The sequence below is a fragment of the Vigna unguiculata genome, chromosome 1 (genome assembly GCF_037176805.1).
Source record: "Vigna unguiculata cultivar grain cowpea cultivar isolate G323 ecotype 2 chromosome 1, ASM3717680v1, whole genome shotgun sequence".
NCBI lineage: Eukaryota > Viridiplantae > Streptophyta > Magnoliopsida > Fabales > Fabaceae > Vigna > Vigna unguiculata.
In genome coordinates, this window is record NC_140792.1 from 7,303,283 (window position 1) to 7,375,371 (window position 72,089).

Genomic DNA, 72,089 nt, shown 5'->3' on the forward strand with positions numbered 1-72,089 from the left:
TATAAAAGGTTGGTGCAAGAAACACTTAGGAGTCAATTTCTCATAATGACTCCATTAATGTGGTTCATGGTGAGTTAGGGCAAATTGCTGAAAGCAAAACCCTTTTTACCCAAATGTTAGTTTTTGAAGTCAAAGCATGTATTTATGCCACATGTGATGTGAGTGCATGTTGTGTGCCATAGAGCTGTCCATCAATACATAAATAATTAATGATTAGTTGTTGTTCCATTCAACAAGTTTTTCAAACATATCCAAGTTAGGAACGCCAATTATGCTAAAAGGATAAGACTTTGATTTTGAGATGGCTTTATCTGTACTTTTTATTCTCTCCAAAATTTTTATAAACCTGGAATTTTTTTTTTTTTACAAATTTGTTAAAGAGAATTTACAAGAAAAGATTTTTTCATTTTTTTTATGAATTTTAATCGGCAGTTCGTGAGTAATTAATTTTTACAAAATTATAAAATTTACAAATATTTTCTACAAAATTTGTTGTAAAAAGTGTTTTATATAAAATATTTTAAATTGACAGCAATTTCTTGTAAATTTTTTTTTCATAACAAAATTTATAAATATTTTCTAAAAAAAATCTAAAACAAAAATTACAAGAAATGTGAATTTTTTTAGTAATCAACTTAATTTTTCGTGAATTTGAATTATATACGCAGGGGATAGATTTGTATCAATTTTTGATGACATCGTATATTAATCTTGGCATTATATATATATATAGTTAAGTCATACAATTAAGAAGTATGTTTTTACAATTAAAATATATTTTATAATATACTTAATATAATAAAATATATATTGCTCGATATTATATTATTAAGTTAAGAAGTTGTATTATTAATACACGATTGTCTTAAAAATATACTTTTTAAAAATATATGAAAATGAACCAAGTAATGGCCTAAAACATAATTTATATTTATTCATAAATTATCAAACCTTTTCTTTTTTAAATTTCAATCAATATTTTTCAATTAAAACCACATCAAAGAAATATGTTCATAAAAATTCTCATTGAAATATGTTCATAAATGACATAAAATTTAGAACCATTAAACTTACATTAGATTCTAGACCTTTTTAAGTTCTGAAATTTTGAAGTGTAAATAAAAGAAATATTAAAATATGGATTTTATTGAAGAAAGATTGTAATAATAAGATCATAAAAATAATATAATATAATGAAATTAACAAAGAAATTCATTTTTTCTATCGACAAGTGTAAATATAAGTGTATAAAAATATGTATTTAAATAGGAGTATTTGGATACTCCAACTCACAGTACCTAATATGGATTAAAGATGATCTTATAATATGAAGTTTTAAATTTACAATCTAGATTAGAAATGTTTATATTTAACGTGCCTAATGGAGATAGTGCCTAACACGTATTTGAGTTGGAGTCAACCACAAATAATGCCTTTGACAAACCAAAAGTAAACAACGGGCAATGTTTTTTTCTTTTAATTATTATTATGTTTTGATTACCATGGAAGAATTTAATCTCATATATATCTCATATTAAAAAATATATTTTATCAATTAATTGAAAATAATCTCAAATTCAATCACTACTATAAATTTTCATATTACATGAGATTTTTCTTGCAAATTTGTTAAAAAGATTTGTAAGAAAAAAAAAATTTCTACTATTTTTTCTAAAAATTTTGATTGACAGGTAATTTCTTCGTGAATAATCACTTCTTACAAAATTATAAAATTTGTAAGTATTTTCTATAAAATTTATTGCGAAAAGTATTTTATACAAAATATTTTACAAGAAAATTGGTAGTAATTTTTTTCAATTTTCTTTTCTCATCCAAATTTGTAAGTATTTCTTACGAAATTTAAAAAAAAATAAAATTAACAGGAAATATTAGGTATTTTAGTAGTAAGTATTTTAAATAATCAGAAAAAAATAAACAATATATTATCATGCATTTTTTTTTTCGTCTTGGCGTGAGTTCTTTTGAATTAGTGAATCAGAAGCTAATCATGTGACCCATGATAATATTGTGTTATTTGATTTATTTGACCATATTTACTGTTGTTCTAACTAAAGCTTTGCTGGTGTTTATCATAATTAATAGTTAGAACCTTTTAAATGAATGATATTAGATATCGAGATTAACGTTAGTTTAAATTGATTTGAATGGTTTCCAAAGCACACACACCTTGTTTTTATTTATTTTGAATTTTTAATACTGTTATTGTCATGCAAATAACCTTAAATTGTTCTTGAAATAGACATCAATACAACACTTGTGAACTTTAAATAAGAAGTGCTCTACAATCAAGGTAGATTGGAAACAAGATTCAGACAACATATTAAAAACAAAAAACATGCACTCAATGATGAATAAAGAAATCCACGTAGGTAGATTCCTGTTTATTACATAATATATATGTTAAGTTCCCATACATATACGTAGCAGAAAAAAATGTTGAGCATGCTTGCAAGACCCTCCAATTCCACGTTTCAACCAACCCTGCCAAAAGTTGTTCCAAACAATAAGATCAATTAAAATAATCAAGTAATTTAACTCGAGTGTAAAAAGTTTACCAATGGGTAAAAACTATATGAAAATAACAGTGAGTAAAGGAAATAAACCCTAACAGCAGACTTTTCATTATGATTTGAAAGTTAAGGCTTAAATATGTTTTTGGTTTTTCATGTTTTGGTAAAATTTTAAATTAGTTTTTCTTCAAAAATTTTGATCAATTTAATCTTTTATCTTTAAAAATACATGAATTTAATTTTTCTAATCAAATTTTGTTAAGTTTAGCTGACGTTTCAAACGTATTTCATGATAGTATTTGAATTGTTTATACGCTTTGACACATTTTCGTTTCAATGTTAACTCAAATATTATCATAAAATGCGTTTAAAATGTTAAATAAACTTAACAAAATTTGATAAAAAGAACTAATTTACGCATTTATAAAGATGAATGACTAAATTGGTATAAAGTTTCAAAGAGGACTTATTTCAAAATTTACTGAAAGTGGAGGGAGAAAAAACATATTTAAACTTTAAAGCTATTAAAAAAGTCACCTAAAATTTCACTCATTATTTGATACACTCGTATAATTTGTTTTAAAAATTCAATAAAGTAATAATAAAATTCATTAAAATTAATAATTCTGTACTAAAAAAACGTTTTCAGAAGTATTTTTAGGATTAAAAGTAAGAGAAAAAAAAAATGAAACGAGATTATTCACAAACTAAAAATAAAAACTTGAAGAAATCATATGAAACCTTGTACTAATTGCATCATGGATCAACTCAGTTTATGCAGATAAAATTGTCTGATAATGTTTTCTTCTGAAAAGATTATGCTAATTAAATAGTGTTCTGTTTTTTAGTTTCTTCTGTATATGTTTTATGTGAAGGCTACTGGTTTGAAAAGAAAAATAAGAGAGCTTATGGGTTTAACTCTTCCCCTAACTACGGTACGTGGATAAAAGAAAAATTGTGAAGGCTATAAAAGAATGTTACTTGGAACAATCTGCATTGGGGGAGATAGACACAGGAAGGGTTATTCCACAGTTCCCTGGAAGAGCCTGAGCCAATTGTGAGTTTATGGTGATACTCTTGGCAGTGGATTTGATGCAGTTACATGCAGCTTTCTTATCCTCTGAGGTTGATGCAGCAGAAGCAAGAGCTTTGGCTCCTGAGCAACATGCACCTGGTGGCTTTCCACTTCCACTCACCAAGTAACTCACACAAGGCCTCAAATCCTTTATCACATCACTGCATGAAAGTGCAGCCTCTGAAGTTGAAACAACAAGGATCACAAACACAAGCCCACAAAATGCCCCTGAGACCTTCATATTGCTCAAAACAGATGTTGCTATGAATCTGCATTGTTTCCTTTTCACCATTTATAGAGCTTCAAGGGAAGCTGATGAGTGCAAGAAACAAGAAACTTGTCATTTTGAGATTCTAGGTTAGGTGGAAGTGTGGTGAAAGAGGGTTTCTTCAGTTTCAGCAAGTAAAATAGCCTTGAATGTTCATTGGAGCAAAAGGGTTACTTTTCTTTTATGATTTCCATTCATGCAAGACTTTGATCACTTAATTTTGATGGAAGTAAACCTTGTGTAACAACTTTGTTGCTAACAGTGACAGTTTCTCTATTCATGAACAAAATCATGTGCAAGTTATTATCACAGGATCATTATGTGGCTCTGAAATGAGGCCCCTCAATTGGATATCTCAACCATACGTTATATAATATTCATAATTTACATTAATTTATCTCAGAGGCTCTTGCTATCACCACTCACTTTAGATGCATTTGCTTGGCTGTTCACCATTTACATAATTATTCACAATTTTTTGTCTGAAAGTCCTTACTGCACTTGTGAATTAAATGTAATTGTAGTGGAAATGACAAATGAATATGTTCTTAAGGATATTGTCTAAATCTATCATAATTTTAACAAGAAATCCTAAATTAATTGGGTACAATAACATTCTATTTTTTTAAATAGGATATGGGTACAAAGATGAGTTTTATATATATATTTTCCCTATACTCATTCCATCGTCCTTGTACATGTCACAATTTTTAATTACTAAAATACGTTTAGTTTATTAGATGATATGATAAACTTATATTAGCTTTTCTTTAGTCCTTAATTTCATAACTTATTTATAAGGCACACACTTCATCATTTACTCTTTCTAATAATTATATGACATTTATCCATTATTTTTTAATACTTAAATTTTTATTGTTACAATTTTTTGATTTAATTACTCTTTTGGTTCTTGTCTCCATCTAAAAATGTCAAGTTGATCTTCTAATTTTTTTTTTCAATTTGGTCCTGATTTTTGAAAAATTGATGCAATTTAGTCCTTTTAGTTAAATTTTTTGGAGCTGATAAAAGATTTTTCATCAAAATTGATATTATGACTATGGATAAGTTAAGAATTAGCTAGGGATAAGTTGTTAGAATTTCTATGGATCAGCTAGGGCTTAGATAGGGATTCATATGTTTTTACAATTTGCTACGAATCAATTAGGGATTAATTAGGAATAAGTTGTTAGAATTTTCTATGGATTAGCTAGGGATTTACTCAGAATATGGTTTCATAATTTGCTACAAATTAGTTAGGGAATAGCTAGAGATAAATTCCTATAATTTGCTATTGGTTAGCTTGTTAGTTTTGAGATGGTTGAAATGCCAAGAAGGGGGGGTTGAATTGGCTAGTTAAAATTTAGGCTATCTTTAAAAGCTAAAAGCCCTCTTTAATTAAATCAATTCGATCACCAAGTTAGGATGCAAAAATTACTGGACAATATACTTTCAATCGGTCAAAAACAGAGTTAGTCAATTGATTTTATTAAACAGGTTCTGTACTGGTATAATCAACCGATTGAAACAGAAAATAGTCAACTGAAATACTGGGAAAAATGCAGAAATGCAGATTCGAGATTTGAACCAAGAACAATCAAGACAACTTCTAATTGATTATGCAAACATGCTCTATGTTGTAGATGCCATCAAAGCACTCAAGAATATGAAAAAGGTGTTTTAAATTCAAGTTCTTTAAAAATTAAATGATTATGCAAGAGAGAAAGGTTAAAGAAAAGATTGGAGCACAAAATTTTTTATACTGGTTCACTCAAACCTGAGCTACATCCAGTTTGTCAAGGCAACCGAAGCCTGACTTTACACTATTTCAAAAGATTTACAAAGTTTACACTCTTACACTTTCAAAATAAGTAAAACACACACCAAAGACTCTTGAATCACACAAGAATCACAACAACACAGCAAGAACCCTCTTGCAGACCTGGAAAACCACCAGGCACACACACAAAGCTTGAGAAAGATCAAACCTCAGTGGTAGCATAGCCCTGCCTACCACAAACACCTTCTCCAAGCTTCAAACACAAGCCAAAAGCTCTAAGAATTGATTCAAGATCAATCTTCAACAGCTGCATCTGAATGATCACGAAAGAGAGATATTTCTAAGGTTTCCATAATAGTTTCACATTAAAAAATGATTAAGTTATCTCTCTTTCGAAAATCACAACACTTATAGTCAAACTGTTATGAAATTCAACAGGTTGATTTCCAAATTAATCGGTTGATTTCACTTGACTTAAGTGAAATCAATCGATTAAAAAATAAATCACTTGATTGAATAAGTCACAGTTTAAGATTACTGCAACTAACATTTTAACTTGTTGAAAATCCATTCAACAGATTAAAAGATACATTTTCACCTGTTGAAAAATATTTCAATAGATTAGAAAAACACAATTAAGACCAAATACATCAAATTAATGCTACAAGGTCTACAATGTGAATTACAAACATCAAACACACTTTCCTAATAATTGACTCATGTGGGGGGCACGCGTTTAAGGCTTGTCAAACATGAATACCATCAAATCTCCATAACTTCATCAACGAAGACATGATTCCAAAGCAATGGCTCTAAGTAGTTCAACAAAGCTTCATCAAATCTTCATGAGACACACCACCCAGGCTTCACATGTCAACATAGCTAAGATTAGCTATGGATAAAATCCGTAGCTAATTAGCAAGGGTATTAACTTGCTTTCTTTAAATTCATTAGCGAGGTTTTAGAGAGGACTTTGCTATAAAAAATGCGTCTAACAACGAGGAAAAAATTATCTCGTTATTTAGCTACGGAACAATATCTTCATTATTTTTTGGCTAATCCCTCATAAAATAATTTTGCAAGGGATCAATTGCGGTTTAACTTGAGATTATTTATCGCAAACAAGTTTTTTTCTTGTAGTGAGTAGATGATAATTTAAAAAAAAAAATATTAATATCGGCTAAACCAACATAAGTAAATTAATATTAAAAATAAATTGTATTAAGTGTTGGTTTAACTTATGGTAAGTTAAATAAATTTGCCTTTGTAGTTTCAAAGTTGCACTGCATAACAAATTCCAAATTCGATGATTATAACTATTAGTGTCGCAATTCGCTTATTAGCGTCAACTTTTTAACCTATGTCAAATATCTATTTTCTTACATTAAAGAACAACTAGAAGACAATTAAACTACTAAAATCTAACTGAAAAAAAAAAAGGTCCACAAAATTAATGGTCAAATGCAGAGATGAAGAAGCTTGAGCCTAGAAAAAAGTCCACATTCTTCGAACATTACCTTTCAAAGTTTCACGTTATCTTTAACTACATGCACTTATATTTATGACAATCCTATCCAATACGTGCTTCTATTTAGCCTCCTAACTTGTTAATGTAGTTTCTCGTGACCTTCTAACTTTTTCGTGATCGTGTGGATCCAAAGAAAATGACATAACCAGAAAAGCTATAAGTTCAAAGACAACAAAAATGGAAAATTAATTTGAAGAAAAGGATAGATCCGTAAAATAATTTACAAAAAGAGAAGAAGAAAGAATCTTAAAATATGGACCACTTTTATAGTTTTTTTCAATACATCCTTGTCACACACATTAATCATCATCGGAAACAATAATTAATAACGTAAGAAACCTTAAACACACACAAATATATCATCTCTTCCCAACGACATGCACTTTATTTAGGGAATACAAATGTTACTAATTGGATCTTCAATTCAAGTTAAAGAAGATAACAATAACCTACACTAGAATCACACTATATAATGTGGTAGAAAATTTAATTTGGATAAAGACGAGATCGTGTGTATATTAAAAAAAAATGGAAGCTCAAACCTGAAATGTTATATATGAGGATCCATTAAGACCAATAACTTGTGACATATAATGTGTACATGAGAAGACGAATGAATCGTTTTATACAAATTTTCACGTTTAGTAGTTTAAAAAAGTTGAGGGTGTATATAGTTTATATCTAATTTGGTTAAACTTGTTAAGTAATGGATAAAATTTGGATTATATTTTAATGTGTAATTCAGACTGGACTAATATGATTATTGACAGGTTGATTGGGATTTGTAATTTATATTTTAAAATTTTCTAAATTATGTAAATAATAATTAATAATTAAGTAAACGTAAAAAATATAATTAATAATTTATTAAAGACTCATCGTCAAATAATTTATAATAATAGTTTTTTATTTATTTAACCTTCTAACTGTTTTTACAGATTCTTCGTTATCATGATAGACCGTATTGTGATATTTTCCTTAGATATATAGTACAATGTTTGAATTTTTTTTAGGTGTATATATAGAAATCAATTCTTAAACTCAGCTCAAGAAGAATTTCAAATTTTCGAAAAGGTTTCTTGATAATTTTTTATACTTGAGAAAGATTAATTTATAACTTTGAGCCAAAATACTATGATTCAGTTTAATGATGGGTCCGTGCACAACTCGACGCTCTTGTTTTCTACCGCGCGCAAGGAATCATTACCATCCGAAAAGATTTTATATTCATTGAATGAGAAAGAAAATAAGAGTTTAAAAGTTTTGGAATCATTGAAATAAAACCACCACATGTGACATTGTTCAGTGTGGTGCGATTTGAAAAACCTTGATCAAGACATGTGAGCCCCATGTCTAGAAATAGAATAGGATATCAATTTGAATTTTGGAATCATCAGCTTCATTTTATATTAATATATACCCTGATAAACTTTTATTCACAATGAAAAGAAGATAAAAGAAGATAAAAGAAATTATATCCAATTTTTTTATAAGATTATTTTCTTTGACGTTTTGGAGTGATAAAAGATATTTTCTTTCTTATTGTTTTCATTTTTCTTATCCTTGAAGCTGCGGTTTTAACTTGTTTCATTCTCTTGTTCCTTTTGAGTTCTATCACTATGTGGTTTTGGTGCACCACTTTTTGGTTGTAAAGGAGAGGTGTTAATTTGGCCCAGCCCATGAGACTTGGCCCGACTCACGTGAGTTAGGGTAAAAAAAGTTCATAGGGCTAAAACGTCTTCCATAAAAAAAGTTCACAGGGTCAAAAATTTCAAAAAAGTCATGTGGGTTAAAGCCAATCTATGGACTTTCTTCTTAAACATGAAAAATATCTTATGTTTTAAAATATATTATTAAAATTTTCGTCCTCGCCACGACCAGGACGGTAGGACGTGCACAATGACCCGAAAGAACCTCGCGGGTCGGACAACACGAACAGGCCGGACAGACCCAACAATCCAAACGAATTAGGCGAGAGGACCTGATGACCTTGACAAGCCTAATGACTCGGATGGCATGCCTGACAACCAAACTGACCTAGCAGAACCAACAACTCGGACGAGCTTGACGACCCAGACGAGCCCGACGACCCGAGCGATCCAAGCAAGCCGAACTAGCCCGACACGCCTAACGAGTCTGATGACCCCAACGGGCATTGCGAACTCGACGGGTAAGGCCTGATGATTGTTTGGGCCACTAGGCCTATTTGGGTCATAGAGCTCATTTGAGTTGTCATGCCCATCTGACCTAGACGGGTTGTTAGGCCTACCAGGCTCTTTCGAATCGTTTAGGCTGCTAGGCCCCTTTGGTCATTGGGCTCGTTCGGGTCGTTCAGTTTGTCTAGGTTATCGAGCCTGTTCGAGTTGTTAGGCTCGTCCAAGTCGTCAGGCCTATCCAGATCATCCCGATTGTTTGGCCCGCCCGGGCCATTTGGGTCGTCAAGCCCGTATGGGTTGTTGGGTCCGTTAGGCCCATTCGGGTCATCGAGCCCACCTAGTCCGTTTGGGTCATCGGTGTTGGATAATCTTTAATTTTGTTAGATAATCTTTAATTTTGTTACATAATATTTAGATTATATTTTAGATTATAGAGTTGTTTTTATTTAACAAAGTGATTGGGTATTTTATATTTGGTTAATTAGATTTAAGTTAGTTGGTATTTTAGTTAGTTAGAGTATATAAGATTTAGTTTGATAATATGGGGTATTAGATAAGATTAGATTAGATAAAGATTTAGTTCGGTTTGTTATTATTTGGTTTGTAATTGGCTATATAATAGCGCATTCTCCATCAATGAAAAATACCACATTGAGTTACATTGCACATTCTTTTAGAATGTGTGAGTTTTTTTCCAACAAAGTGGTATCAGAGCTTTATGCTCTGAGTACCGAGTGAAGAGAGAGAGAGAGAGAGAGTGTGTGAGTTAAAAAAAAGTGTGTGCTTGAGTGCTTTGGGAGAAAAAAAAAGAGGAGAGATGGCAAAAGTTGTGAATGGTATGACAGTACCGCAATTGACAAAGAAAACCAATTATGATAATTGGTGTCTGCAAATGAAGACCCTTTTGGGATCCCAAGACATTTGGGATATAATGGAGAGCGGATACGAAGAACCCGCGGTGGACGCGAATCAGATGGCGACCCAGATTACTGCGCTGAAGAAGACGTGAGTGAAAGATAAGTCGGCTTTGTATTTCTTGTACAATGCGGTGGACGAGTCAGGCTTCGAGAAGATTGCAAACGTTGCATCTTCAAAGGAAGCATGGGATATTCTGGAGGTTGCATACAGAGGGAACGACCGGGTCAGACAAGTCCGGCTTCAAGCTCTTAGAGGAGAGTTTGAAGGGTTGAAGATGGAAGATAAAGAGCAGGTAACCGAGTACATAACTCGGGTAGAGAAGGTGGCTAACCAACTCGGCAAGAATGGAGAACCAATGCCAGCAAGCCGGGTTGTGGAGAAAATCTTGAGATCATTGACAGATGATTTTGAGAGCATTGTATGCGCCATTGAGGAGTCGAAGGACCTGTCAGTTCTCTCTGTGGAAGAACTTGTCGGGTCATTGGAGGCCCATGAACAAAGGAAAAGGAAGAAGCACGAACCACATGATCAAGCACTAAAGGCGCAACTTGATTTGGATGAGACTTGGAATACTCAGAGCCGAGGTCCTGGAGGCAGAGGACGAGGTGGCAGAGGACGAGGTGGCCAAGGTCGAGGTAGACAAGGTCGAGGTGGATGTGACCGAGATGATGTTGAAGAGAGCACAGATCCGACTAGGCAGTAGAATTGGCATGGTCGTGGTCAAGAAAGGGGCTAAGGAGATTGATCTAAGTCAGAAGTGGAATGCTTTAGATGTGGCAAGTATGGCCATTACGCAAGAGAATGTAGATCAACATGTTGCTACAACTGTGGCAAGATCGATCATATAGCAAAATATTGTCAATCGAAAAAAAAGGAGAAAAATCTTCTCACAAAGGAAGATGACGAGGAAGAGATAGGGATTTTAATTATGATGCAAAACTCAGATGCCGAACTCAAGAGCGGTAAATTGGATGCTGAGTGGCGTTCAGGTCGTGTGAAGGAAAGGAGATCAGGTGACGAGCTTAGTCCAGGTTGTTTAAACTCAGTCTGGTATCTGGACACAAGAGCAAGCAATCACATGTGTGGAGATGATAGTTTCTTCAGCGAACTCACCCAGATGGAGGTCGGAGTAGTGTCATGTGGAGATGATTCAAGGATGGTAATAAAAGGGCGTGGAACAATCCGACACATGCAGAAGGATGGACGGGTTGGAGAAATCAGGGATGTCTACTATGTTCCTGAGCTGAAGAGTAATATTTTGAGCATAGGTCAGATAGTGGAGAAAGGAAACTCGATTATGATAAAGAACCAGGTACTGTATTTGAAGGACAAGCACGATCGGCTAGCAGCCCGGGTAGAAAAGGAGAAAAACCGGATGTACAAATTGGAGTTGAGTATCCTGCAGAAAAGGTGTTTGAAACATGTGGACAGTGAAGGCAACATGGGATCTGTTCAAAATGACATGGTGGAGAAAGAGACAGGTAAGAAAATTAAAGCAGTGCGATTAGAAATAGAAGAGAACCAATCTTGCCGAAGAAGTTAAAGAAGAAGCAGTGTTGTTGATGATGGGATGTAGCTCGAGGGATGAGCACAAACAAGTGGAGAAGTCGGCAAGAAGGTTGAATGTCATAAATCAGTCCAGTAGCATGGAGAGGTGGTCAAGACGTGCAGATAGCTCGGATAGCTCGTGGAGTGTGGACAACTCGGATCTTGAAGAAGACGAACAAGAAGTGTTAAGTTTGCAAAAGCAGTGGCGTGTCGAGAAGGATCTGAGAGTTGTACTGGAGGTGCAAGATGAGAAGTGGCGACTTGGAATGGATGATAAGTTTGGTGTGAAGAAGGCGTGGAAATTTTTCGATCTCTTAAAGAGAGCCCGGCCTATTCAGAGGATCCCGGTTAATGGCAAGTCGGCCACAAAGATCACAAAGAACCCAACAAAGGGTAAGTCAGCCAAGGTTAAGATGAAGTCGGTCAAAAAGAAGATCAAGTCGGATAAAGAGAAGATCAAGTCGGTCAAAGAGAAAAGCAAGTCGGCTATGGAGATAGAAGATTGTTCAGGATGAGAGAAGAAAATAATTTAAGATTATGGGGGAGTTTTGTTGGATAATCTTTAATTTTGTTAGATAATCTTTAATTTTGTTAGATAATATTTAGATAATATTTTAGATTATAGAGTTGTTTTTATTTAGCAAAGTGATTGGGTATTTTATATTTGGTTAATTAGATTTGAGTTAGTTGGTATTTTAGTTAGTTAGAGTATATAAGATTTAGTTTGATAATATGGGGTATTAGATAAGATTAGATTAGATAAAGATTTAGTTTGGTTTGTTATTATTTGGTTTGTAATTGGCTATATAATAGCGCATTCTCCATCAATGAAAAATACCACATTGAGTTACATTGTGTGAGGACCCACTAAATCTCCCCTCTCTATACACTCTCTTTTTCCCCAACTCATATCACAGAACCACACTTCACTCTTCACTGTCTCCCTTCTCTTTGAACCAACTGCACAACCTTCTCTCTAAAACAGAGCTCAATTTTCCCCTTTTCTAATCACTCCTCCCCTCCGTTACAGCTGCTGAACCCAGAACTAGAAGAATAACTCCTCCTCTAGTTGAATCATCTTCCCCTCCCGGTAAGTCAAATTCGATTTTCCTCAATTCTCTCCAATTTTGGAATTTCTGGAGTCCAATGCTTACCAAAACCGAATTAGGGTCTTGTACTCACCCAGAGTTTATGATTTTTCAGCCCCTTAGGTTAAGGATTTGAGGTGCCCTTGTGATAGAGTCTTGCTTGTAGAGTTTTTTTTTTTTTAAAAGGTAAGGGAAGCTAACCGAAATTCTTTCCATTTAAGCCGTGAATTGTGTTTTGTATGATGTTGGGTGTTGAATTGATTGCTAGAAATGCATGTGTGAGTGTATGATCATTGCTACCCTGAAATCAGTGTTCTTGTATGTGAAAACAGTGGGATGATCTGTTATTTTCGCCTAGGCGGGTGGTTCTCGCCTAAGTGAGACTATCAGAAAGACTCATCCTTGATACTGAGCGAAGTCTCGCCTAGGCGAGCTGGAGTCGCTTAAGCAAGATACACTCTCGTCTAAGCGATCCAGTTTAGCCTGAGCTAGAGTTCGCCCAATTTTTAATCCTTGCCACTGTTCGAGCCTCGCCTAGGCGAGATAGACTCGCCTAAGCGAGATGGCTTCTCGCCTGGGCTAGATTGTCTAGCCTAAGCGAGATTCACTGCAGTGGAGCACCTTAACTTCTGTTTTTGATGGAAAAATGATATGTTTTGTTGTGATTAAGTGCAAGGAAGTCTTTATATGCTTGATAGATCATTATTAAATGTATTGTGTGATGAAACTAGAAGAGTATGAGTATATAGAGTGGTTGCTAGAATGGAATTTCAAGGGAAATTCATGTGATTTGTTAGTGTGTAAGGACGTGTGGAATCCATATTGGTTGGTATCCTGAAACTCCAATAATCATTCACGCTCAGATAGAGTAGAATGGATTATGTCGTGAGGAGTAGCAGGAGGTCCTAGTCTTTGGACTTGATCCAGTCCTAGACGTGAAGGGGACTTACCCTGGGAACGGTCGGGTGATAACCCCTTGTGTCCAAACTTTGCAGAGTCTGGGAACCGTTGCAGGTGCAAGCCACCAAGAGCTCCAATGTCGCTTACACAATCCGGATATCGAGTCTAGAATTTTAATTATTGAACTGTGTGTTATGAGTGATGTAAATTATGTTTTGCATTATTTTCCTTTTTCAGTTAGCTTACCCTTTTTGTTTATGTTGTTTGTCCTTGTGTGTTCTCCTTTTCCATGAACGCCTATTGTTGGTGTGAGCAGAGCCTAATCCAGATGTTGACGCCCCCCTTCAGAGCAAAAATTGACCCTCACTCACTTTTGTAGTAGTTTTGGGCCAGATTTTGTGAAATTTTAACTTGATGAGTAATTTAGGCCTTTTATGTATTTTCTCTTGCCTTCCAGGGTTCTCTTATGGCAAAAATTAAGGATGATTGTACCATATGTATATATATACTATGTGTATATAACTGTTATCTCTACTATCTGCTATGTTTAATCAGGATATAATGTTTTGTTTGATAGTGTGAAAAACTATTAAATGGGATGTTACACATTGCACATTCTTTATGTTGTCACACTTATCTGACTCGTTCAGGTTGTTGGGTCCACCAGGTCGTCGCACTTATTTCTTTAAAAATGACTCAATTTAGTTTTTACCATTAGTTTGACCAAACGGTGTTAAAATCAACGTCACGTGTCAATTTGTGGTTTTTTTTTTAATTTATTATACATGTCACTTTACACTTGTGTCACATGTCAAAATGATTCAATTTGGTCCCTATATTTGTTTTTAGTTTCAATTTAGTCCTAATTTTTGTAAAAATGTAACAATATTATCCCTCCTTAAATTGAAAATTGAGACTCAATTTACATTTTTGTATAAATCTTATGGTGATATTCTTACTAAGATTAACATTTTTATTAAATATTTCTACAAATATTTTTAAATTAACTTTAAATTCTATACAAAACTTTAAACTTTGGTTTTGTTTTGAACTTGAAATTTAGTTCCTAAACTTATGTGTGACAAGTTATTTGATTTTTAATCTTCACTAAGTTTGTATAATATGGTACACTTTATGCCTTTATATATCATGACAAACTGGTTAATTATTGAAATTAGGTTTGGGTTTAATTTTGTTTAATAATAAAACTATCACCTCATAGTTTCTTTCAAAATATTTAATAAAAATTTCAATTTTATTTAGAATATCATCATAAGATTTATACAAAAAGTAAAATAAGTCTCAATTTAAGGAGAGACGATATTGTTTCATTTTTACAAAAATTATGACTAAATTGAAACTAAAAACAAATATAGGAACCAAATTGAATCATTTTGACATGTGGGGCAACTATGAAGTGACATATGTACAAAATAAAAAAATTAAAAAAATCCAAAAAACCAGAAATTGACACGTGTCGTTAATTTTAACTCTGTTTGGTCAAAATTAACGGCAATGACCAAATTGAATCATTTTAAAAAAATAAGAACCAAAAGACAAAGAAAAATCGGATGACCAATTTGACACTACTTTACAAATAAAAGAACTAAAACGTAATTTAACCACTATTTTAATAACCAATAATTATTTATTTTATAAATTGGTATCTAATTGACCACTATAGTGACTAACAATTTTTAGTCACTAAAATTAGTTTTTAGTGAAGGATTTTCTTGTAGTATTGAATATCATTTTTAGTACCAATGAAAAATAATAATTACTCAATATTTTAATCAAATTTTATTCTCAAATATACTTTTACGATTAATTTAATAAAAATATATTAATACTAAAAAAATTTACAATTAATATAAAAAGAAACCTTTTTGGAGTTTTTTTTTTCCTAAAGCAAAGTCTTAAGCTGCATGTAAGATTGATACAAATTAGTTATAAAATCAAGTACGAGGTTATTATAGCTGTTATTATAGTTTCGTAGGAACCTTTTGAATATTTTTTATTTAAAAGATTATTTTGAATGAAAGACAAATAGAGATTAACAAAAGTTGCAGTGCAATAGATATACGAATTTTGAGAGAACTAAGTTTTTATTTGTTACAACGTTACGAAGTTATGAGATAAATAATAACTCAGATTTCATCTTATGAGTTTAATATGTGACAATTAATTCGTAACTCATCACTCTCGTGTGATTTTTATTGAGTGTGATAGTCAAAATCTTTACTCAAACTAAATATCAAAATAATCTTAAATATAATTCAAGTGATTATAGCAATAAAAATATTTAATATACAAAGTTGAAAACTAGTTATTGCCACCTTTAATTTAAAATCACAACATTTGATAAGTTTTAAATTTATTAGCAACACTTTCGGTTTTAAATAATTATTTTAAATTAAATTTATCTAAAACTTGGAGTAAGTGTTCACGTGACTATTTAAACAAATTCAACAGGTTACTTCCATCCTTGTATTTTAAAAAGAGTTAAATATGTTTTTAGTGTCCAAATTTTGATATAAAATTAAAATTTGTCTTTCTCTCTTACTTTGATGTATTTTTGTTCTTAAACTTTAAAAATAAGTGGACATGGTCATTATAATCCAATTTCGCTAACTTTTTTTTTGCGTGTGTTAAACAGTGTTCTAGACTGGTATTTGAGCCATAACATATCAAATAGTATACATAACTCTAACACCAGCCTGACACGTGGTTTAATAAGTAAAAAAAAATTAACATAAGATACAAAAAGATTATATCTATTCATTTTTAAAGTTTGGGTATGAATTTATATCAAAGTTTAGAACATGGACAAATTCTAATTTCACTACAAGAAAAATTGATATTACCAACACTCAAAATTTGTCAATAATGTTTAAAATTCGTCAAAAAATTAGAATAACTGACAACTTACCGATAGTAAAAATTCATCGGTGAACTTTACCGATAGAATTTTCATTCCGTTGATAATTACTAACAACAAAATTTGTCAATAAATTCTATCGGTAATTACAAAAACAAAAATTGTCAATGAAATCTATAAAAAAACAACTACTAATTATTTGTTTGTTTGGATAATTATCAATTATCGGAAGATTAAGTGTTTGCTTAGAATTAAAATTTTAATTTTTAGTGTCATTCATTCCCATACAAATTAATTGTCTCATTCAGTTTAATTGTCTCATACAAAGTTTCAAAAACAAATTTTAATCTGACAATAATTTCCATCCCCTTTAATCCAGAAAAATGAAAAACACCAATGGTACGACCCAACAATATTCACATGCAGAAACCCAATAAATGCAATAACAAATCCTTCAAAAAGAAAAAAAAATTAAAATTAATGGTATTTTTAAATAAATATTTTCCTATAAAGAAAATATGAAAGAAATGTTTTCTTATAATATAATATTTTTATAAATGTTATATTTTTTTGAAGATTTTTTATTATTATTCATCTTAGTTATTTTCTTAATTTAATTGTGGGGATTTTAATTAATTAATCCAAAAATTCAAAGAATCATAAAATATCAAGACAAAAATAAAAATATCATATTATAATAATAAGGTATCAATAATTAATATCGATAAAAATATTATATTATAAAGGAAAAAAATTGAAATAAATATTTTTTCTATAATTAAAATTATTTTTATAACAGATTTGACTGAATGAATGAATTAACATAAAAATTAGAAGAATAATAAACTATCAATAACGAATCCCGATAAAAATTTATACCATTAAAGAAAAAGAATTTGGAATAAATATTATTATATAATTAAAGTTATTTTTATTAATAAAACTTAAATGAATGAATTAAATAATGAACACAAGAATAATAAAATATTAATAATTAATAATGATAAAAAAAATTATATTATAAAAGGAAGAAAATTTGAAATAATTTTTTTTATAATTAAAATTATTTTATAAATAATATATTTGAATGAATGAATAATTAATTAACAAAAAAATTAAAAGAAAAATTAAATATCAAGTGATAAAAATATTATATTATAATAATAAGATATCAATAGTTAATAATGATAAAAATCTTATATTATAAAGGAAAGAAAATTTGAAATAAATATTTTTTGTAATTAAAATTATTTTTATAGATAATAGATTTGAATGAATGAATGAATTAATATATGTGTGTGTGTTTTTGAAAAAGTAAAAGAGATATAATATTCATTAAATTTAATAATGATAAGTGTAAATATATTTTTACAATCAATTAAATTATCATCCATATGGTTTAAAAAGAAATTGTAAACTAAAATATACAATTTTTTTTCATTTTTACAAATTATATATAAAAAGAAATTATGTGATCCTTTTCTTTATACATCATAATAAAGCATATTGGTAGAATGGTGAAATATTAGGTGAAAAGTAATAGGCTTAAATACCTTTTTGGTCCTCATTTTCGGTAGTGTTTGTTGTGGATGGTCCTCATTTTGACAGAATGTTTAAAATGCTCCTCATTCTTACCAAATGTTTAAAATGGTCCACATTTTCGCAATTCTTATTTGGTTATTTGGTCCTTTTATGTAACGCCGTTTAAACCATTAACGGAGCTGTACAGGTGGCACGGTTTATATTAGGGTGTGTTATGTGTACTGTACATACAAACCGTGCCACTTGTACAATGCTCCGTTAATGATTTAAACGGCGTTACAGAAAAGGACCAAATAAAACACGAATTGCGAAAATGAGAACCATTTCAAACATTCCGTAAAAATGAGGACCATTTTAAACATTCTGTCAGAATGAGGACCATCCGCAACAAACACTATAAAAATGAGGACCAAATAAAGTATTTAAGCCAAAGTAATAATACAAATGAGAAAATATGCTGAACTTAGAAAATAATGTCATTTTATGATCATGTGAAGACTTGTATTATATAGTATAACGTTCACTTCCTATATAACGTTCAAGACTTGTGTATGGTAGTATTAGTTATATAAAGTTATGCTGAAACGTATTAAAAAAATTTTACAATAAAATATTTGTAACATTTCATTTTCTTTTAATCTTGGAAATAATGGAAAGAGGAAATAATATATTTTAATGAGTTGTTGAAAACTTTGATACTTTAATCTTCAAAGTTTTCCATAAAGTTGAATACTATTAGAAATTGAAACTGGTGGAAATAGATTGAAGATTATGTTAAATACTGTTTTTACATTAAATATTGATTAGGTTTTCAGTTTAAGACATCAATAGTTTTTTAATGTATTGATGAAGTGTGTATAAATAGGGTTGGTATTATAGCATGATCTCATACAAAACTATAAAACAAAATAAGGAAAAGAAAAGAAGATTTTTGCAGAATGGATTTGAAGATGATGAATGTAAAGATAGTGTTGGTGGGAATTATGGTGGCTTTGGTTTTGTGTTCAGGAAATGAAATTCAGAAAAATGAAAATGTGCCAAAGGAACTACCGATTTGCCCATTTGGTTCGTTTTCCATTGATAAGTCTTGTGTAAATGACAGAGACTGTCTTATAAAAGAACAACCTAGTGTAGTTTGTAAATGTCTTGGAAACAAACAATGTTGCTGCCAAAAATAGAACAACTCATTTTCTTCTTTTTACTTTTCTTTTATCATTAATAAAATAAACTTTCTATGATTCATTATATCCTAATTCCTATCTCATGCATGTATCTTTATCATCTCTAATATACATATGAAATATTTTTAGGGTGACATGTTTACTTTCTCAATAATGTTAACAATAAAGATCATATTTAATTCACTTTAATTACAATTAATAATAACTTGATAATCTTAAAAATAATGGAGTTATATTAAAAAAAAAAAATCAATGTTATATCCTAGTCATTCCAAAGTCCAAATTATTCAAGTCATATTTTTTGGTTCGACGAGGAGAGATGTTGAGGTAATTCTCTCTTCTCTAGTATATTATGAGAGTTGCTCAAACAAAAAAAGTGTGAAGTGTTGTGTGGGATTTTGTGAGATCTAGTAACTATATGTTATTGTTTCATTGGCAATATGGATTTTCAAGCAATGGGGAAATTGTGTTAATGTTGATGTAAAACTAAGTTGTAAACCCTCGGTAAGCGATTTACATCTTTTTGTTTTGTCTCCCTTTATATATCAATGCGTCTCTTTTTGCTAAACACTTTTTGTATCAGTTCCATAATGATCAATAAAGTGTATTTTACCTTTGTTTCTCTTTTCTCGACCTTGCTTTCTATTCTTCTTACAATGTGTTTTGTTTTCATGTTGTTTTTGAGTTGCTTTTATTTCTTTCTTAAGATACTCATTTGATAGACACTTAAGTGTTGAGTGAGTGTTTGAACCAGGACAAAGGTTGATCCAAATCTCTCTCCTTAAAAGATGACTGCTTAAGCAACGTGTAATTTTTTTACTCTAAATCACGAATGTCTTATGAAGAGCACAAAAGACTATCAACTAGATAGTGTTTGGTAGTGTAGTTAGACCACCAACTCTTTGTATTCTTGTAGATGGTAATTTATCTTAATTGGCTTAACTATTTTTTTTTCTTATTCCATAATTACATATAGATAGACATATAATTTACTATTTGGAGGGAGTATGTTATGATTGAGACATTTTTTTTTTAATAAAACCTTTTATTATAATATAGTTATTTTTTTTGTTTTTATAATGTTCTTGTTACAAACTCAACACAATAAAAGATTATATCAATTCTTTCCTCTTTAATGTTAATATCACTCAAGTAATGTGAGATCGTTAGAAAGTAATTTTCTTTGTAAAGGAAACAAAGTTACTTAAAGGAGAGAAACTCGCTCAAGCGATGCATGAATAGTGAAGACATGCATGTGTGATGTAAAAAATATGTATTTTGATGATGATGGATTGAGCACTTAAATTTACTAAGCATGAAACATACTAAGGAAAGAAAATATCATGTATGCTTAACTAATGATCTAGTTAAATAGATTAAGTCTTTAGAATGTGATAAACATGGATTTTTCAATATATTTCTAATGGGTTAAGTGTTAGTCTTCGTCAATAAAAATTTATTATGAGTATTCCAAAAGGTATTAATTATGATAAATTATACTAATTCAGTGAATCGAATAAGGATTCATTATGTGATTATTCATTTAAACCATACTAATGTATGTATTTATACCCATATATACAAATGTCAAAAAGACTTGTGTTCGTAAGTATCCGCGAATAAAATTCGCAGCAGATAGTTGGTATCAGCGAGTAATAGACACTTGTAGGTAGTGTAGTATTTTAATCTTCATTTATAAATGGATCGGATGTGTGTATCATACTACTCATACCTACGGGTATCCATTACCCAAAAAAAATCAAAATTAATATTTATTTTATATTTTATTAAGTTAAATTTAATTAAAATTAAAATTTCATTTATATTTTATTAGGTTAAATTTAACTAAATTAAATTAAATTTATATTATATTGTATATTTTGTAAAAATTATAAAATATATTTTTTAATATCCAATGAGTAATGAAGTGGGTAACATGTAAATCCTTGTGGGTTGGTGGATAGACACTATCTCAACCCGTTGTTATCCTGCGTATAAAGTACAATCATATTGAATGAAAAATTACAATCATTTATATAAAAGTAATATAATATTCATTAAATTTAATAATGATTAATTGGAAATATTATTTTTCAACGATCAATTAAATTATCATAGATATGGTTTAAAAAACAATTGTAACATATGATGATATACAACCATTAATAGTAATAAAATTTTGGAGTACAAAATCAAGAAGAACTTTTATTTTTATTTTTATTTTTTGAAAATGTTGTTTCTATAGTTAAAATTATAAAATAAATTGCATATGATATATATATTTCGTGAAAAAATATTTGAGTAACTTTATAATCTTTTGATACCCAAATTTGGAATATGAACTTGTTTTTTCTCATATATATATATATATATATATATATATATATATATATATATATATATTCATAGCAACAATTACGTCTCGTCATATATTTATCATATAAATAACAAACACCAGGTTAAGCCGCTAAGAAATCAATCATAATACCACAAATCTATGATAATTCATTTAATGTGGATAATTTATTTCCACTTAGTTCATCTTCGTATAATCAAACGCCTACACACACACATATATGTGTTTTGGTCACACATCAATTCACATATGAATCATATTATTTAGGGAATATTTATTAACATTGTCAAGTAAGTTTTATCAAATATTAACACATTTATCATTTAAGCATATTTGAGTTTCATGAATTTAATATAAAAAGTATCAACTAGAGGGTTAATAGTAGGAATGGCAAAACGAGTCAATCCGGCCCATTTTGGCATGTCCCGCATTTTGGACTGTAAAGTGTGGGCTGGACTGACTTGTCTTGTAGTTTGAAAACATGTCTATTTTCTTGGTGTACCCTGCCCCGCTGCCTAGTCAACGGCTCACAACCTGGCCCACATTCGTAAACAAAACAAAATCATCTAGAATTAACAAAACAGAATTAAACAGAATTCTAATTTCAAATTAAATCAAAATAAAATAAATAGAATTAAGAAAACAGAATTCATTGCCAACATAAACAAAATACAACCAAATCATTCCAAATCAAAACAACAGTCCTTAAATAAAATACAGCCAAATCAAAGCTCATAATCCTTGAGTTCAACCAACAAAATCAAGGCTCTTGATTAATAAAGTACACATGATCAACAAAGTATACAACTAAATATGGAATCATTCTTCATCTTCCATGTTAATAACATTGGATGCAACTTTGGATGAACCTTCATCTAGCACATTTTGAAAATTAATATCTTCTCCATCTTCTACATACATTGAAACAAAACAATAGATTGAAAAAATACAATAACAAAAGGTATGAATCAAAGTTAAATAATTATCCTCAAGAAATCCATGCTTCCAACTAGAACTGCAGATAATTGCTTCCACATTCTCAATCAAAAGTCGATTCCTATATTTATTAAGGATCCAAGATCCAATACTAAATAAAGATTTAGATCCCATAATTGTTATTGGAATGCTTAATATGTCTCTAGCCATTAAAGATAAAAAAAAATCTTAGACTGTTAGTTTTCCACCATTGTAAGACATTCATTTGCTCCAAAAAGTCAAAACCTAAAGTTGGTTCATCTAAATATATGTCAAGTTGTGTCCTTCCAAATTTATTAATTATTTGATGTTTGCACTCTTTCGATTCCTATCATAATATTTGAAATTATTAAAATGCATAACATAATGAACAATTGCAACAAAAATAAAATTAAGTAAATTAAAAAAAAAAATCAAACAACTTACATAAAGAAGGTCCATCCTGAAATGTCACCCCTATCCAATTGTGTTAAGTGGCATTAGACCATATATTCTTTATATCATTGTACATTGTACTTTGTCTGGATTATATAATCATTTTTTTCTTATTCAATGACAAATCTTGACCAACAATTTTGGAAAAATCAAAATAATATACTTAAATTTTATACATGTAATCATTATCGCTCAAAAAAAATAAATACATAATTTAGTATAACTAAACAAATAATTTTATTAGTTTTATTTATCACAAAAAATAGAAAAGAAAAAGTGGATATACATGCGTATATGTTTTTACTGGTGAAGATACACCCTTTACCCATTATACACATTTATTTTTCAATTTTATCATTTAATAACCAATCCTTTTTTTTAAAATTAAAATAATTATCTTATCAATTTTACCTTTTAAGTGATATTTTTTAAATTTAATTATTTTCTAAACTTAATTATTCTTTTATACTAAAATAAATATTTATAATAAAAAATTTACTTAAAAAAAATTAAAAGTGTGAATATGTATTTTTACCGGTGTATATCAATGAAATTTAATCCATTTATAATACACAATATATGATTTTTTTTATATTTTTAATGATGCAAATATATAAATTTATTCATGAAAATTGGAATTAGTGTTTATATTTGTACAAAATGGGTCAATTTGTCCATGTAGAGCCAATCATGCTCAAAGAAATTTGCACAGGCTTGAGCCAACAACCAACTTTTCCTAGACGTGGCAATCACTTCGAAAATCATGGGATTATGTGTCAACAAGCGGCTACCCGACAATACCGAATGAATGATACGCCGAGTGCAATGACTCCAATTGTTGATAATATGAAATAATGTGTCAACGAACTACACTCTCAATTGTACCGAACAACTCAAAACAAGTCAGGTTAAGGTTTTCCATAAATATGTTAGATGTTTTTGTGACTGAAGCACGACGTGCGATCATGACGTGCAATCGTCGTGGCGGAACGACGTCTAAGATATGTAAGTCAGCTGATAATTAAGGGTAAATAAGTTACTGATAAGGTTTTTTAAGCAATTAAACCTCGATTAGATCAATCTTAATCAAAGACCCATATGGAAAATTATAATTAGAGGTCACAGATAAGGTTCTTGAGACTTTTCTCTCGTATTTATTACAACATTAATTGTCTTTACTGATCAGATCATTGATGATTTAAGCATCAAAGTCTCTTTAACATGTATATCGAGCACCCAAACCAATATTTAACTCTAAATTTTTAATATCATTTTAACTATTTTTCAATGATTAAATTAATCGCTTTAATATACAAATTTTATCTCGGTTGAATTCTTAAACTTTAAAGTGAAGTGCTTCAATGACACCAAACCATGGGGAAAATAGTATGTATATAATAAACGAATAAATAAATAAGGTGTTCACTAAGTATGAAAATAGATAAACAAATGAAAAAAAAAATCCTAAACAATGGGAAGGCATCCAAATAAGGCATTCTTGAGCGATCCCCGTCGCCTCATCGGCCGGACCAATTCCCAGCAGCTCTCTCCGCCGTCGTCCTTCGCCGTGAACCTCGGCGGAGGTCGCGACTCAATCCGATCCTGCCTCATCTTAATGTCACTTAACTCCATTTGCAAAGGAAACTTCACCGCCCCAAACACCTTGTTATACCGCCGCCGGCAACTCTCGCTCCTCCGGCAGCGGCTCTCCCTCCCGGACGGCGAACGGAGCCACGCCACGAAGCCATTGGTCCGACCCGAAGACTCGGACCTCAACAGAACCCGGGTCTCGCTTTCGGATCGGCGCGTTATGACTTTGCCGCAGAAAACGATGTCGTCGGGGACGGCACTGGAAACGGAAGCTGTTGCGGGGAACTCGAACTCGGAGCGTTCCATAACGGTAATAGTTATTTGTTAAACACAGATTTTCTAAGAGAAGGAATGTTTTCGTTTGAAGAGTTGAGAATAACTGAAGTGTAACACAGAAACATATATATATATATATATATATATATATATATATATATATATATATATATATATATATATATAGTTGAATAAAAAAGAGAAAAAAACAAGAAAAAAACACACACACACCGGTGTTTCTTTTAACGTTAGAGTTACGAGATTTGTTTCTAGAATGCGTAGATCGAGAGATCGAAAGTAATTGACGGAGTCATGGGAGTGAAAATTTTGTTTGTATATTATATATTTCTTTCACCACCTGACTTTGAGGAATTCTAGAAAACTAATTATTTATTTATTTTTTTGAAAAAATTTGATGTTCCACCTCATTTGAATTTGATAACTTAGTTCCCTCTCCCAAAGATACGTTTAAATAGTCAACATTAAATAGAATATGTTTCAAGTAAATCAGGGTTTAATTTGTATAACTGAGATCTTCAATTTAAAGTTTATATAAAATAGTAATTAATGGAAAGAGACCACTCATTTCATCTCTCTAGGTAATTAATTCCATTCAAGCATATTTGTTTTTATAGCTAATTTATTTTTATTAATGATTGTAAAATCTCTCTCGTCGTTTTAATTATAGCATGCTTGGTTGGGATTATTTTTATATGAATAATAACCAATTGAAAAATGAAAAAATTAGATTATAATAATATGATGGATTTGTACTTAATATGTGTAGCATTTAAGTGCACAAATTTAATGAATCCTTGAGGACCTAGCCATTTTTAAATGATTCATTGATAAATATTGTTTCTTGGGTTTAGGGTTACTAGAAGTTTTGACTAAAAGTTTTTGTTATGTGGATGGTTTGGTTTCCATTTTACTAATATAGTATTGAGAGGGTAGAGATTTGGTGGTTATGATGATTTGGTGTGAAAGGTTATTTTATTGTATTGTTCTTGACAGACAACAATGAGGAGAAAATTAAGTGGGCATTGTGGGGATGTTTGATTGACTTGAACCTCAAGATCTTGTCTTTCATCGTGTGTGTGTGTGTGTGTGTGATAAAATGAGAAGCTGTACTATGATCCATGATATGATCTGTTTCATGATGGATTACGGATTTGTAGAATTGTAGTCTCGCAGGTGACGAAAACGCGTCTTTGGTTCAGCTATTCTAGAATTCTTTTTCTTTTAAATCTTCTGAGACTTATCAAAAATTAAAATTTGTAACCTAAGGTCAACGTGCTGAGTAGAGGTTGATAGGTTAATATATTCGTTAATTCATAGTTTACATAACCATCAACATTGGCATTAGAAAAAAAAAAAGTAGAGAAGAGAAGTATTGTATTTAGATTACTTTATTGCTTATTTCTTTTATTATAAAAAAATACAGTAATTTCTTAAAATTAGAAATAAGAACATTTGATTTGTGCATATTTTTATACAACTAATATTATGTTTTAATATTATCAATTAATATAATTAATGTAATTGTCGATCAATGAATGTAAATGTTACTTGTTAGTTTTCTTTATTTGTAGCGTTTTAATGTTACCCATAATCATTAGATCCTGTTTTGTTGGCATTTGCAACATATGTACACTATTATCATCATATTAATACACCACTTTCTCTTAGATACATTTCTTACTTGGTATCAAAGCCTTTTAAAGGTTTTTTACTCAATACAAATTCAAATAGTAGAAATGATCTCCATTCCATTGTGTTTGTCAAGCCGGACAAAGACAACTATCAACTATGTAAACTGTTCTTACCAGGATCCGAAGTGTGGACTTTTATACAAAAGTAATAAGAATGAAAAAGAAAAAGGTCGTCTTATTCAAAACCCCAATTATGAAATCCCTTATCTCCCATTTCACACCTCAGAACGCACTGTTCTTATAGAGTGAGAGACACTTTCACATCTTCTTAGGCTGGGGGAGGAAAGGTTTCCTTTTTTTAGAATACTCCGGGGAACATATTTCCAGTGGAGATGACGTGGTGGGGCATGTAGCTTAGAGGATTAGGGCACGTGGCTACAAACCACAGTGTCGGGGTTCAAATCCCTCCTCGCCCATAACCGACCAAAAAAGGAAAGGATTTTTCCTTTTGGGGGTAGGAAAATCATGATCGGGCTAGTGGACCTAAAGTTATGGAACTTGTGAGTAGTTTGTAGAAATGGAATGGCCTTAGGTGGCAAGATCTGGATGACCTGATGGATCATGGATCTTGATTCAATGCTCTTGGGAGTTGAAATAGAGAAGATCCACCTACAAAAGACTCTCTAACACTTAAGTCAACAAGAGAGTAATGATCCTTTTAGAGAGACTGAGTTTGAGTAATTGTTTTCAAATTGAGTATTTCATGAAGGATACTATGTATATTTATAGGGCCTCTTTGGACCTTGGACCTATATGATAAAAAGATAATATCATGTGAGATTGTTTTTTACTATGCAAGTGGATTACCCGTGGGTTGTTGCCTTGAATTGGGTGTGATGTATTTGGATAGGAGTATGTTAGATGTTGCTAGTGGTGTAGTGCTCATGGACAAAATTCTTAAGGATGCAAGGAACTTATCTCTAGCATAACAAAAATCAGTAAACAATTCAGCCTACGAACTGGTGGGAAAAGTAAAGTTGTGCATGAAGTTGAGTTGAATGTTGCTAGTGGATCAAACATGTTGTCAGAAAATAATCTGTTAATTGGGAACAAAATCTTGGATTTAACAACAATGATGAGGAAAATGGCATTAAAGCAACAAATGAATGGTGTAATGAAGCATTGCGGGTTCTTGCCAAATAAATATCCTTTATTGTTCCATCACTCCCATGCTCCATAGGACGTATTTGTTGGTGACGGGGGTTGAAGGTTGCTATCTACAATTGATGACATAGTTCTTACAAGTAGTGAACCTAATGAAATTGAATATGTCAAGACACATCTGGACAATGAATTTTGATAATGTCAATTCTTACCTCTTTTTGTGTGTTTATTATCATGAATAAATCAACTCTTTCCTAGCTTTTATCTTGTTATATCCTCATGTTTAGTGTGTTTTGTTTTGTTTTGTTTTGTGTTTTAGTTGTTTTATGCTTGTTTAGCTTCTAGTACCTGTTAGTGGAAAACGAAAAGTGCACCAGTCGCACGTAGGAAGTAATAAATATCGTTCTCTCCACGGGGACTTTTGCAACACATGACAAATCTCACAATTCAAACTCAAATAGACAACAAAGCTCACAAAAACACAGAAACTCTTTTTGGTATTTTATCAAACAGTTGGTGTGCACAGAAATTTAACATAGATTATATACAATTGTAAAGACTAGATTTCATTCACTTTATTCTCATACATTCACAAATATCTCAATTCCAATTTCAAGTCAAAATCAACTAACAAGAATACTCAAATCTTATTTCTAGTGACTTTGAGTCTATGATAACTCATCAAGTTCCAATTTCTTGAATCCTCAACAAGTGAAATCATGCATTAAGTTTAAGAGTCTTAAGATTACTAATGAATCATGTTTTATCCCTAGATACAAGCTCTATTAGGCATTCAATTTTCAGTTTTAGGTTCAAAAGATATTTTCCAACATCTCAAGAACCACAAATCAAGCATGGATGGCCAAACCAAAGCAAGCATTAAGCATGGAAATCAAATACTAACATAGAAATGAAACAACATATGGATTAACATCACTAAATGCAAATATTCAATTTATTATAGATTTTGAATTTTAATATTTAATTATTTAGATTTTGATAAAGTAATTGCAATCCCATCACCTTTTCATCTCACTTTTTCTGAAATGTTCACGTGATATTTCTTTACTTTTAGTTTACTTCTAGATTTTATATATGTTTCTTTTTCAAATGAAATAAAACTTCATATTTTATTCAAGATGAATCTTTATGATCGCGTCACATGAAATACAAATTTGTATTTTTATTCATGATCATGTCACGTGAACTTTTTTCAACTTTATCCAAAATTATATTTTGACTATTCTTAATTTTTTTTTTGTCCAGAATGTTAATTATATTTTTTTATTTTGTTTTTTAGGAAGAAATATTATTTTGAATTTATTCGTATTTGTAGAAGTAAAAAGAGTATAAGTCAAACAAAGAGAAAGAAAGAAATAGATATTATATGGAGTCATTATGAGAGTGTTTCTCCTCATAGACTTTTAGTCAAGTGCAAATGTTGTTCACATACTTGTTGGGGTGGTGTTGCAAGAATGAAACATCATCTTGTTGGGACAAAGGAGAATGTCATTGCTTGTACATCTGTTCCTAATGACGTTAGAGGAATGTTTTTGAAATTGTTAGAAGATAAAGAAAAAATGAAAGAAGCAAATCGGGTAGACTGTTTTGAAGAAACAAATATTCAATGTATTGAGAAGGGGAAACAAGGAGTTACAAAACAGAAAACCATAAATGAAATGTTTAAAGATAGAGAGTTGGTGATTCAAGATATTTGCAACTGCATATTTGGGAATGCTTTGCCATTTAATTTGGTAAGAAGCTCTTTATTTACCTAAATGTTGAAATATGTTGTGGAATATGGAAAGGGTTTAACGCCTCCAACTTATCATGAAGTTAGAGTATCTTATATGAAAAAAGTGGTTGACAATATTCAAGCTAGTTTGGAGAAATATAAGGTTGAATGGGAAAAATGGGGATATGTACTTTGATGTGTGATGGTTGGATAGATGGAAAAGGGAGGTTTCTTACCAACTTTTTAGTTAATAGTCAAAGCGAAAGAGTGTTCTTAAAATCTATTGATACTAGTAATAATGTGATCAAGGATGCTAAACAAATGTTTGAATTATTAGATTCTATGATTGAAGAAACTGGGGAGGACAATGTCGTGCAAGTTGTGACAGATGGTGCTTCTAATTTTATGGCAGCAGGAAAGATGTTATAGGAGAAGAGAACTAAACTATTTTGGTCTCCTTGTGCAGCTTTATCTTGACTTAATTCTTAAAGACATAAGTGAACTTCCAATATTTTACAATACGATTGCAAATGCCAAAAAAAGTCACAACTTTCATTTATAGACACACATGAGTCCTAAATTTATATAGAAAATATTCTAAAGGAAAAGAATTAGCTAGACCAGCAGTCACAAGATTTGCAACTACTTTTCTAACCCTTCAATGTATAGCACAACAGAAAAATGCTCTTCGAGGTATGTTTGTTTCAGAAGAATGGACAACTAGTAGACATGCTAGTAAGACTGAAAGTAAAAAAGTAGTGAGCATTGTCTTTGTTAAATATAATCTTCAACTTGACATGAAACAAAAGGTTAGAGAAGAGAAAGGAGATACTTATGATCCTATATGTCTCTCTGATATTGAATTAGATGATGAGTGGATTACTGAAAAAGAGGATCCTTGTCTACCAAATGATGTTTCATAGATGGATATACATGAATCTTTTACTCTTGAAGAGGGAGCTCCAAGCAAGAAAAGGAAGAGGGATCCAAGAAACTTAAACAAAAAGGGAATATCCACTACAACAGCAAATAATGATGAAATTGAATGGATGGTTGAAGAAGTTGAGGAAGAGGATGAAGATGAAGATGAGTTGCCACTTAATGTTATATTAGATGAAGATGATCTAAGTGACATTGATCTTAGAGATGATGAATGAAAGACTAAAAATTAAGATGTAGCATTTAAATTGGAGATCTTGACTTAATTATAATATATGATATTTTTAATGTTTTTTTTTCATATCACTTATTTTTACTTAAATATATTCTATTTTATTTATTATGTATCTTACAATTCATAATAAGATTCGATTCACGATTCAAAAAAATTTACAAAACGATTCACGATACGAATCTCGATTCGATAACCATGGTTCAACCAACAATGAATCCTAAGGCTGGACCAAACTGAGATTTGTTGTTTGGAAAAATCTTTTGTTCAGAACAGACTCACTACACAAGCTGTGAGGCGAAAATAGAGTCAATAAAATCTTCCATTGTGTATAACCCATAAATAAACTTGTCATCCATGTTAATTGTGGTTCCATTTTTTTTACAGTATGGTAATTTTCAATAGTTCATTGTAAATAACAAATGAAATCTAAAAATGTCAGACTCCCTTGCCACATTAAGGACAATGTGCACTTTAAGTGGGTGGGGGGGGGGGGGGGGGGGGCGAGGTCTTAAAATTCTAAAAGTTTGCCATTTATTTTTCTTTCTAGTTTTCTTAACCAACATCACTAACATTTTCTCTTTATTTTTAGTTGTTCTGATTTTTCTGTAATTGCAGGTAGCTATAGTTGTTGTTTTTGATCATATTAGTTTGAAGTTGTTCTACATTCTGGTTTAAAATTCTATTATGTGTTTTCTTCCTGTTCTAAATTCTGTCCAGTTTTTTTTATCAGTTCTGTTTTAGTTGGATTTAAGGTGTTGCATTGGATTCTTTCTAGAAAGCAGGTAGTTTAGTCTTTAATTATTGTATGTTGTTGATTTACAATTGTGTAGCTAGTTCAAATTTAGTTTACTAGTTAAAATTTTCTTTTCATTTTAATTTCTTCCTGCAGTATTATTTTAGGTGCATGGTTAAATTCTGTCTTTCTTGTTTTTTAGAATAAATAAGTGTTATAACAGAATGCTTTGATGAATTTACACTTTCTGACATAGTTATTTTGTTGTTTTTGAGAGTAGCATGGAATTTTTTTTTTCAGATTTTCATAGTAAGTTTTTAATTCTGTTGTTTTCAGTAACTAGCATGGTTTGTAATACTCTTTTGCTTCTTAGACTTGCTTTGATAGTAAATCTTAGGTGTAGATAGCTTGAGCCTTCATTTTGAGTCATTTAAGTATAAGGATAGAACTAATTTACTGATTTAGTGCATTTTATGGTTCTGTGCATGTTGGTTTCATAGTTCTTGTTGTTTTTCACTTTTAGCTCAGTTTTTTTACCTTCATGTATCATTTAGTTGGTGTCTAGGTAGTTGCATAACATTTCCATCTAGTTTGGTAATTCTGGCTTGTTTTAAGTCTTAGACAGTGTAATTTTGAGTTTTAAGTAGATTTTAGAAATCGAAGACAGAAAATATATTTAACTCTTAAATTTTTGTTAGTTAATGGTTATACAACTTATGAAGATGAAAAAATTGGAATGTTACATTGAAGAAGCTTGGCCTTTAAGAGCACAAAAGCACTTTGATTCTATGTGATAACAACTCAACCATACAATCATTCAAGAATCCAAATGTTTCATCGGAAAAACAAACATAATGATATGAGATTTCATCTTTTTAGAGACTTGGTGAAGAAAAGAATTGTCAAGTTGAGCTGCTGTAAATCACATATTCAAGTTGTAGACATAACGATCAAGCCTCTCAAATTGGATCAATTCTTAAAGGCTATTTTGTTGTTATTCATTCTGTTTTAGTTTGTTTCAAAGCCAACCTACGGTTTTGAATTCAATAATGCATTCCTTCATCATATACAGTACACTGTAATACGTTCAGTGTTCAACATTTCTCACCTTCCTATAAAACATTCGATTCAAACAGTTAAGATCCCAACATAAACATTGATTATAGTCTTAATCTATCAATAAACCAGCTCAAAGCAGATTAATTGAAATCAAGAACTGCATAAATATATGTAAAAATTTTAATATTCCTTAACAACTACAATCACTCATCATACAGCAATAGCTTTTTCAAAGACTCCTACACAGCTATAAGATATATTTTGACTTAAGTATCTGTTTTTGCTAGAAGTAAAAGAAAAGGTTTGATTGAATATCTTCTTTTTACTGTTTTCCTTCCATTTCATGACAGAGGAAGAATGCAATTAGGTTTAATGAACCGTGTTGCACATACCAGGGTTCCTAACACACCAAAGGGGCTGAATTGGTTCAGCCCCTATTCCTCTATTGACCATTCTGCTTCTCCATTCATTCAGTCTATCTGTGGCCTCTGCATATCTTTTCACACCCTTTTCATCCCTATTTCCTGACCACAATGTCTCAGCCAATGCAGAAGTTCTTGGCCAAATTCTTGCATCCAAAACAGTTCCATCAGCTTGTTCAGACCACAGTGCTACTTCCCCACCCAAAACCAATTTTGCCTCTTCCTCATTCAACCCATAGGCTATATCATAATTGTATATGGTTTGCCATGTCTTAAAAGGTCCACACCAAGAGCCACCGTTGTCTTTGTCATCCCCATTCTGCTGATCATAGACACTGTTGTTCCCTACAAAGTCACCATGGCCACAATCCAGGTAATAGAAGTCTGATGATGACACAATGGTGCGGTATCCCAAAGAAACTATCTTTTTAGTGTTGTTGTGTCCATTGCTCCATGTCTGCAAAATCACATGCTCCTTGGGAAGAATTGTGGACGAAACATGGACTGTTTCATCCAGTAAAACATCTTCCCAATAGACAACGGTGCGGTTGAGGGACAGAATGAAAGGGAGAGTGTTGTTGATAAACTTCTCAAGAACTTGGTTGAGAGTTCCACCATCTGATAGATATTTCTGAATTGTTGGATCAGTTTTCCAGCAACCTGGTATAACCTCTTCGGCACCTGAGTGGTAAAATGGTTCTGGGAACAATGTGGTCGTGTCACGTATGACATTCTTTAGGACCTGGTAAGTCTTGGGGTTTAGAGGGTTCAAATGACCTGTTCCTGGTTCTGCAGCAAGGATATCGCCGCTAGGTGGCCACCAGAACATGTTTGCACAAGTTACAATCTCAGGGTAGGCTAAAGCCCAAGATCCTGTGTGCCCTACAAACAGACACAAGAATCAAACACATGTAATTCTTCAGTAATTTATGTTCTTGAAGATGAAATCTTTCAATGCAACGAAGGCTCTGAATTAAAAAACAAAAAGAAAGAGCAACTCCAAAATACATTTCAAAGTAAAAGAAATTGAACTAACCAGGCGCATCAATCTCTGGCAGAACACGAACCCCACGATCGAGACCAAACTCCACAATCGTTTTAACATCCTCTGGTGTGTACACCATGTGAGAAGCATAAGCACCCTTTTCAGCCAAAGAAGGCTCAGAGGGAAGCACAAGTGGAAAAGATTGTGAGTCGGTGAGATGCCAGTGCAAGACGTTGAGCTTGTTCATGCTCATGGCTTCCACCGTCCTCAACAAGTCCTTCACGGGGTAGTAGTTCCTCGACGTGTCCAACGTGATCCCACGGTGGGCATAGAGTGGAGAATCCCACACGCGCACTCCCACCGCAACACACGTGGGGAGACCCCATGCAAGCTGGGAGAAAGTTTCAAGTCCTCGTATGGCGCCCCACGTAGTGTTGGCAGTGAGGATGGCTGAAGAAGGGAGGATGGAGAGGGTGTAGGACTCGTCGACACCATGAACGAGTTCTGCATCAGGGTCTTGGACGACGAGGGTGAGAAACTGTAATGGTGGAAGGATTTTGGAGATATTGACTGCTGGGGGGAGAAGTGGGTGGTGGTGTTCGGATATTACGAGGTTTTGGTAGCGGGTGATGGCGGCGGAGAGGTGTTTGTTGTGGTGGGGAGTGGTGGTGGTGATGGTGAAGTTGGAAGCAATGAGGGTGGCTTGATATGGTGGGGCCCACGTGAGGTTTCTGGGTTTGGGCCAGACGTTAAGGATGGTGGTTGAGTGTGCATTGTTGAGTGTGAAACACGAGCATGATGAGAAGAGGAAGAGAAGTGATAAAAGGAGTGTTGTTTCTGGTTTTTCCATGGTGTGTTGGAATGTTTGGTTTTAAGGTTGTGATGGGTGGAGTTAAGGATTATTATATATACGAGGAATTTGTGTTTTGAAAATGGATGGAAGTGGTTTAAGAGTCAGCAGATTGATTCATTGTTTTTCTGCTGTTTGTTTGATTGTTGATTGGACTATGTGTGTTGACACTTGATTTGTTTCATTGCAGGAATCAATTGTTTAGAGCAATGGACTGCACTCATAAATCATTAGGAAGATGTTAATAAAAAGTTATGTTTAATTACAAAGGAGTTTAATAATAAAAAAAAATCCTTAGAAATAAAATATTTTGAGCAATAGGCAATGAAATTTATATATAAAATTGACATTTGAAACGTATTAATTCTTAGTTATATGGAAAATGTTTTAGATAAACCACTTGAAACACACTATAATTAATTTTGCAAGAAAGGGAAGTTTGTAGGTGGAAAACGTTGGAGTGAAAGGCAAATGACATTGTTTAACGAAAGAGTTGTAGGCCTTCTATGTTTAACTAAACATTACTTTTGTTCCATTCTAACTAACCATTTGGATCATTAGGAAAAAAAATGATTTGTTTTGGTACAGAAAATAGTTGCCGGCAACCTTCAATGTTTTCGGGTTTTAACTGAGATAGGACATTCATTAATATTTGCCGGCTTGTGTTCCATTTTCCTATTTCTAGATGATATTCTTCATTAATTAATTAAGATTATAAAGATACTATGAAACGTTCCCTTATGCCTTTTTTCTAATTATAAAATATCATTTTATTTTCAGCCTAGTTATTTTAGTTTTTAAAGAATTGCCTATATAAGAAATTAGAAAAAAAAAACAGTGTTTACATATATCCGAAAACAGAAAAAAGTTTAAGAAGAATGTCACAATTTGACTATTAAAAATTAAAAACAGAGAATAAAAATGCGAGTCACCTCCTAAATGTTCTTTAATTTATTTTTTCTTTTTAGAGAAAAAAAAATGTAGAGCATACATGTGCCTTGTGAAGAATCCAATTATGCCGTTTTAGTAACTTTATGTTGTAAAAGTCCTTCATCTTTGTCATTTGTTTGTTATTAAGAATCCAATTAATAAGACTACTCTCTCCACTCTTTAAGGGACCTTGACACTGTAAAATAAGTTGCCCTTCCAAATCATTTTCTACTACTTCAGGTTTTGAGACACCACAACTCATTAACTACTAGATAACCCATATCCTTAAAAGTTGAATCCAAAAAATGGCAAAATCCCACAACGACACAACATACTATCACAACAAAAAGCTACGAAAAATCGAAAGGTTATAACACAAATTAGAAACTCAAACTAAAACATCCCAAAATTTGTACTCCAATGTTTTCAGTGTATCAATACTTAAAAATTTATGATATATTATTCTTTTTAAGTATTTAAGTATTGTGACTAGTATAATAAATTTTGAACATATGATATAAAAAAAATATTATAATTATTCAAAAAATCAAAATTTAAGTGTTTGCAATTAAAATAATAAAAAAAATTAGTACAAAATAATATACTTAAATAAAATAAGTTATATAACATTATAGCTACGTTTCAGTTTAAAAAAAAAAACATATGTTTTGCCTTTATTATTATTATTATAATAATAATATTTATAACCTCGTTCAAATGGATTTTTTATTATTATTATTATAATAATAATATTTATAACCTCGTTCAAATAGATCTTTATTATATGCAAAGATACTTTATATAAAGTAAACAAAAGAATTGTTTTTAGGTTGAATCTCCACCACTACCTCACAGTTCATGCACATGCATTGGCAAAATGGCAAATCACAATTAATACCATGATAAGTTAATATTAACTTCAGATTGGATAAACAAAAAAAATCTGGATGGGTCAATCTTTAACAAACAAAACCAAACCAAAGAAGTATTGAAACAGAAACGAGATAGTGCAATTTAAACTAAGTGTAATCATTACAAAATGTAGTATAAATATGGATGAAGTGAATTCAAAGGGGGAAAGAAAGAGAGACAATGAAGAAAAAAAAAAAGAAAGGCAGCGAGTCTTTGCAAGCGTAAGAAAAGAAAGAGAAGAAAAATAAAATACAAAGATCATCTTCAAAAATATATCTTCCATAGCTAAGGTAAGGGAAGGAGACATCTATCATTTTATCTTTTTACTTTAATTACTTTTTTTATCTGTTCATAATTATTTTTATCTCTATATTTACCTTAAGTGAGGTGTCCCTAACCTCATTCTAATTTATATTTAGTTCCCATTCCTATTTATCTATTTATTTTTTTATCGTCACATTAGATGGTATCAGAGCGACGTTTCATGCGAGATCTGTGAAATGTGCTCATTATTTTTTTTACTAACTCATACAATTCCAAATGGCAAACATTAGAAGAAACAATGAATTAACGGAAGCAATGCAAGCTATCCGAGACATGGCCTTTACCAATAAGGAATCAAAGACCTGAAGGAAACCCTGAATCACAAGAATTAGCTGAATTTAGGAGAAACAAACCCCCACAATTTTCTGGAGGATATGATCCAGAAAAAGCTGAATTATGGATTAAAGAAATGGAGAAAATATTTCGAGTTATGAACTGTGCTGACAATCAAAAGGTGAATTATGCTGTATTTATGTTAATAGGAGAAGCCGAATATTGGTGGGATGGTACCAGGAGATTACTTGAAGGAGGAAGAATAATTATTACATGGGAGGTATTTAGAACAAGGTTTTTAGAAAAAATATTTTCCTAATGATGTGAGGAGAGCAAAAGAAATAGAGTTTATGCAGTTGAAGCAAGGAAGTATGACAGTAGGGGAATATGCTTCCAAGTTTGAAGAATTAGGAAAATACTCTACTTTCTTTTATCACCCAGAGGAAAGGATGAAATGTATAAAATTTGAGAATGGACTTAGGGTTGAATTGAGAAAAGCAGTAGGAATACTAGAAATTACTGATTTTCCTACGCTTATTCACAAATATAGATTTTTGGAAGATTTTGAGAACAACCAAAATATCAAACCAAAGTATTTTGGACCCCATACAAATAAAAATAAGCGTATTGAGGGAAAACCTTACAATCGCCCACAATGGAGGACCCAATCCAACCAATCTTCATCAGGAAATTCTAGTAGACCTGTATATGATCATATCAGATACTTCAAATGCAGACAAGGTCATCATGCTAAAAATTGTCATCTTAAGGGACCAGTCTGCTTCAAGTGTGGGAAGCCTGGTCACATATTCTCTGAGTGTGGACAACAGAAGCCACATTTCAATCCAGCTTCAACCAAGACAAGACCTACCACAACAGGAAGAGTGTACACCATGACTGGAGCTGAAGCTGCTACAAACCATGATCTAATTAAAGGTATGTGTTTTATTAAAGGAAAAACTTTAAATGTACTGTATGACTCAGGTGCAACTCACTCGTTCATTTCCAATCATTGTGTTCAACATCTTAATATGTCGACCTCTTTTCTAAAAACTAGTTTGGTTGTTTCAACTCCCACAAATGACTCAGTAATTACCAATAGAGTTTGTTTAGACTGTCCACTGTTCATTGAGAATAGAAAATTCCTTGTAAATTTAATATGTCTACCTTTATCTCAATTAGATGTAATCTTAGGTATAGACTGGTTATCTTCCAATCAAGTCTTTTTGAATTGTGCTAAGAAATCAATGATATTTCCAAACTCTGAGAATCTTCTGAAATCACCTACCAATTCAAAAAATGAGCCTTTAAGGAATGAAATTCAAGGGTACTTGTTATTATCTTCTATAGAAATAAAAGAGGAAGTTGAGTTGAAAAATATAGCAGTTGTTCAAAATTTTCCTGAAGTCTTCCCAATGATATTCCTGGTTTACCACCTAACAGAGAAATTGAATTTTCCATAAATTTGATGCTTGGAGTTGGACCAATCTCTATGGCACCATATAGGATGTCACCCTCTGAATTAGCAGAATTGAAGAAACAATTAGAAGAGTTACTTGAAAAACAGTTCATTCGTCCTAGTGTGTCACCTTGGGGAGCCCCTGTTTTGTTAGTTAAAAAGAAAGATGGAAGTTTTAGATTGTGCGTAGATTATAGTCAATTAAATAAATTCACCATAAAGAATAAATACCCTCTTCCTAGAATAGATGACTTGATGGACCAATTGAGAGGAGTCTCTGTATTTTCTAAGATAGATTTAAGGTCCGGATATCATCAAATTAGAATAAAAGCAGAAGACATACAAAAAACTACTTTCAGAACTAGGTATGGTCATTATGAATATCAAGTGATGCATTTTGGTGTGACCAATGCTCTTGCAATATTCATCGATTACATGAATAGGATCTTCCATCCATTTTTAGATCAATTTGTGGTTATTTTTATAGATGACATTCTTATTTATTCTAAGACTTTTGAGGAACATGAAGAACACCTTCGGATTGTCTTGCAAATCTTGAAAGAAAAGAAATTGTATGCTAAATTGTCTAAGTGTGAATTCTGGTTAGAGGAAGTAAAATTCTTAGGACATGTGATTTCTAATAAGGGAGTGTTAGTAGATCTGACTAAAGTAGAAGCAATTTTACAATGGGAACCACCAAAAACAGTGACTGAGATTCGCAGTTTTCTTGGTTTGGCAGGATATTATAGGAGAATCATTGAGGGATTTTCTAAAATAGCTTTGCCTTAACCCAACTCACCAAAAAGGGACAACCTTTTGTGTGGACAGAAAAATGTGAGGATAGTTTTCAAGAACTCAAGAAAAGATTAACCACTTCTCCTGTTTTAGCATTACCCAATTCTACTAGACACTTTGTTATATTTTGTGATGCTTCCAAAATGGGATTAGGTTGTGTTCTTATGCAAGATAGAAGGGTAGTGGCATATGCTTCTAGACAATTAAGAACACATGAGAAAAATTACCCAACCCATGATCTAGAACTAGCTGCCATTGTTTTTGCACTTAAGATATGGAGACATTATGTTTATGGTGGAAAGTTTGAAGTTTTTAGTGATCATAAGAGTCTCAAATACTTGTTTGATCAAAAAGAATTAAATATGAGACAAAGAAGATGAATGGAATTTCTGAAAGATTATGATTTTGAATTACAGTACCACCCAAGTAAGGCAAATGTAGTGGCAGATGCGTTAAGCAGAAAATCTTTACATATCTCCTCACTAATGATTCATGAAATAAATTTGTTAGAAAAATTTAGAGACATGAATCTGTCAATCACCCTAAGCCATGATATAATGCAATTAAACTCCATTCAGATCACTAACAATTTACAAAAGCAAATCCATGAGGCACAAGAAAGTGATGAGTTAATTAATAAGAAAAAGAAATTGATAGGTCAAAGGGGTGGGGAGAATTTTGGCATAGATAAAACTGGAACTTTGAGATTTAAGGACAGAATGTGTGTACCCAATAATGAGGAAATTAAGGAAATGATTCTAGAAGAAGCACATAAAAGCAAATTAAGCATACACCCGGGCACAACAAAAATGTATCAAGATCTCAAGAAAATGTTTTGGTGGCCTAAAATGAAAAAGGAAGTGGCACAATATGTAACAAAATGTCTAGTTTGTCAAAAAGCTAAAATAGAACACCAAAAGCCAGCAGGAATGCTACAATCCTTAGATATACCTGAATGGAAATGGGATAGTATAACAATAGATTTTGTAGTTGGTCTCCCACGAACCATTCAGAAATTTGATTCCATATGGGTTATCGTGGATAGATTAACAAAGTCTGCTCATTTCTTACCCATTAATATTATGTATTCATTGGAAAAATTGACTGAATTATACATAAAAGAAATTGTTAGGTTACATGGAGTTCCAATAAGTATTATATCTGATAGGGACCCTAGATTCACTTCAAAATTTTGGGGAAGTTTACATCAAGCCTTAGGTACCAAGCTTCACCTTAGCTCAGCTTATCATCCCCAAACTGATGGACAATCTGAACGAACCATTCAATCTTTGGAAGATTTGCTGAGAGCTTGTGTGTTAGAAAATTCTGATAGTTGGGATCGATACCTGCCTTTGATTGAGTTCACCTATAACAACAGTTTCCATTCCAGCATAGGTATGGCACCTTATGAGGCATTATATGGAAGGAAATGTAGAACACCTTTGTGTTGGTTTGAGACAGGTGAGAATTTAGTATTAGGTCTTGACATGATTCAACAGACAATAGAGAAAATCATAATGATCAGGGACAAATTGAGAGCAACTCAAAGTAGACAGAAAAGTTATGCTGACAAGAAAAGACGGCCTCTTGAATTTCAAGAAGGTGATCATGTATTCTTGAAAGTAACATCAACCACTGGAATTGGTAGAGTGATGAAATCAAAGAAACTCACCCCCCGGTTCATTGGTCCTTACCAAATTCTTAGAAAAATAGGTCATGTTGCGTATCAAATTTGCTTACCTCCGTTCCTTTCCAATCTCCATAATGTCTTTCATGTGTCTCAATTAAGAAAATATATTTCTGATCCAACTCATGTGATAAGACCTGATACAGTACAATTAAAGAATAGCCTTACATTTGACGCAATACCTGTACAGATTATGGACAAGAAGGTCAAAGAATTGAGAGGCAAACAGATCCCTCTAGTGAAGGTCATGTGGAATGAAGCTAATGGAGATATTACATGGGAATTAGAAGAGAAAATATCAAACCTTTACCCTTATTTATTTCAAAAATAAATAAATAAATAATTTTGAGGACGAAATTTCTTTTAGTAGGGAAGAATTGTAACATCTCAAAATTTGTACCCCTAGTATTTTCAGTGTATCAATACTTAAAAGTTTATGATACATTATTTTTTTTAGGTATTGCGACTAGTATAATAAATTTTGAACATAAGATATAAAAAAAATTATTATAATTATTCAAGAAATCAAAATTTAAGTGTTTGTAATTAAAATAATAATAAAAAATTACTACAAAATAATATACTTTAATAAAATAAGTTATATAACATTATAGCTACGTTTCAGTTAAAAAAAAAAACATATGTTTTGCCTTTATTATTATTATTATAATAATAATATTTATAACCTCGTTCAAATGGATCTTTATTATATGCAGAGACACTTTATATAAAGTAAACAAAAGAATTGTTTTTAGGTTGAATCTCCACCACCACGTCACAGTTCATGCACATGCATTGGCAAAATGGCAAATCACAATTAATGCCATGATAAGTTAATATTAACTTTAGATTGGATAAACAAAAAAAATCTGGATGGGCCAATCTTTAACAAACGAAACCAAACCAAGGAAGCATTGAAATAGAAACGAGATAGTGCAATTTAAACTAAGTGTAATCATTACAAAATGTAGTATAAATATGGATGAAGTGAATTCAAAGGGGGAAAGAAAGAGAGACAATGAAGAAAAAAAAAAGAGAGGCAGCGAGTCTTTGCAAGCGTAAGAAAAGAAAGAGAAGAAAAATAAAATACAAAGATCATCTTCAAAAATATATCTTCCATAGCTAAGGTAAGGGAAAGAGACATCTATCATTTTATCTTTTTACTTTAATTATTTTTTTTATCTGTTCATAATTATTTTTATCTCTATATTTACCTTAAGTGAGGTGTCCCTAACCTCATTTTAATTTATATTTAGTTCTCATTCCTATTTATCTATTTATTTTTTATCGTCACACAAACGCACCTTAACCAAGTCCCATAACTCGCTGTAACCCTAAACCCCAATTTCACAAATGAAAAGCCCTAAATATTATAACCATTATAATTTCCCTTCTTTCTTTTCGTTAAAAACAAGCCACGTAAAAAATGTTAGTAAAGCAAAAATTTCAACCATTTTAATTTCACTTTTTTTTTCATTAAACATAAGCCACGTCAAAAATTCTTATTAAAAATAATAAACGAAAAAGAAAATAATTATATTCTATCATCCATATAATAGTAAAATGTCACATGTACACTATGTCGTTAGGGCCTTAAATGGTGTTATCCCAAAAGGATCTAATTGAATAAAATTGACGAAAATCGAGACCAAATTGAAAAAAAAAAGATTAAATTGACCTTTTTAACGAAAATAGGTACTAAATGTATATTTTAACCTAATATCAACATCATTTATACTAAAGGGCAACTCATCCTCCATTTCATCCTCATTTTGTTCCTTGCCATTACAGAGTACATATCCCTATACTCATTTGTATTTTATATAACACCAAACCATGCCTTTTAATAACCAAATATTCACAATGTCTCCATTCAAGTTCTCCTACACATAATTTCCCTTCTTTGTACTACAATAACCCCACATTATTTCTCATGAAGCTCTACTATGCAAAATGAAATTAAGCTTAAAACCTAGGGGTGACAAAATATATCGTGACATGTGGGCCAGCTTGTCAGTCTGTTAAAACATGATGGGCTGGGTTAGAATTTTCAATCTGCTAGTCTATTTTGGCCCAACAAACCTAACCCACCAAATTGGTGGGCTAAAGGCGGGCTAGCCTGTCCTGTCCCGCTAGCTTTTTTTTTTTTTATAAATTAAAAATCAAAATCAAAATAATTTAAAAGATTAAATCTTTTATATGATATTTTTCTTTAAAGATGTAAATATACAATAGTATTGTAATTTATGTGCTTAGAACATAAATTAAGTTTCAATTATCGACACTTACAAATTAAGTTCCAATTATTAATTATATTAGAGTAATTTAATATGTAAATGTAATAATTACTTGAATTTATTCAATTAAAAACATTAATTAATCAATTAAAAGCTCAAAAAATATTTATATGATTAAATATACTTTTAATATTTATTTATATGTATATATATTAACAAATTTTAAAAATAAAAATAAAAAAAAAATATTTTAAAAATTTAAAAAAAAAAGTGTTGGATCAGCAAGTCAACTTGTTAGTTTGTTTTGTAAAGAGACATGTAACAATTCCTGACTCGTTTTATGGTGGCGAGTTGATCTGACCTGATTTTCGCGAATTAAGATTTTACACATAATTGTAACATAAAAAAATCAATAAAATTTTTACTGTTATGAAATAAAGCAAATAACAGAGAGAATAATAGATATGGATAATAGAGAAGGAACAATGAGAATAGAGAATGAGAGAATAGGGGGCAACTTATCTTGTATTATTATTGATAGGAAGAGTCTTATTTATAGATACAACATGTAATCCATAAAGGAAACAAATCAACTTAGTTAATACAAATATTTACATAAAGAGTAATGAATCATATGAGTATCAATCATGTGAGTAAATGTATCAAATCAATGAACAATCATTAATTCATAACACTCCCTCTTTAGTGTCCATTGATAAAAGAATGTGCCTAGTTAAAACCTTACTAGGAAAAAACCCTTTGGGATAAAAAAACCTAGTGAAGGAAAAAGAGTACAACATTTTGTATTCTTTAATACAATATTGTTCATCACATATTCTATTTCTCCCCCTCATGTAAACTTACATCATTAAGGTGACAGAGTCCGAACTTGTGAATCATTTGCTCAAAAGTTCTTCTTGGCAAAATCTTCATTAATATACTTGCCATATTTTCACAGGAATGAATTTTTGGATATCTATATCATCCTTTCAATTGAACAATACACTATTGTCTTCATATATTGTTATTGATTCCATCTTTGTTGGGGATAGTCACAAGTTTCTTGCACATGTTGAATTATAGACCTTAGCTAAACATATTCACAACTTTCCTCGTAATTTTGTATGATTAGACGATGTTGCTACAATGGTTTATTTCATATACCTTCATGAAACCATTGTGCTACCACATGTAAACAAACATCTTATTTGTGATCAACCATTGTGACATTGTGAGAATATGTAAAATAACATGCATATATATAACTCATTCGTCTGAATCTGAATCATTTGGATGGAATAAGTTCATATTCGTAGTACCCTTAAAGTAACGAAGTATATTTTTAATCCAAATCATTTTCTTCTTTTAATTGAAGAACTATATCTTGCTTAACAAATTTACAACAAATGCAATATTATATCGAGTATAATTAGCAAGATACATTAGTGTTTCTATGACACTAAGATATGGTGCTTTTGGATCAAGAAAATCTTCATCATTTTCTTGAGGTCTAAGAAGAGTCTTTATCAAGATCTAACGACCTCACAACTATTGGAGTGCATAATGGACATGACTTTTCCATTTAGAACATTTTAAGCACATTAATTATATAAGCCTCTTGGTGTATAAAAACACCTTTATTTAAATATTCAATTTCTAATTTCAAATAAGACTTTATGTAATCTACATAAACAATAATTATGGAAAATTCATTTTTGGATTATTTCATATAAATACAAGAACAAATAGGATCATTTTTATATCCTTATTTTAATAAGTATTCAATAAGACGGTTATGACACACATGTCCTGATTGCTTTAATCAATAAAATAGCATGTTCAATTTTATTGAATAACCCTCTTTAGAATTTGTCTTGTTGAGCAAATAAAATCCTTCAGGGATTTTCATATAAATATGATTCTCATTCTCAAAAGAACCGTACGAATAGGTTGTAACATCATCTATTAGATGTAAATGCAAACCTTGTTGTGCAACTAGGATAATCGAATATTGCAATGTTGTTGCATCCAATACTAGTGAATATGCTTTTTCACAAATCAATACAAGGTTTTATGAACAACCATGAGCAACCAATTGTGTTTTGTATTTAACAATTTCATCATTCTTAATTTGATTTTTGCACAAAAATCCATATGTACCCAACAGGTTTTACAACTTTAGGTGTGCAAACTATACGTCCAAGAACCTTTCATTTAGCAAGCAAATATAATTATGCTTCTTTGCATATTTTTATTTTGGCCAATCTTTTCTTTGCCGACAATTTTCAATGATCATTGCTTATTGATCATCATTGTCATTCATAGCATGCATCACTATGTTATAAGTAAAAGTTTCATCAATGTTAACTTCCTTTTGGTTCCATATTATATGATTCATGACATAATTTATTGAGATCTCATCATTTTTAACAATTTCAGGTACCTGAGGTTCTTATGGAACCGAACCATTAATTATGTCAAATGAATCTTTTGGAATTTCAACCTTTTCGATTAGGCTTACCACGCTTCAAACGTGTCTTTGGAACTAACAAGCCTACCATGCTTCAGGCGTGTTATGAAATAATATCAAATATACTCAGAGCATTAGCAGTTGGTATATATAATTTGATTACCCTTTCTGTCAATAAGAATATTTGGTAATTGATAGACTAATTTTGTAAATGAATTATCCTTTGAACTTCTAGTTCACATTCTTTTGTACGAGGATCAAGATAAGATAATGATAATTCATTCCAACCAATATTCTTTTCAAATTGTTTTCTTTCTCCCCCTAATGTTGGAAAAACTTATTCATCAAAGTGACAGTCGAAAAGTCGAACTATAAATAAGTCGAACTGTAAATAAGTCTCTTGTTAGTAATTCAAGATATTTTATTATTGAGGGAGGATCATATCCAACATATATTCTCAATCATCTCTAAGGACCTATCATAGTCCTTTTTTGTGGGAAAATTGAAACATATACACCACACTCAAAAATTCTTACATGAGAATATTAGGTCACTAACCAAAAACCAACTACATAATAGAGTATTTGTGATAACTTATTGGCTTGATGCGAATCAATAATGCAACATGCGAAATTGCATATTTCCAAGTAGCCATTGGAAGATTAACTCTCGTAAGTAATGGTCTTGCAATCAATTTTAGACATTTTAGTAATGAATTTGCAAGTCTATTTTGAGTATCAACATGTGTTATTGGATGTTTAACTTTAATTCCAATTGATATACGATACTCATGAAAAGCATAAGATGTAATTTCACTAGTATTATCAAAACAAATTTTCTAAATCAAATAATCTGGGAAGTGAGCTCTTAACTGTACTAATAACTTTGCAATTACTTGATTACGAGTTGATAATAAACAAATGTGATCATTTAGTTGATGCATCAATTAAAACCATGAAATATATAAATGTTCCACATGATAGGTGTATTGGACCACAAATATCACCCTGTATTCGTCCTAAAAATGAGATTGACTCATTTTTAATTTTTCTGGTGATGGTCTAATTATCAATTTGTGAACGTATAGTATATGAGAACTCATTGGCCTGAATAAGTTTCTTGACTCTTAAGTGGGTGTCAACATGAGTTTTTGAACCCCTTTTTTTCGCATCATAATAGATTCAGGATGACCTAACTGATCATACCAAACAAGGAATTCATTTTGGTTCGTAAACTTCTGGTTTACCATGAAATGCCTTTTAATTGTACTAATATATGCATAGTATAAATCATCCAACTGATCATGTCAAACAAGACATTCATTTTGATTCGTAAACTTCTAGTTTACCATGACATGCATTTCAATTGTACTAATATACGTGTAGTATAAATTATAAGAGAAAGTTGATAATTTCTCTAATATACATTTTTTTTTCAACTCAACCGTAGATATATAAAGATATTTCATATTTTTTTCATTGTTTGTCTCAATATAATATCCATTTAGACAAATATTCTTGAAACTTAATAAGTTTCTATTCAACTTCTTGGCAGAAATATAATAGCTCTTCTAGAGTCTTTAAATATATTTGTAGTACTATAAATAATACTAACATTGATGTCTCACATTATCAAACAAGGGAAAAATTTATTACTCTTGAGAATTGTATAAGTTGTTGCACTATCAATAAGACACATATCCTTTGGTACTAGTGCAAACATTCGTTTTTCATATAAACGTAAATATCAATATGAGATTTTTTTTAACACTTTCATGATCAATGAGGTAATCAATGGTTCAATTGGCTTTAGCAAAGAAAATAATAATATCAAGATGAGTAGCATCCATATGGCCATAATCAGAATCACTATATTCATAAGCAAAGTGTGTTTCTATGTTCTTCTCATTATTTGTAAGATGCTTTGGTGTACAATAAGTACAACTCAAATGGCCTTTACCACCGTAATGATAATATATACTTTAATCTTTTTGTCAATTTTTTCACATTTTCTTTTTCCCTTTTTCACATTATTGTGTCACCTCTAGTGACAAAATGTGTCTTTAAAATTTTCTTTATAATCATCTCCATAATCAATATCACGATCACGATCATGAAAATATAAATCAAATGTTGCTGCATTCACTTCTGGAAATGGAGCAGAACCAATTTGGACAGGTTTCATGATTTTCTATCAAAAACTCATTGTTTTGTTCATTCATACAAAGGCATGAAATAAATTCATAATATTTATTGCTACATTCACTTCTGGGAATGGAGTAGGTTTATTGCTTTTTCATCAAAAACTTTATTGCTTTGTCCAGCCAGTCGTACATAGGCATGAAATAAATTCATAATATTTGTGAAATCTCTTTTCACAATATTTTTGTCGCATGAGCAAATTAGTTGCTTATATGCTTTATTTCTTTATTTAATGGTATCCCAATATCCATTGCATCTAAATGTATTTCAACATTTAAAATAACAGAGAGAATAAACATAAAGTCATAATAAACATAAAAATAAAAAGACGGAGATGAAAATTGATAAAGTCAAACAATTCTTATCACAAGATGAAGAATATAAGGTAAAATTATAAATTGAGAAAGAATTTGAAAGAGCTTGGATTGAGACACGCAGAGCACTGTCGTTCCACTAGTCCAATCGATTGGAGCATCATGCTGATAACGTGTTATATGCTTTATTTCTTTATTTAATGGTATCCCAATATCCATTGCATCTAAATGTATTTCAACATTTAAAATTCAATATAAGAAATTCTTCCTTGTAATATCAAGGGTCACTTTTGGAACGTTTTGCGTGTTTAGAACCAGCACATAAAATAATAATATTAATAATAATCATCATCATCAAAATAATAATAATAATCACCGTCATAATAAACATAAAAATAAAAAGACGGAGATGAAAATTGATAAAGTCAAACAATTCTTATCACAAGATGAAGAATATAAGGTAAAATTATAAATTGAGAAAGAATTTGAAAGAGCTTGGATTGAGACACGCAGAGCACTGTCGTTCCACTAGTCCAGTCGATTGGAGCATCATGCTGATAACGTGTTATGAAACAAAGCGAATAACAGAGAGAATAAACATAAAGTCATAATAAACATAAAAATAAAAAGACGGAGATGAAAATTGATAAAGTCAAACAATTCTTATCACAAGATGAAGAATATAAGGTAAAATTATAAATTGAGAAAGAATTTGAAAGAGCTTGGATTGAGACACGCAGAGCACTGTCGTTCCACTAGTCCAGTCGATTGGAGCATCATGCTGATAACGTGTTATATGCTTTATTTCTTTATTTAATGGTATCCCAATATCCATTGCATCTAAATGTATTTCAACATTTAAAATTCAATATAAGAAATTCTTCCTTGTAATATCAAGGGTCACTTTTGGAACGTTTTGCGTGTTTAGAACCAGCACATAAAATAATAATATTAATAATAATCATCATCATCAAAATAATAATAATAATCACCGTCATAATAAACATAAAAATAAAAAGACGGAGATGAAAATTGATAAAGTCAAACAATTCTTATCACAAGATGAAGAATATAAGGTAAAATTATAAATTGAGAAAGAATTTGAAAGAGCTTGGATTGAGACACGCAGAGCACTGTCGTTCCACTAGTCCAGTCGATTGGAGCATCATGCTGATAACGTGTTATGAAACAAAGCGAATAACAGAGAGAATAAACATAAAGTCATAATAAACATAAAAATAAAAAGACGGAGATGAAAATTGATAAAGTCAAACAATTCTTATCACAAGATGAAGAATATAAGGTAAAATTATAAATTGAGAAAGAATTTGAAAGAGCTTGGATTGAGACACGCAGAGCACTGTCGTTCCACTAGTCCAGTCGATTGGAGCATCATGCTGATAACGTGTTATATGCTTTATTTCTTTATTTAATGGTATCCCAATATCCATTGCATCTAAATGTATTTCAACATTTAAAATTCAATATAAGAAATTCTTCCTTGTAATATCAAGGGTCACTTTTGGAACGTTTTGCGTGTTTAGAACCAGCACATAAAATAATAATATTAATAATAATCATCATCATCAAAATAATAATAATAATCACCGTCATAATAAACATAAAAATAAAAAGACGGAGATGAAAATTGATAAAGTCAAACAATTCTTATCACAAGATGAAGAATATAAGGTAAAATTATAAATTGAGAAAGAATTTGAAAGAGCTTGGATTGAGACACGCAGAGCACTGTCGTTCCACTAGTCCAGTCGATTGGAGCATCATGCTGATAACGTGTTATGAAACAAAGCGAATAACAGAGAGAATAATAGAGAATAATAAATATAGATATTAGAGAAGGAACAATAAAGAATAACAAATGAGAGAATATGGAGCACTTCATTTGTGTATTATTGATAGGACGAGTCCTATTTATACATATAACATGTAAGCCATAAAGGAAACAAATCAACTTAATTAATACAAATATTTACATAAAGAGTAATGAATCATATAAGTTATCAATCATGTGAGTAAATGTATCAAATCAATGGACAATCATTAATTCATAAAAATAAATTTATATTTTATTTTTAATTTTTAATTTTTTGTTGCATCACCTTTTCACCCTAAATTAAACCTAACTAAAAGTTAATATAATTAAAAGTTGTAATAATAATATGTTGTCACTCTATTTCATTAAATTAAACATCGATATAATTATTATTAAAAATTAATACAAAAATGGAATACCACAGCACTATTCAATTAAAAATTAATATAATTAAATTTTTTCTTTATTTTCAGCCATGTTTTGGATATACACCAAATATTTATTTTACCTCTATATTCTCATTTTTATTTTGTTCGTATCTCCTTACTTTATTGCTTCACTATAAAAATATATAAAAATCAAATAAATTAATTTGATATAAAATAATTGATTTTAAAAATAAACAATAAAACACATCTCTAATTAAAAGTTAATTATAATATAACATATTATATATTTTAAAAGTAATAACAAATTATTAGACTATTTAATGTTATATTATATTTTTAATTTTATATTATAATTAATATTTTAATATTTATTGTTTTAAATAAAATTTTTTATTTGTTTTTTTAAGTTTTATATTTAATAAGACTTTAATTTGTTATTAAAAAAATTCAAGATATAAATTTGTAGCTTTATAGTCCATAATTTAAAAAAAAATATAAAAGTGATCTCAAATTAAAAAAAAATAAAATTTATACAATATAATGATAATTATATAATAAATCGTACATAAGTTTAAATTTAAATTGAAAAAAAATAATTTAAATTTTAAATTCAAATGGAAAGTAATAATGCAAATGAAAAAATATGTAAAATCTTTTTATAAAAATCAGAATTTAATAAAACATTAAATTACTCCACTAAAAACTTGTTCAGAATCTGCCTCTATCTCCCCTATCTTCTTTCATTTTTCTGGACTCTTTCCCGCAAAGAAGAACGCTTACAGCAACGTATAAACTCACCACCCTATCAGCTCCGCATCCCACGACCGGGCCGTGTCTTCTCCGTCGCGTCCGACAACAGCGCCGTGTCTGGCCCAAAGAAGGGTGTCCGACACCGTGTCTTGGACGCTCCCGTTGAGTGTCTGTGTCCGCACCTCGTCGGAAGCGGGGAAGCGCAGCCTCCGAGCCGTGTTGGAGCTTCATTACCAAAAAGGTTCTATCTTTTCACCACGCTTGTCTCGAAGTTTGGATTGATTTTTTTTTGGGGTTTTCTCGTTCTTATCAGTAGCAGATTTTAAGGTTAGTTCGAAAGGGTTTTAGCAGTCCCATTTGGAGGACGAACAGGACATATACGAGGTTGTTCTTTTTTATTGTTTAAAAGATGCCAGCTTTGATTTCATCTAGGTTTCTTCTGCTTGTTGGGGAGTCACTCCACTTGAGAAGGGCTCTGGCCACTTCTAGGTCTGTTTTATTGCACACTAGTGTGACGTGTATGAGCCAGGTGGAACCTAATCATGGTTCCCTCACCCTCTCTAGCATAGGTTTCCAAACTGAAACGAAAGCTGAGAACAGAAGCAAGTCTAATAAGGTTAAGCCATTTGGTTCACCCTCTGAGAATCTCAAGAGCAAAGGAAAGCCCTTTGACATTAATGAGAAGAAGAAGAAAGCCATTAGGGTTGTAGAAAAACAGCAAATAGAGTTTGCCCCTTTTGCTGCAAAGTCATTTTCAGAACTTGGGCTCCCACATGTGTTGATTGAGAGGTTAGAGAAGGAGGGTTTTACTGTTCCGACCGAAGTTCAGTCTGCTGCAGTTCCCACCATTCTGAACAACCATGATGTCATAATTCAGTCTTACACTGGTTCAGGGAAGACACTAGCTTACCTGCTTCCTCTTCTCTCGGTTGTTGGACCGCTGAGGGGGAAAGGTGATGATGGTGGTGATGAGAATGGGAAGAAGTTGGGAATTGAAGCAGTGATTGTTGCTCCTTCTAGAGAGCTTGGAATGCAGATAGTGAGGGAGTTTGAGAAGGTGCTAGGAATGGATAACAAGAGAGTGGTTCAGCAGCTTGTGGGGGGTGCCAACCGAACCAGGCAGGAAGATGCTCTCAAGAAAAACAAACCTGCAATTGTTGTCGGCACACCTGGTAGGATAGCAGAGCTAAGTGCATCTGGGAAACTTCGCACTCATGGATGTCGATATTTGGTGTTGGATGAAGTTGATGAACTCTTGTCCTTCAATTTCCGGGAAGATATGCACCGGATATTGGAGCATGTAGGGAGGAGATCAAGTGCAGACCCAAGCTCAAATTCTGCAAAGAATGAGCGTCAGTTGATCATGGTTTCTGCAACTGTGCCCTTTTCTGTTGTGAGGGCTGCTAGAAGCTGGGGTTGTGACCCTCTTCTAGTCCAAGCTAAGAAAATTGTCCCACTTGAAACTTTCTCTCCCTCTGAGCCTGTCAGTTTATCCCGGTCTTCTTTGCCGAGCTCAGCTATGCCGTCTCAAGCAGCAGTAGAGAGTCTGCCACCTGCGCTGAAACACTATTACTGTGTGACAAGGTTGCAGCACAAAGTTGATGTGTTGAGAAGGTGTATTCATGCACTGGATGCCAAATTTGTGATAGCTTTCATGAACCACACTAAACAGCTAAAGGATGTTGTCTTCAAGCTGGAGGCCCGTGGGATGACAGCTGTGGAGTTACATGGGGATCTAGGGAAGCTTGCAAGGTCAACAACCCTGAAGAAATTCAAGAACGGTGAGGTGAGAGTTCTGGTAACGAATGAATTGTCTGCAAGGGGGTTGGATGTGGCAGAATGTGATCTTGTGGTTAATCTTGACTTGCCAACAGATTCAATTCATTATGCACATCGGGCTGGCCGAACTGGTCGGCTTGGTAGGAATGGTACAGTGCTAACCATATGTGAAGAACCAGAAGTGTTTGTTGTGAGGAAATTGCAGAAGCAGCTGGGAATTCCAATTGCGTCCTGTGATTTTTCAGAGGGGAAACTACTTGTCACTGAAGAAGAGAAAACAGTAAGCACTTCTACAAGTTGATGTGTTATATTTTACAACTTATTTAGTCAGTGATGCAGTTTCCATGTTCCATGTTTAATTCTTCATATTGCTTCTTACCTATTGTACTTATTGACAACTTATACATGAGTACACGTCAAAAGCTTCCTGGTATTTTGCATTTGAAGTTGAGCATACTGATAAGGGTAGCTGATATCTGTTTCACATAACCACTTATTGATACAATTAGTTATCACTGTACTGGATTTTGAGTTTTTGCCTTTATGTTTATGAACAACATAGACACAGATTAATTTGGAAAACATGATTTCTGTAAAATCAGTTTTTTTCTTTTTCCAGTTTTTATGAATGAAAAACATCTGTCACAGAAAATTACTCCTTTGGTAAGCAGAAGAAAAGTGGCAAGAATAGCAATTAACTGTTTTCCTTTTGAGAGAAAAAAAAAATTGACATGAAAGTAGAACTAGAAGGAATGATAGGAGGGTTATTTTGGTTTCTGGAATCAGAATAAAAGAAAATGAAACTTTATTAAGAGAACTCCAATTAATGTGGTGTTAGCCTTGGAGGCTCTTTCTTCCAACACAGGTGGAATTTCGTCCAGCACTGCCAAAATTTGAAATGATCAAAGCATTTTTTAAATTTATTACACTCACAAAAATTGTATCCCTTTATGATCATGAAACAAATTTAGCACTATTAAAAAGATTTAACACCCCTGCGAAAAGACCACTTTGAAATGAGATTTATCATTACTAAATAAACATTTTGATAATGGTTTATGATACATTTCCGAATGAATATGTAATGTTCTCTTCCTTTATAATGACTCCAACTATTCTATCAATCTTTTCCACCGCTTCCTTTCCCCATAGCAGTGAACCAACTCACAATTACTACACAATTCTCACAGTTTCAGAATTATTATGCTTACTTTTACTATCGAAAGAAAGGGTTTTTATAACCCAAAATTACAATAGATTTGCTATAACATGGAAAATTTAAGAGTTAAAAACCCTAATCTAAGAAGGGGTTATAACATGACCTTACTATTATTTTGAAATGAGATTTATAGACTTTTCCAAATTGTGTTGAATTCATTATAAAATGGTTCTTTTTAGAAAGGTGTTGAATTTGTTTCGTTATGCTCTTCCTCTGGAAGTCTCATCTATCTATTTCGGAAATACCATTCCATGTAGATTTCTAAAATCTTCTGCGATTAATTCTAAACATTTATGAAGAACTCATTTCTTAATGACAATTTTCATTATAGGATGTTCTTGAATGATAACAGTGTTTGTTTTGAAAAAATGTTAGAATTAGTTTTTTTCGAAAGGATTTTTTTTTTTTTTTTTTGTGAGGACGTAAGGAGGTTTAAAAAGCTCTAAAGGGCATTGTGTATATTATTCTTTATCAATGCAATTGTTTTTATGGTTTTTCTTCCTTTACTTCCATTTTGTTTTCTTTTACTGAGTAATATGCAAAATAACCAACATATTTTTAAATTTGAATGTTTTGAAACAGAAATTAAAAGAAATAACAATGCAAGGAAGCTTGAATTTTTTTTGTTGTAATATAAGGAAATGGTGCTTAATACACATTAATGTGGATTTTAAAAATGGTTCAAATTTTAATGTAGTAAACATATTCTTATGCTCTTACAAATATCACCATCTCTTATGTCATGCTCTATTAAACTCCATAATTTTAATGACGCTTAGATTTTGCTACTTGCACCCCCATAAACTTTAATATGACCATTCTACCTTTCCTCATGGTGATTTTAGACTTCTTGTCTCAAAATTCTTTTCGAACAAAAAATTTTAGAACATGATTTCCAAAACAGGATTTTTGTAATTAAATTTCCAGAATATGAGATACTTTCTTAAATGAGTTTTCTGAAACAAAATTTTCAAAACATATAACATGTTATTTGGAATAGGATTCCTGGAATAAAATTCTGAAAACAAACCTTCCAGAACATAGAAGAGATGCTTTCCAAAACAAATTTTTCACCAAACCTAGAGTTTTAATCTCTCGGATTCTTCTTCTTTTTCTTCTAAAAAAATTACAATGGAAAATGAAGGTGTAGTGAAGAAGAAGACACAGTAGCAGCAATTTATATAGTTGCGGCAGCAGCGTGGTGTAGTAATGGAAGGTATTTTAATCCTTTTGTTAGTCTATAAGGGTGCAAATTGTAATCATGGGAGTGCGGAAGAAAAAGCCCCATTCTATTGATTGAGAGCAGATTTCATTTGGATTATTTAAGAACAAATTTCATTTGGGCTATTCTAAACCAAATAGCTAATAAAATCGTTGTTATCCACACCCGCTTTAATTTCTCCACTCCCCTGTTTGGAACATTTTGAAATATCCAAACTAGTAGTCTTCCTTCTCACATTCACCCTCCCCAACACTACGCTAATTTATTTATTATTCTCTAAAATTCATCTAGGTCTTATATATATATATATATATATATATATATATATATATATATATATATATATATATATATATATATATATATATATATATATTCACTTTTTAACCTATCCTAAAAAAAACTAGTTATGTATTATAATTAACTTTTATACAATATAAAAAATTATTCTTTTAATGTATTTAAAGAAATTGAATCAAACCACAAATGTTAGTAAGTTTTCATAGGGAACATATCACTTTTAGGAAGATAGTATAATGATGAAATTGGATGGTTGTCATAAGAACTTAGTTTCTCAATTATAACATGTTCTTTATTAATAAGTAAAACAAAATTTTCTTAGATTATTTACATTATATTGAAAATAATTATGAGTCTAAGTAGAAGATCTATAAATTTATTATTTTAAAATTTTGGATTAAAGGTGATGTTGGATTCATTTTGGTTATAAGCTCAAAGAAATAGTGAAAAATTATAAATGAAAGAAAGTGTATCGGGTGTTGTAATAAAATGGTAGTATAAGAAATTACTATTCGGTGTTGGAAATTCTCTAAAAAAAACTAATCAATTTTAAAGAAAGAGAAAACAAATAAAAAGAAAATTATTGAAACCACACATGCATGAATCCCATTGCATATTTATTATTTGCATACCAATATTATTGTGATCCTTCTAGAAAGTATTTGAAGATGAAGAATGTTTTTGAAAATTGAAATTTTGATTGGCCTAGCCATCAATTTATTACTTATAAAAATGGTTCCTACTCAAAAAGGGTTTTGACCAATGATAGATAACTTACATTATGACATGGGATCATGTTCATGCCTGCAACACCCATGTGCTGTCACCTTTTTTCCCTCCCAACTACCTTTTATTTATGTATGTGCCTACATTCATACTCTCTCCTTTTCAACTCCAATCCATCAAATAGAAACATTCTTCTTCTTTCAACAATAAAATAGGTTAGTATAATATTTCCAAAATTTTATATCAATTAAAAATATCATGAAATTGTTAGGAATTCAAGTGTAAGTCTAAGTTTTACACTGGTTAGAGATGAAAAAGTAGAACACTAGGATAAAGATCTATAAACTCATTGTCTTAAGATTTTGGGTCGAGAATGATGCTAATATCTTAAGTGGTTAGACTCACTCTCATTGGTGTTTGTTCTTCTAGTGAAACATTCTTTATAAATCTAACACAAATTATAATAAAAATAGTAGAAATAAATTTCATCTTACAAAATTGATTTTGTAAAATTAACTTAAATTCAATATACGATAATATCCAAATCTATTTTAGTAAGATAGGTAAATGTATTGTGTCACTCACCATGAAACTCTTTTTATTCTCACATTTGATATCAACATAAAAAGATGCGTTGAAAATCCTCATTTAAAAATATCATCAAATACTATGTATATAATAATTTTTATTTAATATTTTGTGGTCAAACCAATAATAGTTGATATTATTTTTTATTTTAATTATTTTTACTTAGATAATCACGATACTTATAATATTCATTCCAAATGATAAAATAAATTTGGTTGATGACCTCTAATAATTGATATTATTTTTATCTATAAGATTTGCGTAAGAAATGTTGTTAAGTTCAGTTCCTTAAACTACGCAACATTGGTCATAATTGTGCTTTTTTTAAAAGGAAAAAGAAAGTCAAATGAAACATTTTTTAATTGGAGAGTTAATTTTTTATTGGGCCCAAACCCAAACAGCTTGCACATGACCCACAATCTAAGGTGTGAGGGCCTCAGCTATTATAACATGTTCAGAGTTTTTCTTCATTCATGGCACATGGACTGCTCAAGCTACACCAATTAACTAAAATTTCAATACCAAAATGCAACCACACACAGATGCAAATGAATGGAATAATTTAACTTATGAACCTACTCAAATTTTTCATATCAGTTTTTCTTACAAATATTTCGTAAGAATTTATTACATCCACTCAAAAGTTTATACGAAACTATTTTTATCAAACTTTCTATGACAAATTTATAGAAAAATATCGTGGTGGAACTTGAATTAACAAGCTACTAAAATATATTATAACTCTGCATTTAACCTAAAATATACATTAATTTTTTTTAAATAATGATAAATTTCAAAGATAATAATATATTTAAAGACCAATTGTTAATCGGAGAATAATTTAGAGATTAATTTAAAAAACTGTTGATAGTTAACGTTAATAAACAATTTAGAGATCAATGATTTTAGTTACCAACTTAAAAACTAATTATAATTCTTAAAATTATTTTAATTACTAATAATCTTTAGTTTATAAATTAATATCTAAATTGAATTCTTTAATAATGATTATTTTTAATAACTAAAATGGATTATTATTCAAATATTTTTAAGAAAAAATTAAAACAACTTTGTGAGTCTTTTGCAGTTTTCTGGTTTTTGTTTACTTTTAATCAACGTGAAACTCTAATTTATACTTAACTTGAAAAGTATTTAAAAAAGTACTATTTTGTTTTTAAATAAATGCAACATTAAAAAAGTTATCCATTCTATGTGATACATGTTATGAAAATATTAAATATATCTTATTATTGAGATCAAAATTGACAATAAATCAAAACTATATAAAAAACAATAGTAAATACATTTTCGTGAAAAAGAAGAAGAAGAAGAAGAAGAAGAAGAAGAAGAAGAGATGAAGTAGCCTTTTGGTGATTTTTTTGTTTATTGATTGGTTGAAGATAGATATGGTTTGAGTGGTGAAAATGGTTATGATATTGTGTGAATGATGAGAAAAAGCAGCGAAACATGATCATAGATTACTCAGATTGATTATAAGGAATATAGATTCTCCAATTATTTGAACCTGCAACGTGCAAACTACAGAGATCTAGATCATGTACCTAGATTTCTCTATAATGTTTGTTTTTCTTCACTATTAAAATACAACAACTTTTTCTAATTCTTTAAGTTATCATTAACATATTTTTATGCATAAGTTAAATACTAAATCTGTCAATCCAATGATGAGCTAAATATGAGTATTTAAATTCTATCATTTCAACTACTTTAATGTGTAATGATTCAATTGTGTTACAGATAGATTATAGTCAAACTGGCCCTAATAAAATAATAATAATAATAATTAAATACTCATTTGTTTTAAAATAAATGTAACTTAGTTGAGAAAATTTAAATTGGATAATATTTTAAAATTTTTATTCTTAAATATTTCAGCCTTTTTAAAAAAAGAAATAGTTTTTTTATTTTATTTTGAATTTGTCTCCAAATTAATTGGTATGTCTATGTTTCCAAAGAGAAGTAATAACCCTTAAAGTTTTCCTAATAGATTATCTCAAAAGGCTACTTATTTATTATTATTCTTAATTTATGCGAAAAATAAATTAAATTACAAATATTATGGAATTGAGATAGTAATATATAAAATGATATTTTCTAACAACAATTCATAAAAAATATTAAAAAACACATATTATGACTCCATAATAGAAAAGAATAAAAATAAAATAAGTTATTATTATTACACTTAAATATAAGAAAGTTTGAAATCAAATATGTTATCGAAAATCAAAGTTTGAATAATGTACATCAACCTTAATTATTTTTATTCAGAATAAAAAATAACAAATATTTGAAGTTCATTTTTACTTTTATTAAAGAAATTAAAATGATGTTAAGGATCTAAAATGTAATGAAATGAAGAAATTATAATATGGAATTTGCATATGATGAGCCATTTGCATGAAGTTGACAATGTGATGTTCCCTACTCCAACAAGTTTTTGTTGTTTCAGAGTCTCTTTCCATGAAATTAATTAACCGCGTTGTGTGGTGAATTAGAGAAAAAATGTTGCATGAAGACATCATCACTAAAACCTAATCAGACAATTCCATAGAAAATGGATGTCCCATATGTGTTTGGCAATGACAGCTCAAGTTAGGTCCCACTCTTGCATTTTCTACCCTACTATTTCACAAAACTCAAGTAAACAATATGCTATAAGGTAGTTAGTGTAAAACTGTCATATTTTTGAGCTACGTGTCTTTACTGTTGTTTTAGTTTATTTTTTCATTTTCTTCTTAATAAAATAATAATAATAATAATAACTTTAAACGAAGAAAATATTAGAAAGAACTTGATTTAAAGTACATAAAATATTATCTCTAAAGAAAAAACGTCAATAATAAGAGATAGTAATGCGTGTTTTTCTTTCGAGATACAACAATATGTTGTATTAATCAAGTATAACAAATGATATTTGAATCTTGTGAATACTAATGTTTTGAAAAATAATATAAATCAAAAGATTAAACTCTTTTATATGAAATGTCATATTGATGTGTATTTTAATATAGATAGCAGAAAGTAAATAGTAATAAATATGATTAAAATAAAATAGTAAATAACAATAAATATGATTAAAATAAAATAATAAAATAAAGTTAAAAAAATTTCACTAATAAACAACATTTATCTATAAATTAATAGTATATAATGTAAGGACCCACTAACCCCCCTCTCCATACACTCTCCTCTTCTTCCCCAACTTCTCTCACAGAACCACACTACACCTCACTGTTCTTCCCTCCCTCTAAACAGTCGCCCGTTTCTCTCTCAAGCAAAACTCAATTTCATTTCCCTTTCTAATCACTTTTCCTCTGTTACAGCTGCTGACACCCAGAACCAGGAGAAAAACTCTTCCTCTAGCTGAGTCATCCTCCCCTTCCGCCCCTTAGGTTGAGGATTTGAGGTGCCCTTGTGTTAGAGCCTTGCTTGTGGTGTTTTTCTTTTTAAGGTAAGGGAAGCTAACCGATACTTTTCCATTTGAGCTGTAAATTTATGTTTTGTATGAGATTGGTGTGCTGAATTGATGTCTTGAAAGGCTTGTGTGAGTGTATGAACATGGTTGCCTTGAATTTGTGTTCTTGCATGTGAAAAAAGTGGGATGATTTGTTATTTTCGCCTAGGCGGGCGATTCTCGCCTAAGCGAGACTATCAGAAGACTCACCTCTGATACTAAGCGAGATCTCGCCTAGGCGAGCTGGAGTCGCTTAAGCGAGATACACTCTCGTCTAAGCGAGCCAGTTTAGCCTGAGCGAGAGATCGCCCAGTTTTTAATCCTTGCCACTGTTTGATGTCTCGCCTAGGCGAGGTAGCCTCGCCTAAGCGAGATATCTTCTCGCCTGGGCCAGATTGCCTAGCTTAAGCGAGATTCACTGCAGTGGAATACATCAACTTCTGTTTTAAAGGAAAAACGACATGCTTTACTATGATTCTATGCAAGGAAGCTTTTATATGCTTGATAGGTCATTATTTATTGAATTGTGTGATGGGATTTGAAGAGTATTAGTATAGTGTGATGGTTGGAATGGAATTTCAAGGGAAATTCATGTGAGTTGTTAGAGTGTAAGGGCGTGCGGAATCCATATTGGTTGGTATCCTGAAACTCCAATAATCATTCGCGCTCAGATAGAGTAGAATGGATTATGTCGTGAGGAGTAGCAGGAGGTCCTAGTCTTTGGACTTGATCCAGTCCTAGACACGAAGGGGACTTACCCTGGGAACGGTTGGGTGATAACCCCTTGTGTCCAGACTCTGCAGAGTCTGGGAACCGTTGCAGGTGCAAGCCACCAAGAGCTCCAATGCCGCTTACACAATCCGGATATCGAGTCTAGAATTTTAAATTGTTGATTTATGTGTTATGAGTGATGTAAATGGTGATCTGCGTTATCTTTTTTTTTCTTTCAGTTAGCTTACCTTTTTCTTTTGTTCATGTGGTTTTGCGCTCGTGGTTTCTCCTTTGCTATGATCGCCTATTGTTGGTACGAGCAGAGCCTAGTCCAGATGATGATGCCCCTCTTCAGAGCAGAAATTGACCCCCCTTACTCACGACAGTAGTAGTTTTGAATCAGACTTTTGAGGAGTCTTAGCTTGGCAAGTTATTAGGCCCCTTCTTATATTTTTGGATGACTGTACCAGATTCATGTACTGTGTATATATATAACTGCTAACTCCACTATCTGCTATGTCTGATCATGATTTAATGTTTTATTTGATAGTGTGAAAGACTATTAAATGGGATGTTACATATAATAATAGGATAATTTATTTATTCAATTTCAAAGTTATATTGAATATTTCTTAGATCTATCTCCATTTCTCAAATAAGTTGTTAATCTTGTAATATAAATTAACAATATGATTTTACATAATTAGATAATTATCGATTGTTTTAATGAAATTTTTTATATTTACTTTAGAAAATGAGATTTATTATGTGATCAAGATATTGTTGATCAAATTATGATAATGATAAATTATTCAAAAAACTGAATTTTGTTGACAAAAGGGGATAAGTTGTTCACACACATGGACATTTGTAAGAAGTTTAGGGTGGCTTGAAAGTATTTGGAACACCGAAGACTATTCATCTTGACAAATGGTTCCATGAATTTGCTTCTTCTTTTTTACGTTAGAGGATATGAGAAGGGTTTTGGATGTTGGAATTTGAAATTTATGTCCTAGTATTCGTCGTGTTTTTTTTTGGACAATAGATTTTGTCTTGACTTGCATGAAACTATCGAAAACTCAATGTTGAATTGGCATACATGGTCGTCCTTTGGAATGTTGGGAACGGAAAGTGATTTTCTCAATAACATGCAACATTAGCACGCCATTATCTATAGATGATTATACCATGAATAAGACAAAAGCTTTCTTTGCTCATGTCTTAGTTGATGTTGATTTCTAATCTGATTTCTTGATCAAATTTTGGTAGAAAGGCCAAGATTTACGCTTATTAATAATGTGGAGTATAACAAATTGTTTCTATTTTTTGCAAAATGTGAAATGATTGGTCATGATTTATGTAATTGTAGAAGATTACAACAACATACTAAGGTAAATTCTAGTGAGGAGAAAACAATTGGCGCAAAAATACAATAACATTATTGTCTTAAGGTGGTTGGTGTAGAGGATGGGACTAAGAGTTCTCTAGCTTTGGTTTTGGTGATTCATCTGGTGGTACATCTTATGAAGGTTGTGGAGCATCCTATGGTGGAGAATGTGGTGGATCCTACAATAGAGCTTGTGTTGGAGCCTATGGGGGCCTACGGCATAGGGTGGTACAACCAGTGAAGCTTATGGAGTAGCTTGTGGTGGAGCATATGATTCAATTAGTGAAGCCTATGGTGCAATATGTTGGGATGTTGCTTGCTAGCCTAAACTTATGGTGGTTAATCTTGATAATGATTGTGGTGTGAATGGATCTTCTGTGGCGATAATTTTTTTTATATTTATTTATTTAATTATTATTATTTCTACAATATACTTATAAACATTTAGAGGTAAAATTATACATTGATATATAATTATATTTAAAATATTCACACACACACACACACACACACACACACACATATATATATATATATATATATATATATATATATATATATATATACAATATTGTATGCATCTTATATCTACACTGTTTAGTACATCTTATACTTCCTAGAAGGGGAAAAATATTATTTATTTACAGTTTTTTCGTCATATGCTGGCTTTCAAACAGGTGGAGGGAAAAGGTTATGGATAAGGTTCACTTGGACTGTTGGAGGTAAATAAAAGGTAAATCCGATTTGTCCTTCGATGACAATCGGCGCATTCAGAGCAGAGAGAAAAGTAATGGTAGAGCTTCCCATTTCCTGAAATGTTACAGAATTATTCATTGCATTGGTTTGTCATGCATTTCCTGAAAAAACAACCACAATGTCGGCGAAGAAGGGATCAGGCATGTTGGGAGCAGCCATCTATGATATAGTTAAAAAAATTTGTTTTTTACACACAATCATAAAATAGGGAAGTGAGATAAATATCACAAAAAAAAACAGCATATCATAATAAAATAAAATGAAATGAAAATTCTCCCAAATCTATAAAACTAGATTTTTATTATACTTTTGTAAAGATATTCATTAATTTTGTAGTGGCTAGTCAGGATAAATGAGCTCATGGCCAACAAAGTAACTCAAGAACATCTCATCTTGAGTAATACTAACTCGTTTAAATCCCCAAGGTCATACCTCCAACTACAATAATCAAATCTTTATTTATCATAAATTTTAATTCAATATTAAATCATATAATTATATAAACAAATAGATAGGATCAATGAATAATTAAAATAAATATAAAGAAATAAAAAGGACTGGTACGTAACTGGAGATAAATATAAATAAGTAAATGAGAATAAATATAAATTGAATAAATAAGACTAGTGCACAACTGGAGATGAATATAAATAAATAAGTAGGAATGGAAACTAAATATAAATTAGAATGAGGTTAGGGACACCTCACTTAAGATAAATATAGAGATAAAAATAATTATGAATAGATAAAAATAATCATAGTAAAAAGATAAAATGATAGATGTCTCCTTCCCTTACCTTAGTTATTGTGAAAATTATACCAAGGTTGTACTGAAGCTTTGATGATATAATTTTTTTTTCTTTGTCGCACTTCCACCACCTATTTCTGAATAACCTTGATTCACCTCACCAACTCTGTTTTTTTTTTCTTCCTTTATCACGTTTCACCACTTTCACACTTTCACCCATTTACCTCTCACCCATATTTATATGTCTTAATGTAATGATTACATGTAGTTTAGTTTTAACTAGATTTGTAAACACTATTCCCTTTAGATTGACTTTTAACGCTTGGTTACTGATTTTTTTTTCTACATTAAATGCTTCATAAGAACATATAAGGGTTGCACTTATTATGTGCAACCTTATCACTATTTTTTTAATAACGGTATAAACTAATAATTATGCTAAAATTATATATATATATATATATATATATGCATATACAATGTTAATTCTTTATAACAGTGGAAACTTTGAAAATTATTTTTATAATTAAAACAATTGGTGCCTATTATTAACGTGTAGTGTGTATATATATATATATATATATATATATATATATATATATATATATAATTTTACTTTATCTTTTGATGTTACCGTTCTCCTTCACTTACAAAAATTTCGTCTAAGAAATTTGTTTTTATTGACTAAAATAAATGAGGATAAATTCCTCTTATTTTTTCTTCTAATTCCCATGTAATATCTCCATTAGCTTGATTCCACATGACCTTCACTAGAGGGATCTATCTACCTCTCAATTCTTTGACCTTCTTGTCTATAATCTGTACAGGCATTGCGTCAAATGTAAGGTTATTCTTTAATTGTACTGTATCAGGTCTTATCACATGAGTTGGATCAAAAATATATTTTCTTAATTGGGACACATGAAAGACATTATGAAGGTTGGAAAGGAACAGAGGTAAGAAATTTGATAAGCAACAAGACCTATTTTTCTAAGAATTTGGTAAGGGCCAATAAACTAGGGAGTGAGTTTCTTTGATTTCATCACTCTACCAATTCTAGTGGTTGGTGTTACTTTCAAGAATACATGATCACCTTCTTGAAATTCAAGAGGTCCTTATTTCTTGTCAGCATAACTTTTTTGTCCACTCTGAGTTGTTCTCAATTTTTCCCTAATCATTTTGATTTTCTCGGTTGTATGTTGAATCATGTCAGGACCTAATACTGAATTCTCACCGGTCTCTAACCAACACAAAGGTGTTCTTCATTTCCTTCCATATAATGCCTCATAGGGTTCCATACCTATGCTGGAATGGAAGCTATTGTTATAAGGGAACTCAATCAAGGGCAGGCATCGATCCCAACTATCAGAATTTTCTAACACACAAGCTCTCAACAAATCTTCCAAAGATTGAATGGTTCTTTCAGATTGTCCATCAGTTTGGGGATGATAAGCTGAGCTAAGGTGAAGCTTGGTACCTAAGGCTTGATGTAAACTTCCCCAAAATTTTGAAGTAAATCTAGGGTCCTTATCAGATATAATACTTATTGGAACTCCATGTAACCTGACAATTTCTTTTATGTACAATTCAATAAATTTTTCCAATGAATACCTAATGCTAATGGGTAAGAAATGAACATATTTTGTTAACCTATCCACGATAACCCATATGGAATCAAATTTTTGAATGGTTCGTGGGAGGCCAACTACAAAATTCATTGCTATACTATCCCATTTCCATTCAGGTATATCTAAGGATTGTAGCATTCCTGCTGGCTTTTGGTGTTCTATTTTAGCCTTTTGACAAACTAGACATTTTGCTACACATTGTGCCATTTCCTTTTTCATTTTGGGCCACCAAAACATTTTCTTGAGATCTTGATACATTTTTTGTTGTGCCTGGATGTATGCTTAATTTGCTTTTATGTGCTTCTTCTAGAATCATTTCCTTAATTTCCTCATTATTGGGTACACACATCCTGTCCTTAAATCTCAAAGTTCTAGTTTTATATATGCCAAAATTCTCCCCACCCCTTTGACCTATCAATTTCTTTTTCTTATTAATTAACTCATCACTTTCTTGTGCCTCATGGATTTGCTTTTGTAAATTGTTAGTGATCTGAATGGAGTTTAATTGCATTTTATCATGGCTTAGGGTGACCGATAAATTCATGTCTCTAAATTTTTCTAACAAATTCATTTCATGAATCATTAGTGAAGAGACATGTAAAGATTTTCTGCTTAAAGCATCTGCCACTACATTTGCCTTTCCTGGATGGTAATGTAATTCAAAATCATAGTCTTTTAGAAATTCCATCCATCTCCTTTGTCTCATATTTAATTCCTTTTGGTCAAACAAGTATTTAAGACTTTTATGATCACTAAAAAAATTCAAACTTACCACCATAAACATAATGTCTTCATATCTTAAGTGAAAAAACAATGGCAACTAGTTCTAGATCATGGGTTGGGTAATTTTTCTCATGTGTTCTTAGTTGCCTAGAACTATATGCCACTACCCTTCTATCTTGCATAAGAACACAACCTAATCCCATTTTGGAAGCATCACAAATTATAACAAAGTGTCTAGTAGGGTCAGGTAATGCTAAAACAAGAGAAATGGTTAATCTTTTCTTGAGTTCTTGAAAACTATTTTTACATTTTTCTGTCCACACAAAAGCTTGGCCCTTTTTGGTGAGTTGGGTTAAAGGCAAAGCTATTTTAGAAAATCCCTCAATGAATCTTCTATAATATCCTGCCAAACCGAGGAAACTGCGAATCTCAATCACTATTTTTTGTGGCTCCCATTGTATAACTGCTTCTACTTTGGTCAGATCCACTAACACTCCCTTATTGGAAATCACATGTCCTAAGAATTTTACTTTCTCTAACCAGAATTCACACTTAGGCAATTTAGCATACAATTTCTTTTCTCTCAAGATTTGTAAGACAATCCGAAGGTGTTTCTCATGTTCCTCAAGAGTCTTAGAATAAATAAGAATGTTATCTATAAAAATAACCACAAATTGATCTAAAAATGGATGGAAGATCCTATTCATGTAATCCATGAATATTGCAGGAGCATTGGTCACACCAAAAGGCATCACTTGATATTCAAAATGACCATACCGAGTTCTGAAAGTAGTTTTTTGTATGTCTTCTACTTTTAATCTAATTTAATGATATCCTGACCTTAAATCTATCTTAGAAAATACAAAGGCCCCTCTCAATTGGTCCATCAAGTCATCTATTCTAGGAAGAGCGTATTTATTCTTTATGGTGAATTTATTTAATTGATGGTAATCTACGCACAACCTAAAACTTCCATCTTTCTTTTTAACTAACAAAACCGAATCTCCCCAAGGTGACACACTAGGACGAATGAACTATTTTTCAAGTAACTCTTCTAATTGTTTCTTCAATTCTGCTAATTCAGAGGGTGACATCCTATATGGTGCCATAGAGATTGGTCCAACTCCAGGCATCAGATCTATGGAAAATTCAATTTCTCTGTTAGGTGGTAAACTAGGGATATCATTGGGAAAGACTTCAGGAAAATTTTGAATAACTGCTATATTTTTCAACTTAACTTCCTCTTTTATTTCCATAGAAGATAATAACAAGTACCCTTGGATTTCATTCCTTAAAGGCTCACTTTTTGAATTAGTAGGTGATTTTAGAAGATTCTCAGAGTTTGGAAATATCACTGATTTCTTAGCACAATTCAAAAGGACTTGATTGGAAGATAACCAGTCCATACCTAAGATTACATCTGATTGAGATAAAGGTAGACATATTAAATTTACAAGGAATTTTCTGTTCTCAACGAATAGTGGACAATCTACACAAATTCTATTGGTAATTACCGAGTCATTTGTGGGAGTTGAAACGACCAAACTAGTTTTTAGAAAAGAGGTCGACATATTAAGATGTTGAACACAATAATTGGAAATTAATGAGTGAGTTGCACCTGAGTCATACAGTACATTTAAACTTTTTCCTTTAATAAAACACATACCTTGAATAGATCATGGTTTTCAGCAGCTTCAGCTCTAGTCATGGTGTACACTCTTCCTGTTGTGGTAGGTCTTGTCTTGGTTACAACTAGATTGAAATGTGACTTTTGTTGTCCACACTCAGAGAATATGTGACCAGGTTTCCCACACTTTAAGATGACAATCTTTAGCAGGATGACCTTGTCCGCATTTAAAGCATCTGATATGATCATATACAGGTCTACTAGAATTTCTTGATGAAGATTGGTTGGATTGGGTCCTCCATTGTGGGTGATTGTAAGGTTTTCCCTCAATACGTTTATTTTTATTTGTCTGGGGTCCAAAATACTTTGGTTTGATATTTTGGTTGTTCTCAACATCTTCCAAAAATCTACACTTGTGAATAAGCGTAGGAAAATCAGCAATTTCTAGTATTCCTACCGCTTTTTTGGTTGTCAGCACAGTTCATAACTCGAAATATTTTCTCCATTTCCTTAATCCATAATTCAGCCTTTTCTGGATCATATCCTCCAGAAAATTGTGGGGGTTTGTTTCTCTTAAATTCAGCTAAACCTTGTGATTTAGGATTTCCTTCAGGTCTTCGATTCCTCATTAGAGCAGCAGCCATGTCTCAGATAGCTTGCATTGCTTCAGTTAATTCATTGTTCCTCCTAATGTTTGCCATCTGGAATCGTATGAGTTAGTAAAGAAAAAAAATAATGAGCACATTTTACAGATCTCGCATAAAACATTGCTCTGATACCATCTAATGTAGCGATAATTTTTTTTTATATTTATTTATTTAATTATTATTATTTCTACAATATACTTATAAACATTTAGAGGTAAAATTATACATTGATATATAATTATATTTAAAATATTCACACACACACACACACACACACACACACATATATATATATATATATATATATATATATATATATATATATATATATATTTACAATACTGTATGCATCTTATATCTACACTGTTTAGTACATCTTATATTTCCTATACTAGAAGGGGAAAAGTATTATTTATTTACAGTTTTTCCCTCATATGCTAGCTTTCAAACAGGTGGAGGGAAAAGATTATGGATAGGGTTCACTTGGACTATTGGAGGTAAATAAAAGGTAACTCCGATTTGTCCTTCGATGACAATCAGCGCATTCAGAGCAGAGAGAAAAGTAATGGTAGAGTTCCACGTTCCCTGAAATGTTACAGAATTATTCACTGCATTGGTTTGCCATGCATTTCCCGGAAAAATAGCCACAATGTCGACGAAGAAGGGATCAGGCATGTTGGGAGCAACCATCTATGATATAGTTACAAAATTTTGTTTTTCACACACAATCATAAAATTGGGAAGTGAGATAAATATCACAAAAAGAAAACAGCATATCATAATAAAATAAAATGAAATGAAAATTCTCCCAAATCTATAAAACTAGATTTTTATTATACTTTTATAAAGATATTGATTAATTTTATAGTGACTAGTCAGGATAAATGAGCTCATGGCCAACAAAGTAACTCAAGAACATCTCATCTTGAGTAATACTAACTCGTTTAAATCCCCATGGTCATACCTCCAACTACAATGATCAAATCTTTATTTATCATAAATTTTAATTCAATATTAAATCATATAATTATATAAACAAATAGATAGGATCAATGAATAATTAAAATAAATATAAATAAATAAAAAGGACCGGTACGTAACTGGAGATAAATATAAATAAGTAAATGAGAATAAATAAGACTAGTGCACAACTGGAGATGAATATAAATAAATAAGTAGGAATGGAAACTAAATATAAATTAGAATGAGGTTAGGGACACCTCACTTAAGATAAATATAGAGATAAAAATAATTATGAACAAATAAAAATAATCATAGTAAAAAGATAAAATGATAGATGTCTGCTTCTCTTACCTTAGTTATTATGGAAATTATACCAAGGTTGTATTGAAGCTTTGATGATATAATTTTTTTTTCTTTGTCGCACTTCCACCACCTATTTCCGAATAACCTTGATTCACCTCACCAACTCTCACTGTGTTTTTTTTCTTCCTTTATCACGTTTCACCACTTTCACACTTTCACCCATTTACCTCTCACCCATATTTATATGTCTTAATGTAATGATTACATGTAGTTTAGTTTTAACTAGATTTGTAAACACTATTCCCTTTAGATTGGCTTTTAACGCTTGGTTACTATTTTTTTTTTTACATTAAATGCTTCATCAAAATAGATAAGGGTTGCACTTATTATGTGCAACCTTATCACTCATTTTTTTTAATAACAGTACAAACTAATAATTATGCTAAAATTTAATATATATACATATACAATGTTAATTCTTTATAATAGTGGAAACTTTGAAAATTATTTTTATAATTAAAACAATTGGTGCCTATTATTAACGTGTAATATATATATATATATATATATATATAGTATTAGATAATTAATCCTCTATAATTATAATTGCCTTATTTATATACTTACTAATTATAATTATAGATATATTGTTATTCATAATATATATGTATATATATAATTTTACTTTATCTTTGGATGTTACATCTTCTCCTATTGATAATCTAAATGTTTCTAATGCTTGTGTGCTAATGGAGTCTGATTCGTTGGTTAGTATGCTTTCTTTGGAGGATGTCACTCTCATTATCAATAGTTTGTAGGGTTTACAACATCTAGATCCACCTCATAAGGAAATCTTACGAAACAATATATGTGGTTTAATGTCTTGCACCCATGTATTTATTTAGTTTTTTTCTTTCAAAATACGCATTTTTTGCTTATGTATGGAGTTAATTTTTTATCATGGATTTGATGTGGTTCGCTATATGTGTGTGTGTTTTTTTTCATTTATTTTTAATAAAATCTTATGTGATAGCAGTGATGTCTAACATGAGGTTATTTGGACTCATTCAAATATATGAGTGACTTAAACATTAATGTTCTATTTTAAAAAGTCATACTAATACATTAACAAAAAAGGAATTTAACCTCGACTATTGAATGATACAAAACTATTATATATCAAAATAGTTTTCAATACTTATAATTTCTTTATTACATTTATTTTCATTATCTACCCTCTAGGATTTTTTTACTCTTGTTTTTTTTTGTCTTGAAATTTTTTTTTTGAGATGCTCATGTAAACTTAAAGCAAAAAAATTAATAAGAATTAACCTCCATCCATTGTCATTGCCTTGAGAATCCTTTAATGTGCTTCTATGTTGCAAACCCTCACTCCTTTAAACTCTGATTGTGTAGTATACTGTTGAAGATAACAAATTTAATGACCCAAAGCACAAAACATTTGTGAAATTTATAGAGCTCTGCCCATCATTGATTAAATAAATGGTTACAGACTTTGTCGGATTATTAATAAGAAACGCCCAACCTTGCCATTCCCTAAATGAAAAGACATAGAATACCTAAAGTTTAGATCGAGAGCTTACAAGAGGTTTAGGCTCTATTGGGCCTTCAACAACTTTATTGGTTCCAAGATCATCTCTGAAGAAGTCCAACTCTAGTGAGCAATAAAATGTACAAAGTATAATAAAACATTTGTGCAATGTTTTTGGGTCAACTAGTGTAGATTATTTGGACATTGTTATTCGGCCAAGTTGTGTAGGATTTTCGGGCTTGCATATGGGCACTACAAGAAAAATCATTATTACCGACGGATCATCGACGGATCATCGACGGTCAAAAATTCGACAGTAAAATGCTTGTCTGTAAAATTTTACCGACGAAAATCATGT

General features: G+C 31.1%; 4 protein-coding genes and 1 pseudogene across 4 annotated transcripts; 2 read left to right on the top strand and 3 right to left on the bottom strand.

Moving 5' to 3' along the window:
* Window positions 1-2,257: 2,257 nt before the first annotated feature.
* Window positions 2,258-4,009, bottom strand: LOC114177487 (Bifunctional inhibitor/lipid-transfer protein/seed storage 2S albumin superfamily protein). Its single transcript, XM_028062859.2, has 2 exons — window positions 3,513-4,009; window positions 2,258-2,502 (listed from the first exon to the last, which is right to left on the bottom strand). Exons 1-2 carry the CDS (start codon window positions 3,896-3,898, stop codon window positions 2,493-2,495), a joined length of 396 nt encoding a protein of 131 aa, XP_027918660.1. The 5' UTR covers window positions 3,899-4,009; the 3' UTR covers window positions 2,258-2,492.
* Window positions 4,010-10,155: 6,146 nt separating this feature from the next.
* On the top strand, window positions 10,156-11,799 carry LOC146888671 (uncharacterized; annotated as a pseudogene).
* A 12,755-nt stretch (window positions 11,800-24,554) lies between these two features.
* LOC146888672 (uncharacterized) lies at window positions 24,555-25,165 on the bottom strand. The gene has a single exon (XM_085675519.1). It carries the CDS (start codon window positions 25,053-25,055, stop codon window positions 24,624-24,626), a length of 432 nt encoding a protein of 143 aa, XP_085531645.1. The 5' UTR covers window positions 25,056-25,165; the 3' UTR covers window positions 24,555-24,623.
* A 7,298-nt stretch (window positions 25,166-32,463) lies between these two features.
* LOC114163913 (beta-hexosaminidase 2-like) lies at window positions 32,464-34,848 on the bottom strand. The gene is made up of 2 exons (XM_028048302.2): window positions 34,001-34,848; window positions 32,464-33,846 (listed from the first exon to the last, which is right to left on the bottom strand). Exons 1-2 carry the CDS (start codon window positions 34,797-34,799, stop codon window positions 32,912-32,914), a joined length of 1,734 nt encoding a protein of 577 aa, XP_027904103.2. The 5' UTR covers window positions 34,800-34,848; the 3' UTR covers window positions 32,464-32,911.
* A 16,476-nt stretch (window positions 34,849-51,324) lies between these two features.
* On the top strand, window positions 51,325-53,586 carry EMB1586 (P-loop containing nucleoside triphosphate hydrolases superfamily protein). Its single transcript, XM_028082424.2, has one exon. The coding sequence runs from the start codon at window positions 51,784-51,786 to the stop codon at window positions 53,452-53,454; it is 1,671 nt and encodes a 556-aa protein (XP_027938225.1). The 5' UTR covers window positions 51,325-51,783; the 3' UTR covers window positions 53,455-53,586.
* Window positions 53,587-72,089: the final 18,503 nt, after the last annotated feature.

Bases quoted from the DNA above. Each gene is read 5' to 3' on its own strand.
- LOC146888672 (XM_085675519.1), bottom strand. From the start codon at position 25,055: ATGGAACGCTCCGAGTTCGAGTTCCCCGCAACAGCTTCCGTTTCCAGT.
- LOC114163913 (XM_028048302.2), bottom strand. From the start codon at position 34,799: ATGGAAAAACCAGAAACAACACTCCTTTTATCACTTCTCTTCCTCTTC. The intron at 33,847-34,000 runs GTTAGTTCAATT...GTCTGTTTGTAG, and splicing joins GCCAGAGATTGATGCGCCTG to GGCACACAGGATCTTGGGCT.
- EMB1586 (XM_028082424.2), top strand. From the start codon at position 51,784: ATGCCAGCTTTGATTTCATCTAGGTTTCTTCTGCTTGTTGGGGAGTCA.
- LOC114177487 (XM_028062859.2), bottom strand. From the start codon at position 3,898: ATGGTGAAAAGGAAACAATGCAGATTCATAGCAACATCTGTTTTGAGC.